This window comes from Palaemon carinicauda, chromosome 1 (genome assembly GCF_036898095.1).
Source record: "Palaemon carinicauda isolate YSFRI2023 chromosome 1, ASM3689809v2, whole genome shotgun sequence".
NCBI classification, from domain to species: Eukaryota; Metazoa; Arthropoda; class Malacostraca; order Decapoda; family Palaemonidae; genus Palaemon; species Palaemon carinicauda.
The window spans coordinates 210,236,152-210,308,240 of NC_090725.1; the positions used below are offsets into that span (position 1 = coordinate 210,236,152).

Here is a 72,089-nt window from a genome sequence, read left to right on the forward strand (position 1 = left end):
GATCTTCCCTTCTCTCTGCGCACAGAACAATATCATCTGCATACAATATGTTCCATGGTACTGCCCCCCTTACCTCTTCTATTAAAACGTCCATCACTATGTTAAAGATAAATGGGCTCAGAGCTGACCCTTGGTGTAATCCTACTCTCACCTCAAAACCCTCTGTCTCCCCAGCACTGCTCCTCACTCTAGTAAATACACTACGGTACATCTCTTGTATCAGTCGAACGTACTTCTCTGGCACCCTCCTCTCCCTCAGACTCCTCCATACCTCTTGTCTTGGGACTCGTTCATAAGCCTTTTCAAGGTCAATCAAAGAATAGAGGTTTATAAAACACAGGCCTGTATTAAATGCAACAAATCTCTGTAAATTATTATTAATAGGAGAACTGTGAGTATTTTGTGGATCTTGTTTAATACTGTATTGTAAATATCATCTTTATTCTTAAATATAGTTATTGTTTTGTTTGCTGGCTATCATTTTCTTTCGTTGTTACTGTTTTGCTATTTCCTATGTTGAATTAATTGCCAAGTGAATAAAACATTGAAATAGATTTTACATAATCTGTTTTGTAATAGCTGACCGTAACAATGGCCTTAGTATATATCAAGAAACAAGGAGGGATAGAGTGTTAGGTGGAAGACAATAGTAAACTTGAATTCCCTAAAGATTCCATCTGCGAGGTTTTGTGGATGCTCAGAAGCATTGTTAAGGACAATAAGGGCTTGCAGGGGTAGATTATTTTCAATTAGGTGTTTATTCCCTGCAAGACCAAAAACCAGGTTTACCCTCTGCACATAAAACTCCCTGGTGACTCTTGCCTTTGGGTTTTCCCTTTCTATAACCTGCAGTTTTTCATAAGGAATCTTATGAGACTTACAAGCTTTGGGCATTTTCATTGTCATATATGAGCAGTGGCTTAATCTTGAAGTCGCCACTCGCATTCACATGTAGTGTAAAGGTTAACCTATCTGTTATAAATTTGTGGCTTGATATTATCTTCTCTGTTGTTATATATGTTTTCAGGTTACATGCTGACGCCAAATAAGGGAGAAACGTAAAATGCAGTTTTCCTGAAAACTATCTGGAGCTCAGATTTTCCGGAGAGATGCTGGTTTTGCCTTCTGGATGCCTCTAAGATATTATTCATTAGTTTTAAACATAAATTAACATGCCCAAAGTACTGTAATTAAAAGTGGTAAGGCATGATGGCCTGGATGGAAGTGCAGAAAATACTTCAGTGAAGAGAGAATGCTGGAGGCGAGAAACTTACCGTTGTTGTGGGGAGTGATGCCATTCCAGATGAACTGGAATCAGGGACCAGCTTAGTCTTCAAATTTATAAATTAATTATGAGGGAGCGAGTAAGCACGTTCTAAGCTGTGATGCAGAAGTGAGACCAGTTTTGAAAACTGCATCAACCCTTTTGCAGATGTGGAATCTTGAACTTCATCAGAGAAAGAAGAGAAATGGTATGGATGGGAGTGCAGAAACTGCCTCATTGCATAGGAAATGTTGGACCATCGAGACCACATTATGTCATAAGGAAACAATTGAATCAAATCCAAGGTCACTGTAGATCACAAATCTGAATTTCCGAGGGAGCGTGTAAGCCTCACCATTTAGTCTGATATGATCAAGAAATGACGTTCCTGAAGAACCAACGTTAATCGTTGTAAAAGTGGACTCGTAAGCTTTGCCAAAGAGGGGAAGAGCTTGTGAAATCCACCATGAAATTCTGTGAAGCCTTTGTGAAAAATCATTCAAGTATTTCAAAATTCATCCTAAATTGGTTTCATATCAAAGAATCTTAGATATTTTATTTATCAATTTTAGTTAATTAATTTTGGAATATCCAAATATTTTTGTCTAAATTTTTCACCACCATAACCTTTATAATAAAGTATAATCACTCAACCACTGTAGTCCTCATGACTCTTGGAAAAAAAATAAGAAAATAAGTGACACGAAACGTGTCGACGCTAAATAATAAATGGAGAATGGAAATGCAGATTTCTTGTTATCCTGAAAGCTATGCTGTACAGTATTTGATTTTTTGGCACCACTAAGATATCTTTTCATTATAAATTATATGTATATTTTAGGTTTTTTTTCTAACCATATGAATTAATCTTGTATCATTCAAAAAATAAGATTGTATAATTTGAATGGTTTAATCCGTACCATTTTACATTTTAAAAGTGTGGTATATCGAATAGCAAGTCAATATTCTATGTGTGACACTTTAATGTGTTTAACATCATTGCCAATGAATGTATGCACAGTATTAATATATAAATGTGTCTGCATGCTTGTGTATATTGTACTATCACATATATGTTATATGTAGTTGTATATGTGTATATGTATATAAAATATATATGAATATATACTGTATGTTTATACATATATGAGTATATAAATATTTACATATAGATAGATAGATAGGGTCCCAATAATGCAAAAATTTGTTCAATCCACAGCCTTGCAGAACTGGAGAGTCGCATATTGCGAAACACATAATGGGAATAACTCCAATAAGGCTAAGCCAAATGGCAATTTACCATCTCAAACTCTTTAGCTATGTATATTCAATACTTTCTGTGTACTATACGGTATTTTTTTTTAATATGAAATTGTTCTTATGAATGAATATGACAAAAGTGAAAGTAAATTGTATTTTCCTAATGATACAAACCTGGAGCTATTTATAGGGATATTACTTTCAGTGAAGCTGGAAGACGAGCCTGAAGACTTTTAGCTAGGGATAACCCCCAACCGCTAGTTAGCAGGAGGGTTGGAGGATAGCCGGCTACCTCACTCACTCAAACACCTGGGCTCAGTACCCACTTTGCTTGCAGGCAGTACTTTCTTGGGAGACAGGTGCTAGTAGGCCAATCTATATAAATAGCTCCAGGTTTTTATTGTTAGGAAAAACACAAATTACTTCCAAATTTGTCATTTGTTCCGTCACTCTATACAAACCTTCACCATTTAAAGGGATGACTTACCTCTTAGGCGGGAGGAAGTCCGTAGCAACTGGCTCTTGGCATTGACCCAGGGTTTTCTCCATACGATATTAGCAATGTGACTGGTATAGGTAAGAGTTCTACAAATCATAGGAATCTTTGAGGCATTTGGGATGCAACTATAGTCTATTTTTTATAGCGGTGCATATTTGCACTTGACTCACAGGGGTGCCCTTTTAGCTCGGAAAGGTTCCTGATACCTGATTGGTCGGAAGTATTTTTGTCCGAATACCTTCATTGTTCTCGAATGATTACCAAGTAATGTGAATCGAAACTTATTTATTAACCTATATTTCTCCATCATATATATGTTTTGTCAATAAACAATGTGAAAGAATAAATATATTATAAAGAATCGTCTTGGTAAGTCTAAATTTAATAATACAATCCGCCGAAGTCAACGACAGCAGCTTGTTTTCGGATGCACACTTTGTGATTTTGTAATTTTTCACATATTTTAACACAAAATGGGATAGATTACACTCAGCATAAGTTAAAAATGTTATTATAAACTTTCTTTGAATACCAGAACTTACCAAAAACATGGAATTAATAAAACCCGATATTTGTGAAAACTTATGGGGAGGTGAAAGAACAGCCTATAGCGGCCTGGCGGGAAAACGATCCCTTCTGACTCGTAGACGAAGTTTGTTTTTTTCTTTCGTAATATAGTTCGGCCAATTCCTTTCAGTTTAAATAGTCTTACATTGTTTCTCTTCGTATTATTTTGCTTAGTATTTTCCCACATTCCTGTTCCTCACCTAATATCTATCTATTTTCCCCGATATCCCTTCTTTCAAATATGGGATATCCGCACTACGATTCCTTATTTCTTATCCTCTGTCGAAAGTGATGGCTTGAAGGGAAGCGCTTGCTAGTCTCATTAAAATAGTGTAGAGGCGGGAATGAAAAAAATACTATGCTTAATGTCAGGTTTACAGAAGAGGTTATACTTGCTACACAGCATAACATTTATGTTGTTATTATTATTTACCTACTTACTGACGTAAGGTACAAAACATAAGGAATTGTTGTGCGGATATCACATAGGCCTATATGAAAGAAGGGATATCGGGGAAAATAGATAGATATTAGGTGAGAAACAGGAATGTGGGAAAATAGTAAGCATAATAATACGAAGAGAGACAATGCAAGACTATTTAAACTGAAAGGAATAGGCCGAACTATATTGCGAAAGAAAAAACAAACTGTGTCTACGAGTCAGAAGGGATCGTTTTCCCGCCAGGTCGCTATAGGCTGTTCTTTCACCTCCCCATAAGTTTTCACAAATATCGGGTTTTATTAATTCCATGTTTTTGGTAAGTTCTTGTATTCAAAGAAAGTTTATAATAATATGTTTAACTTATGCTGAGTGTAATCTATCCCAATTTGTGTTAAAATATGTGAAAAATTACAAAATTACAAAGCGTGCATCCGAAAACAAGCTGCTGTCGTTGACTTCGGCGGATTGTGTTATTGAATTTAGACTTACCAAGACGATTCTTTATAATATATTTATTCTTTCACATTGTTTATTGACAAAACATATATATGATGGAGAAATATGGGTTAATAAATAAGTTTCGATTCACATTACTTGGTAATCATTCGAGAACAATGAAGGTGTTCGGACAAAAATACTTCCGACCAATCAGGTATCAGGAACCTTTCCGAGCTAAAAGGGCACCCCTGTGAGTCAAGTGCAAATATGCACCGCTATAAAAAATAGAGTATAGTATTATTTCTATACTAGGTTATACAAGGGAAATGGTTTTTACCTGCAGATAGGGGAGACCAGCTGTACTGAGGACCTTGATTCCCAAGAGAGGGGAAGGTAAAGGAAAAAAAAGAAGCAAGTCATTCTTACTCATTCACCCCAGATTAATCCTGGGTAACCTTAGCCTTCAACCCTCTGCTACTTGGCCACCAAGGAGCTTGAGGTGTTTAAACCACTTGTCGTTCAACCACCACAGGATCAATGGAGAATGTTCCATGCTCCTGTGGGTTACATCTTGCAAGTAATGTGCAGTGAAGGTTGTCCGATGCCTCCACACGCCCGCTTGCAGTACCTAGGTCACAGAGTAGTTCTGTTTGAACGCCAAAACATTGCAATGTCAATGACGTCATGAGTTCTTGGTCATTATGGTAGAGGAGGGTCAGGATTCCTTGCCATGTCAATGATCTTGCGACTCCAAGCCAAGATGGTGTGTTCCTTGACCCTCCTCTTGACCTTCCCCACGCTGACAAAGAGTGCCGATACAAGGGGGCAAGCTGCTGCTGTTCTTTTAAGGTAACACCTCAGACTCCTCATTGATAAATTAACAGCTGGTCTAGGTCATCTGTTACGAAACAAGAGACTCCCAATCCCGGAAGGGTCTGCATCTAGAATCCGCTACTCCCGGATTTTGAGTCTTGGCAATATACTCGGGGATGAAGTCGAGAATTACCTCTCCTTATTCCTTTGAATGGGCGACATCATAGGAAAGACCATGTAATTCACTATCTTCTTTGGCCGAAGCCAAAGCGAGTAGAAACACCGTCTTCAAATTGAGGTGTGATCTGTTGCCTGTCGTAATGGTTTGTAGGGAGCACCCTTCAGAGACTGAAGGACATGAACTATGTTCCAAGGAGGAGGTCTAACTTCTGACCGGGGGCAGGTAAACTCATAACTTTGTATGAGAGAAACTTCCAGTGAAGATGAAATACCTACTCCCTTCAGTTTAAAGGCCAGATTCAAGGCTGAGCGGTAGCCTTTCACTGCAGAAACCGAGAATAGCATTTTTTCCCGAAGGTGTACAAGAAACTTCCCTATTGTTGGATTAATGTCATCGAAGGAAGAGATACCCCTTCCACGGCACCAACCTCAGAAAACAGTCCACTTAGTCTTGTAGACTGAAGCCGAAGATTGTTGGAAGTGTCCAGCTATCCTCCTCACAACTTGTTGTTAAAATCCTCTCTGAGTGAGGAGGTGCTGGATAGCCTCCAGGCGTGAAGCCAAAGCGAAGCTATGGCTTTATGTAAGATGTTTGCATGGGGTTGTTTGAGTAGACCATGTCACAGAGGGACTTCTTTCATAAGTTCCATCAAGAGCTTCAGAAGGTCTTGGAACCACTCTGTACGATGCCATAGCATAGTTATTAGCGCCATCGATAGATTTTTATTTGTTCTGGTCTTGTTGAGGATTCTTCTCATCAGACAAAACGGGGGAAATGCATACATGTCGATGTTTTCCCTGGCACTGGGAGCAGTAGATTGGGAGCCTGAAGTTCAGGGCTGTCGCAAACAAGTTCACAGTTGAAGAACCCCACAAAGTCAGGACTTTGTTGGCTATAAGAGGATTCAAAGACCACTCGAAGCCCATTATCTGGGTCGCTCTGCTCAAATTGTTTGCAAGTACATTCCATTTGCCTGGAATGAAGTGAGCCAACAGGGACACCAAGTTGTCTTCTGTCCATCTGAGTATCTACTGCTAGATGGTACTGGGGCTTCGAAAAGGTACCTCCTTGTTTTGTTCATGTATGCCACGACTGTGGTGATGTCACTTATTAACACCACGCAGTGATACACCAGGAACTGCTGTATCACTGTTGGAGGGTCCAAGATATTTATATGCTGCTACCTTTCTGATTTGGACCAAAGGCCGGAGGTGGTATGGTGCAGCAAGTGGAACCCCCACCCTTCATTTGATGCATCTGAGTAGAGCATCAATTTTGCGGCAGTTTGTGGGAATGAGAAGGTTGACCCCTTTGCAGAGGTTTTTGTCTACCACCCACCACCTGAGGTCTGTCTGTTCCTCTGATCCTATTGGGATCAAGATGTCTGGGGAATCGCTTGCCTGGTTCCACTTGGACTTGAGCCACCACTGGAGAGATCATATCCTGAGATGGCTGTTGGGAACCAGATGGGCCAGGGATGATAGGTGACCTATGAGACACAGCCAGCGCTGGGCTGGGAGTTCTTCTTGCCTGAGGAAGGGTCCTGCTACCTTCATCCGCCTCTGTACTCTTTTGTCTGATCGGAAGACTCTACTGATCAGTGTCTATCATCATACCTAGCTATACCAGTCTTTGAGAGGGAAGCAGAGATGACTTCTCGAGGTTTACCATGGTCCCAAGATCTTGGCAAAGCGCTAGAAGTCTGTCTCGGTGCTGAAGAAGGGTAGCCACCGAGACTGCCAGAATCAGCCAGTCGTAAAGATACCTGAGGAGACGGATGCCGATTCTGTGAGCCCAAGATGATACTAGGGCAAACACTCTCATGAAGACCTAGGGTGCCGTGGAAAGACCAAAGCACAGCACCTTGAACTGGTATTGGTTGTTATAGAGTATGATCCTTAAATACATCCTTGAAGACGGATGGATGCGCTCTTGAGATCCAGTGTACACACAAAGTCCTGTGGTCTTACTGCTTGCCTGACCATGTCCGCTGTCTCTATCTTGAATGAAGTTTTACAAACTTGTTCAAGGCCGAGATATTGATGACTGGTCTCCAGCCTCCAGATGCCTTTTTCACAAGAAAGAGTCGACAGAAAGAGCTTGGGGACCCATCATAGACCTCTTGGAGAGCACTCTTCTCCAACATGGTCTGGAGTTCAGTCTGAAGGGCCAGGTCTTTCGCAGATCCCTTCATGTAGGAGCTTGATGAAACTGGATCATGAGACAGTGGAGGGAGAGATTGTATGAACGGGATGCAATACCCTGAAGAGATCACTGCAACCGTCCAGGGGTCAGACCTGAACTGCAGCCACCTTTGCCAGTGGCTTTGCAGACATCCCTCCACAGGTGGGCAGGTGGGAGGATTTCTCGTCCTAGCAGGTACGGCCTCGGCCGGCACCATTATTCCCTTTACATCCATGGGAGGACTTGGACCCTTTATGATCCTTGTCATGAAAGGGCTTCTTAGACACCTTTTGCAATGACACAGTTGTGGTTGTCATAGCACTACTTGTCCGCGGTTTCGGTTGAGGCTGCTTCTTCTGAGGTTGTAGATGGCAAATATTTGGCAGAGATGATTAAGGGGTTGCAATACACCATTTCAGCTGGTGAAACACCCAGGGCATCTTTAGGAGTGGTTCTTAGTCCCAGGAAGACCCAGGGAAGCTGGGTAAATTAGTTGAAGTCATTGCAACAGGACACAAAGCTGCTTTGAGGGTATGATGAAAACTTTCAACTATTCCGTTGGGTGAAGGATTGTAGGCAGTTGTCTGATGTAGGGTGATGCCCGGGAGATTCATTAATGATTTCCTCATTTGAGAGGTGAAAGTGGTACCCTTGTCAGAAGTAGTATGCTCAGGGATACCGAATCTCTCTATCCACCCTGAGAGTAAGACAGACGTTACAGTTTCCATGGGAATGGCTTCACGCCGACGAGTGAAGTGGTCGATGATGGTAATCAGGTAACGATGTCCTTGTTATGTAGGTAGGGGGCCTACTACATTGACATGAATGCGGGCAAAACGACACCAAGGTTGATGTAAGGTGCCCACTCTTGAATCCATGTGTCAATGTACTTTTGAAGTTTGTCACGAAGTACAGCCACTGACCCAATCCTTAGCATCATTAGTAATGCCATGCCAAATGAACTTGCCGTACAGTAGATTGGCGCAAGGGATGTGAAAGACTATGAATGAAATCAAATACCTGTCGTCGTGGGGAGCAGGCATCTATGATCATGGATGTGGCGTTCATAGGGGAGTGAGAGTCAGAGGGTGGCATCATCAAACACTAGACACAGCAGTGAGGAGAAAGCGGAAGGTGGTCCACCGAAAGTCACCAATGTACGAGTGAGCCATTAGGTTGTAACTGAGAGGCGAGGTGAGTGCAACTAAGCTTTATTAAATAGACATCAAGCTTATATACCAGGGCTTGTGAACAAGAACGTCACAAAAATTCAAACAAAATAAAACATGAGATAGCATGCTTACATAGGTTAGCCCATTATCAATGCAGGGAATAGTAAATGATAAGACAAAAAAACAAAACGGTTACAGCTTACAAGCGTGTATGAAACACATTGGGTACATCATCGAAAAGCATGAAATTCCTTGCATTCCGAATTATATTTTGAAGGCTCTTACCAAAACAGGATTTCTTTGCCTCATCATTACTCTAAAAAAGTATACTCTTACCATCACATCTAGGAGTCCCCGTTCCCTATTTTGTCACCCCTTAAACCGAATATTCCATATAAATTTCTGCTTTATTGAAATTCTGAAGGAGCTTAATTGTATCTTCAGGTAAAGGACTTACTTCTCACTGGAGTTGAAGTTCATGTGCTTCATACTTGGCTGCTAACACTCATATCATACTCAATTTATATGTCGGCGAACTTGACCATGCAATGAATTAGAGGTGCCAGTTTATTTTTTCCTTCTACCTCAGGCATATTTTCCCATTGATATCCTAATACAGTACTATATTTTCTTTTGGCCAGGGTGTGGATTACTAGTTTGACAACTAGAAAACCTTTCTCTTTTGTCACCATTTTGCATATAGTTTTTATTTATAGTTGGTCCTTACTTTTATTCTTCACAAGCTTTATATTTTGGTATATGATCCTTAATGCCTGTATTTCCTTGTTATTAAATAACTTTTTTTTAATTTCTTCGAGGCTAGTTCACTACCAAATTCTAAACAGTCATTGATCTTTGAGAGATTTTTTCTGATGACATCATCTCAGAATATACTGTTTGGTTTGCCTTTGTAGATATTCACCTGTCTGGTATTGCTTTGCTATGATACCAACAAATTGTAATAGTTTAAGATAAGCTTTATGTATTGTACATACAAATCGTGACCTGACATGGACGTCTTTCCTCCCATTTATTGACCTGTAGGGAATACTGTTTGCAGTGTGCTTTACACAGGACCTTTTAGATGATACCAGAGCTTATTTTCTGCTCATGTAATACGGAAGCACTTTAACTTGTAGTAACTTTCAGGTTTATGGAAAAATGCCTCATATTAATGAGTGTGAAATAGAGGGAGGATTTCTGCCTACCAATGAGGCTTATTTCGCCACCTAGTGTACTTACAGTCGTCTCTTCATACTGAAGCATGAGCCTGTCTAAAGGACTTGTTTGGAAAAATTTCATAGTTTACTGGTTATCTATACAGTTTAGTCAAGTAATGAGAAGGATTGTGGTAATCTATTTGTAAATACAAAATTTCACTTGGATTCTTATTATACATTATATTTTTCATAGGCATATAGAATTTTTGGAGGGAATGGGTTATACTTTATTTCATTCTATTAACATCTTCATAGTTTGTGTGGAGATATCTCATCCTTATGCACTGCTTTTCAAAGTCTTTGGGAAATTATCTTCGAATTTTTATGAGGGTGGATTGTTTGCAAAGCTGAATATAAGATTTTCATCTCCAGAGTAGTGGGAACTGAAGGTTATTTGTTCGTCATTTAAATCATCCATCATCTTGTTCATGTCATCATCGTTAGCTTGTACAACAGTATAGCCTGTCTTGTAATATTTGCTGCAAAATGAAGGCTGTATACATTAGGTTACATAATTACAAGCTGCTAAAAGATTAGCATTAGGTAAATGCTATTGGGCTGCTGAGAAACTTAATGAATTAGTTAGAATTTGTAACACCAAGGTATCAGTAATCTTGATTCCTCTAGAAATAAGAACTGTGTTGCATTAATGAAGTATCTTGATATTACACTCCAGAATAGCTAAGTAAGTGATTGATATCTTCAAATTCCCTTTGTCTAGATCTTTGTTGGGAGAATCAATGTTTCGCTTTCAAGAGTTTTACTTGATTTTAAAGGATAAAATTATATAGAAAAACAGTAGATGAAGCCACTGGCAAAGAACATTATTGCACTCTGGGATAAGTTTTAAATAATCTAAAAGCATAACGAGGTAGATTTATGAGGAAAAGGTTCTTGCAATTCTTTATCTATTTAAAGCTGTATCCAAAGTCAGAATTTGTCAACTAATGGGATATATGTACATGTTTAACATTAAACTGGGAACTATCAAATTTGAGTTGGCTCTAATGAGATGAAAACATGCTGACTTATCTTTAAAGGATGAATGAATTATATTTTTGGTGATTTAGACTGAGGCTAGGGAAAATTTGATTATCATTCTTGCTAGATACTTGTTTCATTGGAACTTACCTGTATTTTGAAAAGGGGAAACCAACAATGAGCAAAGTAGCATTGTAGTAAGGAAACCGCCACAAACCGTGGTGGTGGTCACGAGTATCCAGATTCCATACTCTCAGAGCCTGGAGAATCATCAGTGGTGTGATTACTTTTAATTATTGAAAGAAAAATTTTACACTTATTTTCATTCATTTGCAATTTTATGAGTCGGTATCAAAGTGAAGTTTAGAATGGTATTATACTTATGGATGTTGGCAATTCTATAAGATATATACATTTTACCTTAGTAAAGAAATAATTGATACTAGGAAACCTATAAGCCGTATAAAGGATAAGATTCTATGAAAAGTGCAACAAAAAATTCTTAAATAAGTTAGCCATAATGAGGACTGCTAGACTAGATGGACCATATGGATTCATCAAAATTAAGAAAAATGTTTGACGGTTAGAAAATTTTTGGAATTCAAAGTAACAGCATATGGCAAAAGTGTAAGTCGGTAAAAAATTTGAAAATCTTGATATAAATGAAGGTAAGAGAATGCTGTACAGAAAAGTCACAAACCCAGGGCTGTGACTCTGTGGCTTCAGTGTGTGTGAAAGATACAAGAAGATAGATGCGGGTACTTTCGTCAGAACACACAGCCAATACTATTCAAGCAAAATCATTTTGCCTTATAATGGAATTTTGCTATCACATACGTGAATTGGGGCAAGAAAGCTGCATCATTGCCAATAAAAAAAAAAAAAGTTTACTAGGACACCAAAATTTAAGGGAAAATCTAAAATATTGTTAATTGCATGTAATTTCTGAATAAATTATAGGTTCTATGAAAATCTAAGTTGAAAGCAGAATATTGGGAATATAAGGTAGAACCTCAGAAATTGAATGCATCTAAATTCAAACAAAACGGTGTTTGAACGGTATCTATGAATATGTTTTGCCCAAGAAACCAAATGATAATTCAGGTCTAATGGGAAATTGCAACTATGTAGAACTTATATGGCTGAGATATGTATAGCCAGAGATTTTGGAGCATGGTACGATCAGTTTGTTGCCACTCAGGCCTAGTACACATCACTGATTACTGTTTTGCTTATACTGTATTCCTTTGTGTATTTTCTGTAAATTTATATACTAAGGTCGTGTCTGATCCATACAAGGAGTATGGTATACCAAAATCTTGTTTGCATCTTACTAAAAAATAAAGGCCCTCAAGGACATGTAGCCAAAGTAGTAACAGCAAGGAAGATGATGGATTATTATTAATTTGAAATGAAGCACAAACGAGCTTGTGATAGCATTTCCAAGGCCAGCTGAGGTTAGTTTGATAAATTTAGAAAATCTGATCGTCAAATATATCTTGGGAGAGAGCATCGGTTCTAACAAATAAGCACCCAAAACTTGTATTGGGAAATGTTACAGAAGGAAACTCTTTTGTTTAGCTAACCCTAAAATTTACCCTTCCTTAGTATTATTATTATTATTATTATTATTATTATTATTATTATTATTATTATTACTAGCTAAACTACAACCCTTGATGGAAAAACGGGATGCTATAAGCTTAAGGGCTCACACAGGGAAACATAGCCCAGTGAGAAATAAAACAAGGAAATAAATAAACTACAAGAAAAGTAATGAACAATTAGAATAAGATAATCTAAGAACAGTAACAACGTCAAAATAGATAATTCATTTATAAACTATATAAACTTAAAAAAAGAAAAAAAAAACAGGAGGAAGAGAAATAAGATAGCATAGCGTGCCCAAGTGTACCCTAAAGCAAGAGTACTCTACCTCAAGACAGTTGAAGACCATGGTACAGAAGCTATGGCACTATAGTTGCTTACCATAATTAGTCTCTTTTGCACTTATCAAGAGAAAAGTAACCACTGAATAATTGAAGTGCAGTAGTTAACCCTTTGAGTGAAGAAGAATTGTTTGGTAATGTTAGTGTTGTCAGATGTATGGCGACAAAAGAGAATGTGGAAAGAACAGGCCAGACTATTCGGTGTATGTGTAGGCAAAAGAAAAAAAAATGAGCCGTAACCAGAGAGAGGGATCCAATGTAGTACTTTCTGACCATCTTACTACCAACAAATAGATAAACCTTATTTCCAGAATTCTTTTATATTTTTTGTTATGTCGTAAAAGACACTAGAAATCCTCGGAGGAGCGTTATTCTATTATATTTTTCTAATAAGAATAGGCCTACCATGTTTAAAAAGTAATATTGCAACGTTTTGTTTAGTTATTTTTATTAGGGTTTTTATGTGTTTGACAGAATTTAGAATATATCTTCTCTCCATTATATAGCAAAATATAAGATAGTCTGCCATTTTCAAAGTCAAATGATCGTATTTTATTTTATTTTAATAAATGCACTTTAGGGACGTATCTTTTCTAATATTTTAACAGCATACTTTTATATTTTCCGATACATTTTTCAATGAATATTCATTATTTTTCAAATGTATTTCAGCACCGAGGCAATGCAATGTTCATTCTTGATGATGATTGATTGTCCTGGCAATGTTACAAGTTTTCCCTATATAGCCTAAACTAGTCAAGTCTTAGTAGGAGTAACGAGTCTGAAGTCATCAGTTAGGCTTAAGTAATTGTACATATATATATATATATATATATATATATATATATATTATATATATATATATACAGTATATATATATATATATATATATATATATATATATATATATATATATATGTGTGTGTGTGTGTGTGTGTGTGTGTGTGTATCAACATCATCATCTCCTACGTCTGTTGACACAAAGATTTCTCCAGCCGTCTTTATTTTGAGATTTTAAATCAATACTTCTCCATTCATCACGACCTACTTCACACTTCATAGTCCTCGGCCATGTAGACCTCTGTCTTCCAACTCTTCTAGTGCCTTGTGGAGCCCTGTTGAAAGTTTTCTATTCTGATCTCTCTTGGGTAGTGCGAAGAGCTTGTCCAAACTATCTCCATCTACCACTCACCGTGATCTCATCCACATACTGTATTGTGCGGCACTCGAGTAATCTCTCTTATAGTTTCATTTCTAGTCCTCTCCAGCCATTTAACTCCTAATAATCTTCTTAGGGCTTTGTTCTCAAATCTACAAAATCTGTTGGATATTGTTTCATTATCATACCACGACTCATGCTTAACACCCATCTCACTAAACTGGCATATAGCCTGATTTTTCAGGCGATTTGATTTCTAAATTTTACTTAACTTAGCCATTGTCTGATTTAACAATGGCTATAGTTTCTGTTAATATATATATATATATATATATATATATATATACATATATGTATATACATATATATATATATATATATATATATATATACAAACATATATATATATATATATATATATATATATATATATATATATATATATATATATATATGTAAATATCACCCACGAAATGCATTTAATACCGAATTCTATCTTGGGAATACATATCCACTTGGAATTCATTTTATGGTAACAGCTTCTGGCCGGGTGGTGATTCGAACCACCACCTGTACGGCTTGAAACTATGCTGGCAGGGACCCTACCGACTCAGCTATCTTGATAGCTGAGTCGGTAGGGTCCCTGCCAGCATAGTTTCAAGCCGTACAGGTGGTAGTTCGAATCACCACCCGGCCAGAAGCTGTTACCATAAAATGAATTCCAAGTGGATATGTATTCCCAAGATAGAATTCGGTATTAAATGCATTTCGTGGGTGATATTTACATTAATTAAAATCACGTGTGCTTGTGATATATGTTCATATATATATATATATATATATATATATATATATATATATATATATATATATATATATAGTTTTCTCTAGCATACCAGAAACTAAAGCCGTTAGCCTATGTTAATTACAAACCATTTGTAAATATATATATATATATATATATATATATATATATATATATATATATATATATATATTTATATATATATATATATATATATATATATATATATATATATATATACATATGTTGTGTGAAATTGGGGTCACTAGCAAGATCTTCAAAGTGACAGTAATTTAGTGTGGTGTTCCTGCTCTTTGTTAAGTGTATTCATGATGACGGCAACAGATGCACAAAATCTTATTGAAATTAATTATGTCAGAAAAAAATGCATAGAAGGGCAACATTTCAGACAGTTTGTTAAAGAACAATAAGTCAGTTCATGAAGAAGGTCAGAAAGCCAGGCAGAGAGATATTGTAGTATTGAGATTTTTCCAAGATAATGCACGACAGGAAACTGGAAGAGAGGCCAAGAGATAGAGATAAGATATTCAAAGAAAAAGAGCGTAGGCTACATGTTTTAAGTGTTAAGACTCGAGGTAATGAATGGTAGTGGAAATACTTTGGGACAGGTCAGCAGCACTCATAACCCTGTAACTACTGCAAAATCAACGTTACCTAGAATCTATTAGATCTTTGGTGGTATGGGCACTTTTATCGAGAGGTTTTGTAGGTTTGCAAAAAGGCATAATTGGCTTAAAGGCGAGTGGGCTAAGTGTCTCATTCCATTGCAGACAGATAAAAGGATCCAGGTCTGGTTTAGTATGCCATCAAATGAAGTTTGAACAGTGACATCTTGATGAAAATACATTTGAAGAAACAGGAAGCGACAAGAGGAGGATTGTGGAAGAAATTATGAAACTAAGTTAGAACAAGGTGAGATTGCATACTATTTGTAGTAAGGGTACGTAGCTATTTCAGTAGATGACTTGAAATGACCAAATGCAAAAATAAGTTTAGTGATTTAGCTGCTTTCCTCATGAGAGAAAAGTTTGTTAATGCTGAGATGGCTCCATTCTTGTGGAAATGCGAGAGGCCGAAGCTTGCAGAGCATCACTTGGAAGCTAATACAATAAGCAAAATACATTGTTAAAGACCAATGAAGAAGTCTCTTGATCTTAACCTGAGACCAGTGGACTACAATACATCCCAATGGAAGCAGACTGACAAGGGTGAAGGTAAATACTTTATATATCACAGGCAAGGACATTTAGTAAAGGACTGTATACAAATAGAAAATAGGGATTGGTGGAAGTTGAAGCAAAAAGCAGCTAGTGGTATGGCAGTAGGAGTAATGAGGGATGAAAACACTAACATCGTCATATAAAATGTCGACACAGTTACGTTGGAAGACTACATTGAAGATGGGAAGGAGAAGCTAACAGATGGAGCTGAACTACGTGACATTAATTCACCAGTTAGGGAAGGTTTTCACTACTACGAGACATCAGTTAAATTAGTGCAGTTGTATGAGGGAGGTTGTTAAGTAATGACTTAATGACAGATAGTTAATGGACACTGACTAACAGGTATATCAGCAGATATCCAGACATTAGAATTAAGTGAATAAATATTATTATAGAAGAGAAATGTTTGTGATGCTCCTATATAATCCTATTTATGATTTTATTCTTGGAAATATTCCTGGTATTAAGGATCCTGAGAAAATGGTTAGAGCTGAGGTAAAGAGGCTAAAGAAAACAAGGAACAGGTAACCATATGGATGAGTCAGTCAAGATCGAGTGCTGATAATGAGACGGCAGCAGTTATGCCCAGAGCCTAAATATAGCAAGAGAAACACTGCTTGGAGTCATTGGAAGTAGCTTCAGGCAATTTGGAGTTAGGAGAAGAGTAGTCAAAATAAGCATAGCAGAAAGATCACAGTGTCATCAAGCAGTGGAAGAGGCCCCAGATCCTTCATGAAGGGTAAAGTAACTTGTAAATTAATAGAAGTTTATGCTTTGCTATATCATATTTCTCAGGTCTGCCAATGCCAAGTGATGAAGTTAGCCCATGAATCATTGTTGACAGTCATCTAGGAGAACTTTTTTCCGAGGTAATTTAAAATCACCTCTGTTTTGTAGTTACCGCATTATTATTATTATTATTATTATTATTATCATTATTATTATTATTATTATTATTATTATTACTTGCCAAGCTACAACCCTAGGTGGAAAAGCAGGGTGCTATAAGCCCAAGGACTCCAACAGGGAAAATAGCCTAGTGAGGAAAGGAAACAAGGAAAAACTACAAGAGAAGAAGAATAATAATATTAAAATAAATCTCATATATAGAATATAAAAACTTGAAAATAACGAGAGGAAGAGAAATAAGATAGAATGGTGTGCATGAGTGTACCCTGAAGCAAGAGATCTCTAACCCAAGACAGTGGAAGACCATGGTACAGAGGCTATGGTACTACCCAAGACTAGAGAATAATGGTTTGATTTTGGAGTGTCCTTCTCCTAGAAGAGTTGTTTACCATAGTCAGAGTCTCTTCTACCCTTACCAAGAGGAAAGTAGCCACTGAACATTTACAGTGCAGTATCCCTTTTGATTAAGAAGAATTTTTTGGTGTTTTCAGGTGTATGAGGACAGAGAAGAATATGTAAAGAATAGGCAAGACTATTAGGGGTGTGAAGGCAAAGGGAAAATGAACCGTAACCAGAGAGAAGGATCCAATGTAGTACTGTCTGGGCAGTCAAAGGACCCCATAACTCTCTAGCGGTAGTATCTCTGAAAGAACCTTGTTAATTTTCTTTACAGTCAAGGGTTTATTGACAAAGCAAGGAGAAAGGTGCCTTCCAGAACAATGGGGGCAACTGTGATCAGAGTATGTACAAAATCTTTGTCTCGAAGACTTAAGCCTTAAAATGAGCATGAGCCATCGGACAAGGACATTGTAAGCATAGTCCATTTCATGGACGTGGATGCCGGTTATGATGATATTGAGGAGTTAGTGGAGTACCATAGCACAGAGCTCCTTACGAAGAATTCCAAGTCTTATAAAAAGGGCCAGCTACGAAAGTATTCTCAGAGGAAGGGAGAAGGAATGCTGCTACAAGTTCAGAGTTTAGGGGAATGATTGAAAAAATGGAGGTAAATTGCAGAATTTTGCTGAAATGCGTCACCCAGATAAGGCCAAACTGTGTGGTTATTATTTTCAATGATAATGCTACAAGTCATTCTGAAATCTTCATGAAATGCAAAGAAAACCAAACATATATGGACAGGATTTTATTGAGATAGAGGTCTAGTGCTCCTCAAACGTCAGCAGAATGATGTTTCCTTTCTAAACGATACATCTCGCCACCTTCAATTCAAGCCATGAACTCTCCTTACTGCAGGTAAGGTGAAATATGATAATTTTGTGCTTTATGATTTTATGCATGTAAGTACTTAATTCTTGCAAAAAATCTTTAAAATCTGCGATTATCTTATGTTCTGGAATGAATTAATCCCATTTACCTTATTTCTTAATGGAATAATTCAATTAACTATTATACAAATCGGTGGTTGAATGATCTTTTAGGTATTATTAAAGTTTCAACCAAATTCGTGTATCTATTTTTTTATTTGTTATATATTTTTAGATGATTCATACGTAAAAATTACTCGAATTTTCCGCAAATTAAGGATTACGGAGCTATTTGCCGATGAAAACTGTTCCTATCTGTTATCCCAAATAACGGATTTTGAGCGAAGCGAAAAATCTATTTTTGGGTGAGATAGCCATGTCGTCCTGATGGAAGTTCCTATAGGGTAGCTTCCTAGGGTATATTACAACTACGGCGATATTCCCAGAGAATTTACCTTAAGGTACCAGAATTCTAACTCCTGGAGCGAGTATCCCTCGTGAAAGGGATATCGCGACATATCAGAGGACGTATTCTAGACACGTCACATGGCAATCTACGACCTGAACAGAGATTCGTCTCGTAGGAGGGAGATTGACGAGATACGAATTCGGGAAAGAAAAAGGGGAGCCGCTCCCAAGGCTTCCCTATCCCCCGATTCGTATGCGTGCCTGGCGCCAATCCTGGCGCCATCTGTATTCCTTGTAGCGTACACGAGGTGCTACAGATACTGTATGTAGGGAGGGGTCCTACAGCCCTTTCTTAGAAAGGCAAGGGCGGGTCCATCAGGACGACATGGCTATCTCACCCAAAAATAGATTTTTCGCTTCGCTCAAAATCCGTTTTTTGGGCTCAAGCCATGTCGTCCTGATGGAAGTGTACCAGAGCATTACTGTATCTGTGGATTCTCAGAACGTGCCGTACTCCCCGGAGGTAATTTTTTCCCGGTCGACTAGACCTAGAGACCTAAGATGTTACCGTTATACATCTTTTCAACTAACTATAAACTATGTTAGAGCTTCCTGCCCCCTACAGGGAAGAGTCCTACTAGACTCTGGAAAAGTCTCGAAGAGTACATATATCTATGTACGAATACCAGGCAAGCTAATATAGTGGTCTCGCCCTATATTAAGTAAAGCATAGTTTGTAAAGGACCACTGCGTCAATATGAAATATCGACCAGTTTTCCGCACAATACTTGTATTGGACAAAGGTTTTATATCCGCATAGGAGGAAAACCAATGCAACATAGCTTGCATAAAGGAACAATTCTATTAGAATTATCCCAGATAAGGTACATAGAATGAATGCTCAATTATACCAGTAAATTGACACAGGTGAAGGAGACGCAAGGTTCTCAAGAACCAGATTATTGACAGGCAATAAATAGACAGGTTAACCACAATTACATATATATATATATATATATATATATATATATATATATATATATATATATATATATATATACAAGAAGAGGATAACCCAAAACTTTAAGCATAAGTATGATAGTAAACAGGGCTTGTTTGTCTGAAAGAAAAACATTAGATGCCACTTTTAAGATACCGAGGTATCAAAGTCATAAAAGCCTGTATTACAAATCAATGACATTAGCGTTAGAAACGCTCGGCACACATGTCTGCACTTATGCTAGGTTCACCTTCGGAAATGGAACAGTCTGGATGGGCAACACAGTGCCCTCACTTAGTTTGTAGTACAGTATGTAACTACACACTCACCCTGGAATTAATCGTCCCAATTAAGACCACTGTTCCTCGCAGAGTTAAACAGTAGGGTTAACACCGCGACCCACTGCTACCACAGATCTCTTTTAGTTCCTCTACTTGCTTCGCATAGTGGCGAAAGAACACTCTGGAAGACTTCCAGCCAGTGTATGAACGGAGATGTTCAAAATCCATGCAATTAAAGAAATTTAAGAATGAGGCAACTTTCCTCGGATCGTGACCTGCGGGTGTATTGTCAGGATCCGCTCTGCGAATAAAATATGTGATTTTTGCTCTGAGTTGATTCAGAGATAAATTTGAGCCTGATGTTTCTCCCCTGAATAGTTGACCACCCTTGAAGTCTGAAGTTCTATGAAGATAGACCTTTAGGCATTCTACTGGACATAGAGATGCATCTTCTTTCAGAGGGCAGATTCTCCCGGGACCCCACCTGTTGGTGGGTAACTCATTCTTGGCGAGAAACGTAGGATCCGGAAACAGGTTCAGTTCTTCCCCATCCAGGAACTGAACACGACCTGCCTCTCTCGAGAGGCTACAATTTCACTAACCCTGGCCCCGGACGCGAGTGCAAATTAGGAAAATAACTTTTTGTGTCAAATCCTTTAACGCACATTCTTCATTGCTCAACAGAGAAGCGAAATGAAGAACTTGTCTAAAGACCATGAAATGGGCTTTGGAGGTGCTGAAGGTCTGAGCCTAGCACAGGCTTTCGGGACTTTATTAAAGATCTCGTTACCTAGGTCGACCTGGAAGGCATATAGAATGGGTCTTGTCAAAGCAGACTTACACGCTGAAATCGTGTTCGCTGCCAACCCTTGACCATGGAGGTGGGGAAAAAAGATAAGCAGAAGTCTGTCAAGATCTCCTGCGGAATCTTCGCCTTGACAAAAGGCCACCCATTTTCTCCAAGATGACTCATATTGCCTTCTAGTAGATTTGCATTTATATTCCTCAATGAAGTCTATACTGGCTTTCGAAATCCCGAAACGCTTTCTCACCGCTAGGGAGAGAAAATCATGAACTGCAGGGTCCGGGTTTTCTGTAATGAAGCGCAGACAGTTGACTTCTGGACTCGCTGGGTCAGAACTGGATCTGGTAGTGGTACAAACTTCAGCTACAGTTCCAATGCCAGGAGGAACCACACGCTGTTCGGCCACTTGTGGGCCACTATTGCCGCTACCCTTTGAAGGATCTCAGTTTGTTGAGGACCCTCAACAGAAGGTTGTGAGGAGGGAACAGATAAATCTTGGACCATCTGTTCCAGTCGAGGGACATCGCGTCCACTGCTTCCGCTAAGGGGTCCTCGTACGGGGCACGTACAGGGGCAACTTCTTGTTGTCTTTCGTCGCAAAGAGGTCTATCTGCAGTTCTGGGACTGATTCAGAATGAAGGAGAATGATCCTGCGTCTAAGGACCATTCCGACTCTATCGGTGTGAACCTGGATAGAGCGTCTGCTGTCACATTGCGGACTCCTTGAAGGTGAACTGCCGACAGGTACCACTTCTTCTTTTCCGCCAATCGGAAGACGGCCAACATCACCTGGTTGAGAGGTGGTGACCTCGATCCTTGTCAATTCAAGTATCTTACAACTACCTCGCTGTCTATTACCACTTTATGTGGAACGAATGACGCGGGGATACTTTCTTTAAGGTAAGGAGCACTGCCCTAGCTTCTAGAAAGTTTTATGAGAAAGGTCTTGAATAGCCTGGACCAAGTCCCCTGGACTTTTTTCCGATGAGAGTGACCTCCCCATCCCTCCTTTGAGGCGTCTGAGTGAATCGTCACCGACGGGGGAGGTGGCTGAAGAAGAACCTGACTTCTTTAGATGTCTGGCTTGGGACCAAGGCCTGAGAAGAGTACTTAGCCGAAGCGGCTGGTCTTCTCAGATCTCTTCACGCGTTTGATGCATAACTTCTCCAAACTCCGATTGCATCCTTTAGCTGTGCTCTTAGCACTGGGTCTGTCACCGAAGCAAACTGGAGAGAGCGCAGTACTCTCTCCTGCTCGTGTCTTGATATCCTTTCGGAATCTTGAAGTCTCTTGACAGAACCCGCTATCTCCTTCCTTTTCTTCGCTGGGGTGGAGAAACGGTGTGACAAAAGGTCCCAGTGGATCTTAGCCACTGGAACTTTTGAGATGGAGAAAGTCGAGACTTTTTCTGTTGATCTTGAAGCCTAGGTACTCTAGGAACTGGATCACTGACTGGAAGCCTGCAAGCATTCTGTCTCGGATGCTGCCCACACCAACCAGTCGTCCAGGTAGGCTACTACCTGAATTCCCTTTAGGCGAAATTGTTTGAGAGCTACGCTCGCAAGCTTCGTAAAAATCCTTGGGGCTATGTTTAGCCCGAATGGCATGGCTCCGAAGGCGTATAGTCTTCGCTGTAGCCTGAACCCTAGGTAGGGGGAGAGTCGATGGCTAATTGGAATGTGCCAGTAGGCATCTGACAAGTCTATAGAGACGGAATATGCCCTCTTGGGCAGTAAGGTCCTTATGTGTTGCAGTGTTAGCATTTTGAATTTGCAATTCACTATGAACTTGTTAAGTGGCGACAAGTCCAGAATGACTCTGAGCTTTTCCGAGTCTTTCTTGGGAACACAAAACAGCCTCCCTTAGAAATTGATGGGCTTCACCCTTTTTCTCCAACCGTTCTTGAACGTACTCCTCCATAACGGGGGTGGAGTGTTGGAAAAACCGAAGGTACGGGGGTGGAGTGCTGTACCAGCTCCCGCCCAATCCATTCTTGAGTAGGCTGTGGGCCCAGGGATCGAAGGTCCACCGATCCCGAAATTTCAGAAGTCTCCCTCCTACCGGTATCACCTCACTTGGACTGCCGTCCTGAGGTCTTGCCTTCCTGACCACGACCACCCCTGAATCCCCTTCCCCTTGAGGGGCGTCTAGACGAGCCTCTGGCTGCTCCTCTAGGCTTTGCTCGGAAGGAAGTAGACTGCCCTTCGAACGCTGGGGTGAATGCCGTGGACTGTGTCGACACGGCCTGGGGTACCCACTGAAAGGTGGTCGGGGTTTGTGCCACGATCTGGGGCACTGGGGGCAATGGCAATTGCAGTTGCTGTTGCTGTCTAAGAGGCTTGGCTGGCCGAGACGGTAGCCTAGTCCTCATAGTCTTCCTCTTTGGATGAGGACCCTCATCCGGGGAAGACTTTCTTTTGATAGCCAGGTCCCACTTCTGGAGAAGGTTTCTATTCTCCATGGTGGCTTTATCAAAAACTTCTTTGACCAAGTCGGTAGGGAAAAAGGTCTTTTCCCCAAATGTTGGAGGAGATTAGTTTCTTTAGCTCGTGCCTCACTGTAGCCGAGGTAAACACGAACTCCCTACAAGCTCTCCTTGCCTTGACGAAGCCATAAAGGTCCTTCGTCACTGTGGCCAGATGAGGCTTGGCCACTACCATGAACATTTCATGGACCTTGGGGTCACTTGCCATCGTCTCGAGAGTAGTCTGAAGAGACATTGAGGCAGTCAGTCTTTCTTTTGTATCGAACTCACTTCGCAAAAGAAAGTCAGACAGCTTAGGGAGGTCCTTGCCGAACTGACGTCCGGCAATATCAGCCTCCAACTTTCCCACTTAGAACGTAAGATGGACGTCCTTCCAATCTTTGTGGTCCATAGGCAGGGCCAGCGACAAGGGTTTACACTCCTCTAGGGAGGGGCAAGACTTGCCGGCCTCGATTGCTTTTAGTACAGCCAGAAACCCTTTCTGTAAAAGGGGGAAGGCTCTAGTAGGCGAGGACACAAAGGAAGGGAGCTTCCTATTCAATGCAGCTACCTTTGAGTTAGAGAAGCCCCTCTCTTTCATCGAAGATGAAAGTAGAGCTTGAGCCTTAGCATGGTCATCACTATGACCTCCTTCGGCTCTGCCTCCTCCTTTGAAGCTGGTTCCTTCCTCAGCCGGACATAACAGTCCGGATATGATGCCTTGCTGGGCCAGAATTCCACCCTCCAGGGGAACTGAGCCCAGCATATCCGAGATGACGATCTTTCCAGTCGTCATCGACATGTGCTCAGCATACCTCCATGGGTTAGCATCCGAGCACAAAGGAAGGTCTTTCACATTGAGCTTTTCTGGGGCCCATATGATTCTGCAAGGCACTGCATTCGCAGTTCCATTGCAGCCGCCTTCTCCTGATTCTCCTTCTGCATTTGTTGGATCATTCCAACAATAGAAGAGAGGGCCTGTCCCAGCTCTACTGGGAGACCAGCCGATGTAGAGGGACTTGAACTTCATCCTGGGCTTCTGCAAGGAGGTCTTCCTCCTGACACCCGTCCACATCAGATATCCTGTCATTTAGCTGGATGTCTTGCATCGCGACCGCGACTTCAGCATCCACCTGGATCTGAACTTAGGGGATCTCCTCTTGAGGCTGGGGAATCACTGCATCAGCTGATGCCTTAGGGAAGAGATACGCCCTCATCTTCTCACTTGGAAGATAAGGGCCAGAAGTGTACTTTTGGAAGCCCCTTACCCAGGTACGAAGCTTCTTCCTAGCTATTTAAATGTCTCATTAATCAGGTTAGTGCACACAGTACATACCTGAGGGTCCCAATACCGGAGATCATCCTTGGAGACAGCGTATGCTGCGTGTCTCCTACAAAACTCATGTCCGCAGAGGTTCTTGCTGCTGACATTGCAGAAAGCACTTCCCCACTTCGGAGTGTCCTTCTGTAAAGAGAAGAAATTTCCATGAGTATCAAGTGAACTATGTATCACTGGATATGCATAGTATAGCATAACAATTCAGAAATTAAAGACACACACTTGTGTTTCCCTCACAACCCATTGCTGCAGCCTTCCAGATAATAAAATCAAAATGGTTTATCTCTACTAGAGTAACCAGTGCAAAGTTTCCAGAGGAAACAGGTGGAGCTCACACCTAGGCAATGATTTTAAAATCCGGGATAATAGACAGGGAAGAACTCTGCTTCTTGTCTGAAGGCAACAGCAAAGGGCCGTGCAAGAAAACACAATAGTGTTAGAAGATACAGTGCTGTACCTAAACTTTTACTATAGTTTTCTTCTTACTGTATATGCTATACAGAAGAATACTAGTACAGTATAGGAGGATGTGTGCCGGCCTGCCTTTGCCGGCCGGCACACACCACAATTAGCTTTAAAGTATACTACTTAACAGCTATAGGGCGGCAGCCCTCTGGTTCAAATGCCTGTGCTGGCGGCAGCAGCTGCCGGCCAGCAACAGCCAGTGTTGGCCGGCAATGATTGCCGGCCAGCAACTACACAAGGTAGTACCCAGCTGCCGGCCACACTCTTGGTGACCGGCAGACAAGGACTGACATAAGCCGGCCGGCAAAGGTACAAGACCGATGCCAGCCGGCAGCAAAAGAACCAGAAGACTACACCTGCCCGGCTGCCGGCCTCATAGGCCGGCAGCCGGGACAGGTACAGCACTAGAAGAAAATAGAATGGATGCCGGGATAAGAGTGTACACAACCCCCCAAGCCCGGCAACCGAAAGAGTGCATATAAGGAAGGGGAGAAACTTAATTCAGGCTTCCTTGATCAATGCCGTCCGGCTCTGCCGGCAGGCATGGATGAGGGACCAAGAGAGGTCCGGGCAGCACTCGAAAACATAAGACCCTTGCCGTCCAGCATCTCTGCCGGCCGGCAATGGGCTTAGTCAATTCCACATCCCAACCTATACTAGGTCCAGAAGTAGAATGACATACAGTACAGTAATACCCCTGCCGGCCAGCTCTGCCGGCCGGCAAGGTACAGTACAGTAATGGCTAGGCCATTACGGAGATAGAGGGGGAAGGGACAAGAGGGTCCTGCCAACCTTGCTTTAGTGACAGATCACCCGCAGCCAAGAACTTTGTCTTAGCCTAAGGGAGATCTAAGGGAAAGGGCCAGCACAGTAGTATAATACCTGCCAGCTTCCAGAGCACCAAAGCAAGGAAGGCGTTGCTACTCCCAAGGGAAGATTTTATCCTCCCCGAGAACAGCAACAGGACTTAGTCTGGTCGATCACACAAGAAGGAATCATAACTACAGAAACCTTCGATAGTGACCTAAGGGAGCTAAGCTCCCTTTGTAAGTGTTAGGTCAGCGAGGGAGACTCTGCCCCAAGCCAGACAACACGGACTCAGACTAAAAACTCTGTTGTTCTGTCCCTCTTTGAACCAGACTCTGCTGGAACAGGAAGGTACAGTAACACCCTAGTATAGTTTTATCGAAAATAAATTCGGAAAAAACCACTTAGGGATAAGCCCAAGGCTTAAACAGAGGGAAAGGGATTGCATACCTTCTCCGAAGAAAAGAAAGCAACCGGGGAGTATAATAAAGTATACTAAGGCTCCATAAGCAATTAGCCTAGGCACCAAGAGAATCGATTACCTGATTCACCGAAACTCTCACGTATACAATCTTGGAAATATTCCACACAGTCTAAAATGTATAAAATATAGCCTAAAGCTTCAATAAAATTTTAATTACACTCGGAAAAACCAAAATCATGCATTAAGTACTAGGACCAAACGACTAGGCTACATGGCCTAGCGTAGGCCAGAATGGCGAATACTTCGCCAAATAATACTAAGCACGAAAGGAAATCCTATGTAAAGCTAAATAGCTAAAATTTATTAAGCAAAACAACCAGGAATGTCACTCTGACTAACTAATTTATACCTAGCGAGTGACAGTGTCCAGGACACCTCTGGTAGGCTACGGCTCTTGTATCAAAGATTAATCCTATTAATCACTCAAAATTTTACCAAGAGCCTACATTTATACATAACAGACACTATACTCAACTTATCCGAGGTCAACGAAGACGAAGAAGCCATGAAAAGCTGAATAAATCCAAGATTTGCGAGAAAAACAGGAAAAAACACCGAGTTGTTAAGCTACGCAAAAAGGAATACAGATGGCGCCAGGATTGGCGCCAGGCACGCATACGAATCGGGGGATAGGGAAGCCTTGGGAGCGGCTCCCCTTTTTCTTTCCCGAATTCGTATCTCGTCAATCTCCCTCCTACGAGACGAATCTCTGTTCAGGTCGTAGATTGCCATGTGACGTGTCTAGAATACGTCCTCTGATATGTCGCGATATCCCTTTCACGAGGGATACTCGCTCCAGGAGTTAGAATTCTGGTACCTTAAGGTAAATTCTCTGGGAATATCGCCGTAGTTGTAATATACCCTAGGAAGCTACCCTATAGGAACTTCCATCAGGACGACATGGCTTGAGCCCAAAAATGTACTTACACTGCCATGTTAGTTTTTCTCCCGATGTTATTTTGTATTTTGTTAATGCTATGTGGGTATAAATGTCTGATCGTCCTATGTCTTTGGTTGTGATGTACTGTATAGGTACATAAAAAATGCTGAAACCTGATTGGTTGTTTTGTTTCCAGATTGTCCAATTAACTGCAATTTTGGAATTCATACGTCCTTCTAAAATCAGTACTTGCAGTTGACTGTCATGGATTTCGTTGTGCAGACGTGTAATAGCTTTTCCTCTTCATATTTTGACGTTATTAACCAGTTTCATGGACATTACCATGAAACTCCAGAAGTGGTAAATAGGCTTCTGTGCGAACATTCAGTGCTACCTAATAGTATAAAGTGTCCCAAGGATAATTCTGGTAAGGATTTATTTGTGATTTACTTGTAGTTTGTGATCTGGAAAGGGGTGTTTAGGGGTCTTTCCCCCCTTGGCTAAGTCTGTAATCTAGGAACGGGGTCCGGGATCTTACCCTCGGCTAGGTCTGTGACCTGGGAAGGGGGTTCCGCAAAACCCCCGGCTAGGTCTGTAACCTGGGAACTACAAGGTTAGGTTAGGTGGGTTTGTTAGGCTCTGTGACCTGTTGAAAATCTCGAAAGCGTTTAATAATCACGTTTTGTCCTGTTTTCGTACACCCAAAGCGAGGTTCCCACCTGTGTCTGTCGGGAAGGGGGGTGTCCATAACGGTAGAACGGCTCATTTGCATTGGAAATAAAGGTCAAATTCGTCGAAAACACTATTTAAACTAAATAATATAAATTTTCTTATCGTATGTCAGAGTTTGGTTTAAACTGTAATTTTACCGTCTTTTGCAACAAAGTTTGATCTCTTGCGTTCCATTATGCTGTTAAAAAAATGTATAGAAGTAGGTTACAACTGTTGGGAAATCGGTTACATAAAACCGGACATTAGTACAGAAAAAGTAGAATACTGGTCAGTTATTTAAATAAAGATGGTGTTCATATTCAAGTATAAAATCTAGGTTAAATTAGCTATTTGTGTGGGAAACGAATGTTATTACTGTTGTGCTTCGACTGAAATAAGTTTAGCTATCGGAGTAACGATAACAATTATAGTCCATGGGCCAGAAAGTGAAACCCTCCCCCCCCCCCCAGGGAATTTTCACAACCCCCCTAGTTTTCTTCCTTATGGTGTCCTTTATGCATATCCGGGTGTTTCCAAACACATAACTGTGGCAAAAAGGCATAATTATCACTTTTTGTACAAACCGCACGCCAAATTTTCACATTTTCAGCCGCACTGACTTTGTGTCACTTTATTGGCTCTAACTTCCTTAATATCCGAACTAAGTGAACATTTTTGGTACTAACATAATGCTAAGACCAAGAGCTACACAATGGTATATAATTATGTCCATAATTAATTATTAATACGTATTCCAGGGCCATTATTGTATCCCTTACCCTTAATTCTTGTTCAAAAATGGGCACGTGTAACTAGTTGCTACTGATACTGATGAAGTTGTTGAGGCATTTGGTTACATTTCTGTATTTGATTTTGTACATAATCTTATTTAGAATATTGCATATCAGTTTCGTTCACTAATTTCCCAAAATATATGAAGTAAGTGACAATAATCAATTGATTGTATAATGGCCACATATTACCAGCAATACCCACTTTTCTCCGTAACTGTAAATTGTTACATAACTGCACCATTTTGGTGTCAATAGATAGCAATATATTCTCCAGCTTTGTGAAATTGGTTCTGTGCATAAATTATGATGCATTTGCATTTCAGGCAAAGGATCCAATATTAACTGGTGATAATTAGTCAGCATGGCAGAACGCCCAGTTAGTTTACTGAAAAAGAAAAGTCAGAGGAAATCTCTGCAGAGTGTGCCAAAAGGACTTACATTATACATTTTTCTGAACAGAAAACTGACAAAATTGTTCGAAAACTGAATGATGTGAGCTTTGAAAAGATCAAGGAATCAGTGCAGCTCCACAAAGCTAGTGCTGATGCTAATGTGAGGATGCATGAAATACATGAAGTTCCAGAGACGCTGAATGCAAATACCCATGGAATACACAGGAAGTGTTATCAAAAGTTTATAAATGTTGGTCATATCAAAAGTAAGAAACAACAACATCCAGTTGAAGATGACGAAGGGCCTTCAACTTCAAATCGAAAGCAAGTATCATCTTCATCAATTTTATTTCCTTCAGAGAGGTGTCAGAGAGTTTCCAACAAAGTGTGTTACAGTAACTGCAGTTGAGTCAATACTACAGGCTGCAAAGCATAAAAATTACTACACATTACTTGGAAAGATTGAAGGCTGTGACTTGCAAGCACGAGAGGCACATTATCATAATTCTTGTCGTAGAGATTACACTCGTAAGCAGGAGTGAAATGTTAATAAAGAGCCGGATCAGAGTGCTGTTGAACATTTAGTTGCCCATAGTGAAGCATTCTCCTACATCTGTGATTATGTTGAAGAACATATAATCAAGGGGTGCAACTTAGAACGTGTGACAATGTTGAAAGAGAAATGTTTGCTATATTTACAAGAACATCATCCATCAACTTACAATCCAAACTACAAAATCTATAAACTCAAGGATAAGTTGGAGAAACATTTTAGTCACAGGGTTAAATTCTGGGTACCCAAATACTGAAGTGAACTTATATATTCTGATCTCTTACCAGTTGGACAAGCAGTAGAGGCAGCATTTGAGATGGCCGCCTCTGAGGAAAGGTTTCTCCAGGAAGCAGCTATGATGCTCAGGCGACAACTGATGGATGCCAAAAGGAAAGCAGACATACTGCCATGGCCACGTACAGCAGCGCAGTTGATGTCCATAGAGAACAAACCACCACTAATCCTGATTAACTTTTTGTCGTAGCTTCTATGTGGGAAACCATTTAAAGATATTTCGTCAAAGTTGGAGAGGATTCATGTGCTCAAGATGTATGTTATGCTATGAGCCGAGGAGAATGGAAAATGCCTAAACATGTTCTTGGAATATCTTTGAGACATATGACAGGAAGTACTGAGCTCATTACACTGCTGAATCATTTCGGTCACTGTTGGTCATATTCCCAAGTGATGGAGCTAGAAACTGCCATATGTAACCAAATCAACATACAGGAATCCTTACTTCCTGCAGCCATATCGTCCTGTATGAATAATGTAGTTCTCCACTTCAGCTGGGACAACTTCGACCTGTCTGAAGAAACACCATCAGGGGCTGGAACAACACATGTAGCACATGGTATTGTCATTCAGGAGACATCTAGTAGTGCAAGTTCTGACATGAACAGGGAGCAGCCACCTCAGCAGTCAGGGAAGAGTAATAAAGACAGGTCAATTCGCTATGAGGATAAAGAACTGCCACCTTGTTTCATGAGTAGGACTGAGCCTAATTTGAGAGTGGAACATGTATCTGTGACAATACCAGTTTCATTTCATGAATCCAAGGAATCAGACTTTGCTTGGACTATTGCAAGATTGTACAAATCTAATGAACAAAGTGTTCCTGGTTGGGCTGGATGGTTGTCACTGACTGGAAAAGGTGATTATGTTGAAGCCTGTGCTCAGTCTACAGTTGATTACATGGTGCCAGTACATAGGGCAATTACTGATAATGCCACAGTTCAGCACATACTCCGACTATGTCAGCAGACCACAAAGGATGTGCAGCAGGAGGTCACTATCGTAACTTTTGATCTAGCTGTAGTAATGAAAGCTTACTCTATCATGTGGCAAAACCCACGAGAATACAGTGGTGTTCTTGTAAGGATTGGGGCATTTCATACAATCTGCTCATACCTTGGAGTCATCGGGAAGATGATGTCTGCCACTGGCTTTGAGGACATCATTATTGAGGCTGGTGTATGCGCAAGTGGATCGATTGATCAAGTGTTGAGGGGCAAACATTACAACCGTGTAATAAGAGTTTACAAATTGATGTATATTTTGTGTATAAGGACGAATGCACTCTCCTTACAAGTGAGGATGGATTGACTGTTCAGACCACGCAGGTGAAGGACCTATTTTCTTCACAGGAGGAAGCAGATACTCGGATCATTCTGCATTGCATCCATGCTTCCAAATCATTTAGTGCAGAAAAGGTGATTGTAGTCCGTTCACCAGATACTGATGTCTTCCTATTGCTGTTAAAGTTTTCTCAAGATATTGACCCGTCTGTGTTATTTGATACTGGCGTTTCAAACAAGAGAAGACTAATTGATGTGAGAGCTGTTATTAGCAAACATGGTACAGTTTACTGTAAACTCATGTATCATTTCATGCATTCACAGGATGCGATACAACAAGTGCCTTCGTCCACCAAGGTAAACTTACACCAAAGAAAACACTTGATGCCCATCCTGAATACCATTCAGCATTAATCTCTCTAGCAACCACTGCTGAACTTTCTGAAGAAACATTCAGTGAACTTGAACAGTTTGTCTGCTGTATGTATGGAAAGGCCAACTACAAAGACATAAACAAGCTGCTCTATGATATGTTTAGATAAAAATTCCAGCTCAAGAAAGGCCAAACTTTGTCCAGTTGTGATGGCATTGATCTGAGCTTGCTCTCACCATGCAGGTCATCACTGCACATGCATATCCTCAGATGCAACAACCAAGCATATGTTTGGAATAAGTCCAGTATGCCATATCCAGATATACCAAGTTCAGTAGGCAAAGTCTGGAAACTTGATGACTCAGGACAGCTGCAGACTGACTGGATCAAAGGTGATATACTGCCACAAGAACTCATTGATATCATGCTAGACAGAGAAGCTGACAGCGATGATGATTTGGATACCGAGGATATTGATATTAACAACCTAGCCGACAACATTTATGATGAAGAATCATGAACGCAATGTGTAAATTGTCAAGCTAGTTCTTTTCTGTAGTTGTCTGTTGCCAGTGCCAAGAGAGACTAACTAGGCCATCATACTCCACATATAATGATATTTATATGAACACAACTTCGCAGATTTCAAACATTGATGTAGACTTCCAAGCTCTTCACCATTTACTTGTTGGTATTAGTTGTCAGTTTAATTTATAAATGACATTTATTTTGGTTACATTTATCTTACTCTACTGTTAATCAATGATTTTCTTGGTTCTCTCAGTGAATGACACCTGTCAGATATGAAAGTCGGTCACACTGCAATAGGTAGTGTCCTACATTTATAGTTTTAGTCATATTTACTATGTTTGTGCATGCATATTCATGATATAAGTATGTGGTGGCCACTCTACAGTGAATAATGTCCAAGCAGTATACTTCTCTTCAAAGCATCTCCTTCTTTAAATGTTAGTAAAATACTCTTTTTTATAATAAATCATAAAGATAAATTGTTTCATTGCCATTTGGTACCAGAAAGTAGAGATGATAGGGAAGATGAGGGTCTAACAAAGTTCGGTCAATTGAAATTTGTACTATTTTTAAGGAGTGGGGGATAGGTAACAGCAATTTAGATAATGGATTTCAGTAACAGATTAACTTTACATCATCAAGCTTAGTTGTATATGCTCCAAGCATTTCATTAGCACCAAAATAATGCAGATATGTCACGATTTACAGAAGTTATTAAGAAGCGTTCCCTACAAAGTAGGTATCAATAAAAATATGTGGCCATTATACAATCAATTGATTGTTGTCCCTTAATACATATACATATACATACATATACCAAAGGCACTTCCCCCAATTTTGGGGGGTAGCCGACATCAACAAGAAACAAAACAAAAAAGGGGACCTCTACTCTCTACATTCCTCCAGCCTAACCAGGGACTCAGCCGAGTTCAGCTGGTACTGCTAGGGTGCCACAGCCCAACCTCCCACATTTCCACCACAGATGAAGCTTCATACTGCTGAGTCCCCTACTGCTACTACCTCCGCGGTCATCTAAGGCACCGGAGGAAGCAGCAGGGCCTACCGGAACTGCGTCACAATCGCTCGCCATTCATTCCTATTTCTAGCACGCTCTCTTGCCTCTCTCACATCTATCCTCCTATCACCCAGAGCTTTCTTCACACCATCCATCCACCCAAACCTTGGCCTTCCTCTTGTACTTCTCCCATCAACTCTTGCATTCATCACCTTCTTTAGCAGACAGCCATTTTTCATTCTCTCAACATGGCCAAACCACCTCAACACATTCATATCCACTCTAGCCGCTAACTCATTTCTTACACCCGTTCTCACCCTCACCACTTCGTTCCTAACCCTATCTACTCGAGATACACCAGCCATACTCCTCAGACACTTCATCTCAAACACATTCAATTTCTGTCTCTCCATCACTTTCCTTCCCCACAACTCCGATCCATACATCACAGTTGGTACAATCACTTTCTCATATAGAACTCTCTTTACATTCATGCCCAACCCTCTATTTTTTACTACTCCCTTAACTGCCCCCAACACTTTGCAACCTTCATTCACTCTCTGACGTACATCTGCTTCCACTCCACCATTTGCTGCAACAACAGACCCCAAGTACTTAAACTGATCCACCTCCTCAAGTAACTCTCCATTCAACATGACATTCAACCTTGCACCACCTTCCCTTCTCGTACATCTCATAACCTTACTCTTACCCACATTAACTCTCAACTTCCTTCTCTCACACACCCTTCCAAATTCTGTCACTAGTCGGTCAAGCTTCTCTTCTGTGTCTGCTACCAGTACAGTATCATCCGCAAACAACAACTGATTTACCTCCCATTCATGATCATTCTCGCCTACCAGTTTTAATCCTCGTCCAAGCACTCGAGCATTCACCTCTCTCACCACTCCATCAACATACAAGTTAAACAACCACGGCGACATCACACATCCCTGTCTCAGCCCCACTCTCACCGGAAACCAATCGCTCACTTCATTTCCTATTCTAACACATGCTTTACTACCTTTGTAGAAACTTTTCACTGCTTGCAACAACCTTCCACCAACTCCATATAACCTCATCACATTCCACATTGCTTCCCTATCAACTCTATCATATGCTTTCTCCAGATCCATAAACGCAACATACACCTCCTTACCTTTTGCTAAATATTTCTCGGATATCTGCCTAACTGTAAAAATCTGATTCATACAACCCCTACCTCTTCTAAAACCACCCTGTACTTCCAAGATTGCATTCTCTGTTTTATCCTTAATCCTATTAATCAGTACTCTACCATACACTTTTCCAACTACACTCAACAAACTAATACCTCTTGAATTACAACACTCATGCACATCTCCCTTACCCTTATATAGTGGTACAATACATGCACAGACCCAATCTACTGGTACCATTGACAACACAAAACACATTAAACAATCTCACCAACCATTCAATTACAGTCACACCCCCTTCCTTCAACATCTCAGCTTTCACACCATCCATACCAGATGCTTTTCCTTCTCTCGTTTCATCTAGTGCTCTCCTCACTTCCTCTATTGTAATCTCTCTCTCATTCTCATCTCCCATCACTGGCACCTCAACACCTGGAACAGCAATTATATCTGCCTCCCTATCATCCTCAACGTTCAGCAAACTTTCAAAATATTCCGCCCACCTTTTCCTTGCCTCCTCTCCTTTTAACAACCTTCCATTTCCATCTTTCACTGTCTCTTCAATTCTTGCGCCGGCCTTCCTTACTCTCTTCACTTCTTTCCAAAACTTCTTCTTATTCTCTTCATATGACTGACCCATATATTTTGGGAAATTAGAGAATGAAACTGATATGCAATATTCTAAATAAGATTATGTACGAAATCAAATACAGAAATGTAACCAAATGCCTCAACAATATCATCAGTATCAGTAGCAACTAGTTACAGGTGCCCATTTTCGAACAAAAATTAAGGGTAGGGGGTACAATAATGGCCCTGGAATACGTAATAATCATTAATTATGGACTTAATTATATACCATTGTGTAGCTCTTGATCTTGGCATTATGTTGGTACCAAAAATGTTCACTTAGTTTGGATATCAAGGAAGTTAGAGCCAATAAAGTGACACAAAGTCAGTGCGGCTGAAAATGTGAAAATTTGGCGTGCGGTTTGTACAAAAAGTGATAATTATGCCTTTTTGCCACAGTTATGTGTTTGGAAACACCCGGATATGCATAAAGGACACCATAAGGAAGAAAACTAGGGGGGTCGTGAAAATTCCCTGGGGGGGGGAAGGGTTTCACTTTCTGGCCCATGGACTATTATGGCCGAGTTTTAGATTACAAGTCTATGCTATTTGTAAGCTTAATGTCCATCTACAATTAATAAACATGGTAACAATTTTATCTTTCATACTCACATGTGCAAGAGTCCTGAATGATATCATGTCATCTTCTTTTGTAAGTTTCACAAACACTACGCCCACCTCACCCTGTAACAAAAAATTCTTCATGACTAATTATACTAGTGTACATGTCTTTAATTTCAATATGTAACAATTTGCTTTTACGTGCATTCCCTGGTAATGAATATTAAGGGTAAGCCACAGTTGATCAGTTGATATATATATATATATATATATATATATATATATATATATATATATATATATATATATATATACGGTGTATATATATATATATATATATATATATATATATATATATATATATATATAATGTGTGTGTTCTTTTTAGGTTACAGATTAAATATATCTCACATAGTTCTTTAACACAATTTTGTTCCTGGAGTGAAGATGATACTTCATGATTTTGGAGAGATGTATAGATTTAAATGTGAAACCAATTGAGGTTCCCAATAAGTGTGTGAGATATGTCATTTCAGACCACTGCTAAGAATCATACACTTACCAACGATGTAGGATATGAAAAGTTGTAAGGATTTGTAACGTTTAGAAACGCTGCCTTGCTCATAAGGTCCTCGATCTCCTGTTCTGTGACTGACTGATCAATGCTGTGAACGTAGATATTTCATTAGTATGACTTTTTGTATGATCTTGTCTTCAGGATTCCTTAAATATATTTGTTCTGAATAGTACGATAACTTAACCATTTGATTTGCAATTGTCGACCTTATAAATCAGTGCTCTTCACAGCGCACTGGCTTTAGGTATATTACCAACACATGGGTTGAGGATGTACTCACGTTGTAAGATTTACAACTGTGTGAGGACTAGATGACACAGGCTTATTCGAGTATATCTTCTTGGCAAGAAGACCAGAGACATGGATTCCTGTAAACCCTCCATGGGATATTCGTGATATCTCTGGTAGAATGATCTCTCTCCCTCTCCTAACAAAATCAGTCCCCATCCAGTAATCCCAGTCAATTGTCTAAGGAAAAAAACGTAATCAATCAAATGTTGATATACTGCATCATTGGAAATTAAATAAGGTAAATTGACTGATGCAACAAAAATTTAATGTGACCACTATGGTAAAAGTGTTAATAAATATCACAGGAGTGGTGAATAAAGGTCAGGTACATAGTTCTGCAGGAGCATCATATGGGCAAGGAATACTGCTAACAGGTTTCCTTGTGTACTCAGTGTAAGCAGTATTAGATACCATTTGCTGTCCCTTAAAATTTCATTTGTTTTGTTTTTCGTTTTTTACATTCTTTACATTCATTCTTTGTGTATTAACAAATCATTTGACTGAGCTTTGTGAAAGTAAAAAAAACTTGGATAATCTTTATGGTCACAAGGTTATACTTGTTATGGTTAGTGATCTTATACTGGAGTCATTGATTATATAATGTTAACTGTTAATTTTTTTTAACATTGGTTTTTAACATTACTTTACAAGAATAAGGAAATAACATTTGTTAATCGTTAAGACATTTTAAACATTAAAATGAGGAAATGACAATTATTTGTAAATTCCTTTATAAAATGACTAAAGCTCAACTTTCAGCTCACCACGAAAGAAGGAATCCATAAAGGTAGAATTTCCATTAGGAAGGACCTCTTGACCATCCAACCCAGAGACGGGTGGGAGTGGACTCTTGTCAGACGGGTCGGATCCTTTGCAGTGTGTTCATAGGAGAAATGGGAATAAGCAGACACACCATACACAGAAGGATCCTTGTCAAGAACAACAGAAGTCTGTTGCATATATCTGTTCAATTTAGATTATATCATTAGCAACTAGATTTTTTTCACTATCATAATGTACATGCACATTATTCTATTGTTCGTTTCCCTTGCTTTTGATTTATAATAATTGCAGTAGTAGCTGTATTACATTTATGGTAAAATTATGAGGTCTGTAAAATAGAGAAAAGAATGTGGACATATCGTAGGATGAAATTGTTTTGTATAAGGAAAGTAAAGGAACCTGATGTGCTTACGAGTAAAAGTCTGGGGAAATTACAAGATCGTCCTCCAAAATTATGAACTTATCCATATCTAGAACTTCCTGGGCCTTGAAGAGTGCAAACCTCACGTGCCTGTGAACAGATGTTATTAGATAATCATGAGATACATATGTGAAGAATGTTTTCGAAGCTTTTCTATCCAACCCAATTAAAGAAAATTGTTAGACCAATTAGTTGATAAATGATATTCTTTTCCATAATCAATCACTGTATTTGAGGTTATTTGTAATGCTCTGGTCTTTAGTATGAGTTTAAATATCAAAACTAATTGTATGGCCTTACTTCAGTTACTATTCGGAGATTTTTTCACTGTCAAGTCTTAATGTGCAATAAACGTTAATTATATTTATAGGTTTCAGTTGGTCTTTGTCATACATTTCATAAGACATTAGTATTTTTCACTAAGGCTTATGTCGATTATGATCCCCAACTACCTGTATAATGCCAAATATATAAGGATATATTACTTATATTTGTAGGATGGTCAACATATATATATATATATATATATATATATATATATATATATATATATATATATATATATATATGTGTGTGTGTGTGTGTGTGTGTGTGTGTGTGTGTGTGAGTGTGTGTGTGTGTGTGTATCTACCGCTTCAGACCTTTTTGTACAGAATCACATTGTTGTGTATAAGAGTGATGGGAAAAAAAACTACATAGCCAGTGTGTTTATAGTGATTTAAGTCTAAAATGTGATACGCACATTACGCTACCCCACTCACAAAACAGTCGATGGCTGGAGTTGCATCATGCTTCGGACTTGCTGCATAGAGTTTTGTTCGTAAACTGTTAGTGATGTTGAACTGATACTTTTTTTTTCAATTTTGATTGTGGTAGTGTATTCGTTGTGTATTAGTGTCATTCTTATATTAAAAACTGTATGGTACTGTATGTGAAATACCATACTTTACAGTAGAATTAGGCTGCGTGTTCTGTCAGTTTGAACAGTGCGAGTCGACCTGCCAAAAACAGCAATTGCCTATAGGTGTTACCCTTATCTAATTAAGCTGTACTGTAATGATAGTATTATAAATAAGTTACAGTAATATACACTACAGTATTAGCAAGTTTATTAAATAGGAATAGCAGTGTTTGTTGTTACGGTACGTATTACATGTACATATAAGTGTACCGATGATGTGTACCGTATTCTTACTGTGTACTGTACGCAGTGCTCATTTGTATATGTAACGTACGATTACTGAAAAGTGTTCATTCATTAGATTAATACTTATACTGTAATAGAAACCAAGTCAAAACTATATTATGTACTACAGTGGGTTACTTTATTTGGCATCAATGACCTTAGATGTCAGGATGCCAGAAAACATCAAATCAATCAATCAATTGTGTGTTAGTTGACTGTGTGTAAGCACTCAGTAGTGAATTGGTAGGTTAGGAGTTAACCCACCCCGGGGCAGCAAGTATTTGCAGATTCTCACTTTTCGTGCCTGTCTCTGTTACCGAACACCCCCCAAATAAGGATTGATTAATTGGTTTGAGGTTTTCTGGCGTCAAAATTGTTGCACTCGTGAACAGTTAACTACGACTGTAAAAGAAATGCGGTGGTGGGGCTCTAGCAGTAAATAAAAGAAATACCATCATACTGCATGTGTTGTTACACCACATTTCTTAATGAAAATTTTAAGGTTGTCTTTTGTCACTTTCTTCCCTAAAGTAATTTGGGATAACATCTTGTTATCAAATCTGGCAACTACCGTCGTATTCTTAAACATGGTCTCACCACCCTTAGAATAAAATTGATAATGGTACTCGCCGTGTTCCAGGGTGGTACAAAATGAAATCCATAAATTAAAAGAGATAGGAAATAACTGGAAGTTTGAACTTCTAAGGATTAGATGCATTTTCTAAGTTTTATCTTTATAACATTTTCCTTTTTTCTTCTCATATAAAGGGGCTTTCACATAAATATGCGTTTAACAGTGCTCATGGTATAACAATGAAAGTTATATTAGAACCTGAAATATTCTCTGTTTAGATCAATCTTTATAATGAAAAAGAACATTTGGTAGTTATTTGCAGAGACCGTAGAGGGTAGAGTTAATGTTTATGTAATGCTCATAGTCAATAGCACACGGGACCTTAATTCACTCTACACACGCACACAGACCTTAGCCTTTTGTCGACTAAGTTTTAACATTTGGGTGGGGGCTACCGCTCTTTTATCACGGAAGGATACTTTTATCATCAATACATATCATGGCAGGCCTTTTTTGGCAACAGGTGAAAAAGCTAACACCAACCTCAAGTGTTTGAAGCATGATAATCATGTGCTGCTGCCACAGAAATAACCTTCTCCTCCTCTCTCTCTGGCTACCAAAAAAGAATATTGCAGGCACAAAGCTAATATCTGTCAGTATCACTTGGCCTATCAACTCAATGTATGTTAAGTGATTCACGTGACCTTATTGCGTTTACAGTATTGGTTACTTATCGGATGCAAGTGTATCAATGGCCCGTGGTGTCAGCTCTGCATAGAAAGAATTCAATTTATTGGGTCTTTTGAAAAATAACACAAGGGGGAAGAAGACACCATGCCAATCTCGCCATGCAAGGTGTAATCTGAGGAAGCAGCTGGCACATTTAAGTCAGAGTTGAAGATAAAGAAAGGTGGTATAAAATCATCCCAAGCGATTCTTTCATGGTAACAAAACAGTACTATTTTGGGAAAAAGATTCTCAGCAGAACTAATTTTCATGAGAGTGCAAAATAGGTTTCACTCAGTTAAGCATAGAGGGACATATGTTAAATGTTGATGAATAGTAAGATTCCCTGCAATAAGATGCTGATAGATCTTCTCAATGCACATGATTAGTGTGTCCTAAATGGCCGTACCCTGCCAATTGAAATAGCTCTGGCAAATGTTGTTGTACAAAACACGTGGTATAGCAAATAAATGGAGATGTCATACTATGGGGCCTGTAATAAAGAAGAGCAACAAGGTGTTCATGTGTGCAAACAAGAAAACCACTGAAAAACTGAGACAAGACTGTGGATCTAAAGGAGACCAAGGACTTAAATGGCAGACTGATGGTCCTGGCCACGTCCAGCTGAGACATCAACCAGAAAGAGTCAATTAGGACCCAAAAATTCAGTATCTGACACCAAGATCCTTTTTTTGCTCTAGATGGTATAATCCTGTCATGACTGGACATATCAAAGTTGATCCACCTCCTCAACAAGCTGGCAACAGCAGAAATTCCGCAGAAGGATCACCAGCCAGAAGATGAGATAAAAAAAAAAACACCAGATGTTCCAAGTTGCGAGATAGTATTGGTATAGAGAATGGGTCTTCTGCAGAAGATAGCCAAGAAACCAGCAACCATAGTGACAGTCAAAGATATCACTGGATGCTTCAGTGACAGGCTGATGTCCCTCACACGAGATTATGATGAAATCATCCTTGTGTTTGACACACAGCGATGATGCTGTGAAGATTGCTACTGTGCATAAAAGAAACCAAGGAAGAGTACCAATCTCATATCAGGTCAGCGATGACACAAACATAAAAAATCCCAATGAGCAGGTTTCGTTCACATAACTAGACGAAGGCTGACCTGACCAACTGTCTTGCCACAAAGACTGTAGAATAAAACAGTACATCACACAAACTAATCATCACCTCTTCTTCAGGCCATATCAGGAGCAACGAAGACTTGCTATTCCAGGACAACAATCATGAAGCAGAAACACTGTTGATCTACCAGGCAGTCCTGCCATCATATCAAAACCCATCGGATGCGTGAAGGGTTTTCTTCTCCCCAGACAGGTTTTCCCTGTTGCACATGACTGATGAATAGCATCTGAGATCCAAGTGCTGATTCTCATGCCCAAAATTCATAAATCCAATCAACTTTCATGGACTGATACATCTCTTCAATACAATATAACTTTTTGTATCTCTCAATGCATTACCGGTCTGTAGAAGGGGGAAAAAACTTTTCCTTAACATAGCGGTTTTCCATAGACTAATTTCTGTTATTAGGGGTAAATATTTTAACAGATTCAATATGTATTTAGCCTATGTATGTATAATATAATTTAGAACTATCCATTTCCTCCTATGAGCTTCAGTCCCAAATGATAGTCTATTTGATTAAAGTTATTTAAGTGTTAAGAAATTTTTCATTTGGGCCAGAACTAAAAGACACATAAATCATTGATGGCATAAGAAAATTCCTCATTTTCTTTAGTTTTTTTATCTGGTGTTACTAGTGTATTTTGAAACAAAGTTGAGGTGATGCTATCTGTTTTGTCAGTAATGTTAGAACAGGGTTAGAATAAGGAGGTATATGCAGATGAGAACATACAATATATACACTTACATGAGTATTTTGCTTATTGATTTCTTATTAGTGTTGCAAATGATATGTGCTCTTAGTATTTCTAGAATCCTAGTATGAGGACATTTCAGTGGCATAAAAAATATGAATGTTAATCACCTTGAAATCTTAGAATTAAGTTGCCCTTCTGGCCTGTGAACTCTGTACTTCAGAGGAAATAGTTCCAAAAGTTTGATGGTTTCATTATAACAACCGTCCACTGATATGAATAGGTCCTCCCTGCTGAAACCGGGTTCAGCTAGTACCTGCTTTAGCAGCCTGAAGAAGGGAAAAAGGGAAATTTAAGTAATAAATGATTTAGAAATATTGTTTCACACTCTTGTGATATGATTGGGCATAATTGGATATTTCTGCACGTCCATCAAATGCTCACACTTTCCATTCTACCCATTATTTTGAAATCCACCTTTGCATTTTTTCATTTAGATATCGGTATAATAAAGATCTTACCTGAAGAGGTATCTAGTTCTGCTTCCAGCAACAATCACAATGCCAATTTTTTCTCGCCAGGTGAACTGAAAATAATAAAAGGAAAACTGAATATGAAAACAGTCTCTGTAAAATAAAACTGGTAAAATTTGGGTTTTCTTTTTTTTTCAATTCAATCCTGATCTAAGAATAATTAAAAATCAGTGGTATTCTTTTTATATCATGATTTGTCCTACTATTAAAGACGGTAAGATCCCACTTACACACAAGAAAAATATGTCGTAAGCTAACCTTAGCATTATACAAGTGATAATAATTTTTAGTGTTCTTGGACGAGAATTGAAGGCCAGGAAAAAACTTAGATTTCAGCTAACACACGCTCTAGCTACATGGATTTTCTTTAGTCTTGACTTTTAATGGAGTTAGATGCATATTAAAGACTTGTAGACGTAAATTATCCTACTATGTAGAAAAGAAATTAACTCTTGGTTAAATGATACTTCAATATCTATCTATCCTTTTATATATATATATATATATATATATATATATATATATATATATATATATATATATATATATGTATATATATGTATATATATGTATGCATATATTCTGTATATGTATATATATATACATATATATATATATATATATATATATATATATATATATATATATATATATATATATATATATACATATATATATACTGTATATGTATATATGTATGTATGTTATATATTTATATATATGTATGTATATGTGTATACATGTATATATATGTGTATGTGTATATATATATGTATATCTATCCTTTTATATATATATATATATATATATATATATGTGTATATATATGTGTATATATATGTATATATATGAATATATATGTATATATATATGTATATATATGTATATATATGAATATATATGCATATATATTATGTATATATATGTATGCATATATTCTGTATATATATATATATATATATATATATATATATATATATATGTGTGTGTGTATATATGTATGTAAACATATATATATGTATGTATATATATATATATATATGTATATATATATATGTGTGTGTATATATATGTATGTATGTGTATATATATATATATATATACATATATATATATATTATATATATACGTATATATATAAATGTGTATATATATATATGTATATATATGTATATATATACATATATATATATATATATATATATATATATATATATATATATATATATATATGTGTGTGTGTGTGTGTGTGTGTTTGTTTATATGTATGTTTGTGTATCATCGCCATCAGCCATTTCTAGTCCACTGCAGGACAAAGGCCTCTGAGCTCAGACATCTCCCACTCGCATCTATTTATGATCTTTCTATGCTAGTCTATACCCACAAATTTTCTTAGCTCGTCAATCCATTGTCTTCTCTTCATTCCCATGCTTCCTTTTGCAATTTCTATGGACCTATTCTGATATTCTTAATGTTCAACTATCATCTATTATTTTCATTATAGGTCTTGCGCATGTTAATTTCCTTTCTTACGTGTTATTAGAATATCCTCTACTTTAGTTTGTTCACATATCCGTGTTGACTCTCAACCCTATGTTTATCCTTCTTTTAATTTCGGTCTCATATCCTGGGGAAACACCATCTGTCCTAAATACGTATATTCATTAACAATATCTAGAGGTTCGTTCATGACTGTTATCTTTTGTCTCCCTGTCTTTTCATCGAACGTTATCTTAATTTTATTTATATTCATATTAAGTCCTACATTTCTGCTTTCCGTATTCAAATCTTTAGTCCTCTTTGTAATTCCTCCCATGATTCACAAAACAGAACTATGTCATCAGCAAATCTTACGATGTCATGGTTCCCAGTAATGTTGATTCCTAAATTTTCCCAATGTAAATTCTTTAAAACTTCTAGACATGCTAGAAATAATTAAGAAGAGATGCAGTTTCCCTGTCTAACTCCTTTTACAATTTAAATATTTTACTATATTTATGTAGTTTAGGATTGCTGTCCTTCCCGTATAGATATCGTCAAGTGTTCTAGCATAAGATTCATCTATTCCTTGTCTTTGAAGGGCTTTCATTACTGTTGAGCTTTTGACAGAATCAAAAACTTTCTCGTCTATAAATGCCATACATAATGGCTTTTTACTTTTACTGTTACGTTTGGTAGTTCTCAAGTGTTTCATTATTTCTATTGGCAAAGCCATTTCTTAAATCATTATGGTTTAGCATTGTTTAGAAATCCTCTGCAATTTGTATCACTCCATCCCACTTGTTGGTTATATATCCATTTTCATCCATTAAAGCAAACATTTGTTGGCCCCATGCTTCAGCATATACATACATACATGTTACCCAACCCTCGCTAATATGGAGGCCAAATTGTGATATATACATACATACATACATACATACATATATATATATATATATATATATATATATATATATATATATATATATATATATATATATATATATATATATATCAATTTGGCCTCCATATTTGCGAGGGTTGGGTAACAGAGACAGGCGCTAAGATCGAGAATCGAGAATACAGGAATGTTGCTACCCTTGGGTAGGTCAGCTCATAACATACCAACTCACTGACCATTGCCTACCTGCACTTGACTAACTCACATGGTAACTCACTGTACTGTGCTACATTCTTTCCACATGCTTTTTATCGTGGTATTTTATTTCATACTACTTTTCAGAGGTAATTGTACATTATTAACGTCACTAATAGTTGATGATTGAAATGCACCCGAAATTGAAAACAAAAGTAAAGAATTCTTTAATGAAGCACAATTATATTTGGAAGTCGCGATTTTTCTAGAATGCGATATTGTTTGCTTAAACTAATTGGTCAGACCTGACGAAAGCGAATGCCGTTTTTTAAAGTTTTGTATACAGTGCAATACTGTAAATGCACTATTAGTGGTTATTTTGAATGTACGAATGCTTATCCTACACAAGTAAAAAAGAAAGAAAAAGAAGAAAAAGAAATAAGAAAAAAATTACTATAATATCACTAACGTGTACAAAGTTTTATCGGTAGCCTAAATATCTAACACTAATGAGCTTGTTATTTAGGCCAAACCACATTCCATACATATATATAGTATGAAAGGTATTTGGCTAAGAACACTACCATTAGGAACACCAGATATTACATTTTATATTCTCTATAGTGCCCATCAACAACAACTCTTTGAAATCTACTATTTAAAATTTCATTAATGATGCTAAGAAAAGACCCACCTACTCCAAACTGTTGAAGTTTGCAAACAAGTCCTTATTATTGACACTGTCAAAAGGCAGCAGTAAAGTCAAGGCCAATCATATGAAGTTAATGACCACAATTAAAGGATTCCTGTTTAGCATTGGAAAATACAGCAAGGTCTTTGTGAAAGGCAAATTGCAAACAGGGAACAGAATACCTATTTAGATGTTTTGCCAAAATACGTCCAAAATTTTGAGATAATAGGACAGTTATGGAAATTAAGTTGTAATAAGTAAGGTTAGAGTTACCGCAAGCATATTTAACCAATTCCCCAACAAGTGCCAAAAGAACATTTTTCAACTTGCGAAAAATAACCTGAGAGCCAAGAAATCAACGGCCTTTGTTTCTACTCCATGATCTCCAAGGTCCAATATGAGCGTTTTAATTTCTTTGGACCGAAAAGCTAAAGTAGTTCATTTAATTTATCCTCAGAAAACATGAATGAGGAAGATAAGTGTTTCTTATTACTCTACTTACTGTAAACATGAGCTAAAAGTGTCGCCTTCTCCTTTAGACAATGAGTGTTTTAGACATCTGGTTTAAGTAGACGGAGAACTGTTAAGTCTACACCAAAGCGTGCAGATATAAGGGTAGGCCTACTCCACCATTTATGCTCTTACGTACAGCTAGCCGAGTATAAGGTAGCTATTCCAAGTCAAATCTGATCTGTTACCTTTCCAAAAAATAATAAGCCTCTTTACCTGAATGAATGAAAACTGCAAGTGTTAGTTCTAGATTATGAATAGCTGTTACAAACACACCAATAGGTTATAATTACAATGTGTTAAATTCAATTCCATGTTTAAACTATGAATTCGATCGAATATGTAAGAAGAAATTAGAATTAACTCTTATCCTCTTTTTAGCCTAATTATTTTGGTATCGACTGTCCTTTCGATTTCAGAAATTCTTATCGTAAAATTAATTTTTCCCTCGATATTTAGAAAATATTAATGACTTATTTGGAATTAACGAAAATCGCGTGTTAGCAGAGAGAGAGAGAGAGAGAGAGCATAAATATATATATATATATATATATATATATATATATATATATATATATATATATATATATATATATATATATATATATATATATATATATATATATATACAGTGTAAATGTCTGATTCTGTTTAATTTCATACAGGTTTTTGTAACGTATATCTATCAAACTTTACCATTTTCGGTACATGCTTGGGTTGGTAAGGGTTGTCACATGAACACAGATCATCATATCCGTCGTAAACATCACAGAAATGGCGTCTTCTTGTCCACCTTCTCCCGAGTGGCCACCCAGCACAAAAACGGCCTGTGAAAATTTTATATATATATATATATATATATATATATATATATATATATATATATATATATATATATATATATATATATATATATACAAATTATTTTTATTTCTATTTAGATTATTAAACTTTGTAAAAATTAGATACCTTACGGTTTAACAATATATATATATATATATATATATATATATATATATATATATATATATATATATATATATATATATAAATAAAAATCATAACTTACATGGTGAATAGTGAATATACACTATATAAAAAATGAATCCTAAAAATTCAATAACTTTTCATGAAGCAAGTCACACTTCATTGTTACTGATTTAAAAACATAGACAAATATAAATCGTTTTTTTTTTTTTTTTACTCTTTTCTAATGAAAACATATTTCAGTGCTGAATAATTCCTCTGTTATGAATATTTTTTTGACAAATAGGAAATTGTATCGTTTCTGAGGCTGAGATTAATTCCTTAAGCGAATAGGGGAAACTGCGGTGGGATGGTAAACATCTGACTATGCTTAAATACCTGCGAATTATCAACATGACTATTCATAATGATATATCAAGATTAGGCCCTCTTTCCAGGATCTACCTGATACTTGGAAGATAGAACTTTAAGTAATCTGTCTGGTTGCCTTCAAATATAAGGGAGGCAGTATGGTTGTATTCATGTAATGCTCTCATTCATAACCAGTGGGTTTGGCCTAAACTTATTCACTCTCCTCATAAAAATAAAAATCACTGGGACGCCAGGGTAAAAATAAATGGTGGAATAAATGAAAATTTTAGTGTACTGCTTTTAATTATGGAAGTTTATTCAGATTATAGTTCAAAGAATATAGACCAAGATTGCTTCCAAAAGTATGTATTTTGAAGGCTGCATTATTTGTAGACAGTACTGTAGCAACGTTTGATTTTAATAATTTAAACAGAGTAAACTAGATTTTGATTGGAAAAGCTTATATGATCGACTACTTAAATGGCATTGATGAAAAATATGACTTCACCCCTAAACTAACGGACACCCCTAAACTAAAAGAGGTGGTAGACTTAACTACCACAAAAAGTCTTTTAATTTTAAGGTGGCACACTCATACAAGCAAGGACAATAAAACTAGAACAGTAAGACATTCACAAAAGAAAATAAGCACTCTCCTGCCCAAGAATATCAAGTATTACAGCAAAGATATTCTAGTTACACCAACTAACTTCGATTAATAACTTCACTCCTCATAAGGAAAAAATAGAAGTGATTATCCCTAATAGATCCTTCATAATTAAAGAAAAAATAGAGTATCCAATCATTCTCCAAAAATTGGGCAAAACTCGCTTGTTCAGCCTGTCAGGCTACCTCCTTAGCTACCTAAGTTCCAACTTCAAATGCTGGAACCACCCTCACCTTTCACTTGAATAGTCAGGGATTTAATCTTGATGTTATATATATATATATATATATATATATATATATATATATATAGTAAATTTTCATTAAAGGCAATTGCCTTAGTGATGCATGTGTTGAACGATTCAGCAACCATATGTCTACATACAGGAATAGGAATTGATGCAAAAAGAGAAGCATCATCTGTATATGTAACGAGGTTGTTTTCTAGTCCAATCCACATATCATGCGTATATTGTATGAAAGTATTGGGTCGAGAACACTACCCTGAGGAACACCAGGTATTACATTCCTATAGTCACGGTGGTACCCATCAATAACTATCTGCAATCTAGTACTTAGAAATTCAATAATGATGTTAAGAAAATACCCACCTACTCCCATCTGCTTTAAGTTTGAAAACAAGGGCCTACCGGCTACCACTCATCCCAGACCTCAACAGGCTTTCAAAATTGAACAAGGTTCTGAGCACAAGTAAACTATTAAAGAAGTTGGTATTCCTGGTGAAATTTTCCAGCACAGGACCTACCTTCTTAGAAATTGCACGGAGATATTAACTTTTCTTTAAGAAAAAAAGTAAGAGAAGCGTCGGCAATAATAGCTGATGAATTAACCTTCTAGCTGCAGATAATGAAATACCAACTAAAGTAATACGCCTGTACTTAACTAAACATAATGGTATTTGTAATTTATTTGTGCTACCAGAGACCCAATTCAGGTTCAGGAAGGAAAGAGTGCCCAGCGACACGATTTTTGTGATAGGCATTTCACAGAAAAAATATCAAGAGCAAAACAGACTTTTAGATAATCTTTAGTGACCTTAACTAGGACCTTTATCACAGTGCCCCTTGAGCTCCTATCGAAGACATTAGAAAAATACAAAATGCCTATTAAATTTTTAAAAATGCCACAATTCTCTTATTCTAATGTGGAAGCAAAAGTCAGTATTGGAGGCTGGGAATTCTCGTCCTTCCTTATGGAAATGTTATACCTCTTGTCATTTTCCATCTTTTCATCCACTCAGCGATGATTATATTTCAGTAAAATTTAGCAAAGAAGACAGGGCCAAGAAAGAATAACAAATGAATAGTAGCCTATTCTACATCAGACTTGCATGCCTATACCAAAATATCAACACATCATTTGGTCGAATTGCAATATGTTGACACTATCACTTTGGCCCACACTCCAGTCAAGGTAACATATCTTAACAGTACAAGAATTATATCTGTAAGACAAATACAAGAAAAATTTAAGTCATAGTAGCCTTCAAGAAACTAAAACAAATCAAAATACGTCCTTTTTTTTTTTTTTTTTTTTTTTTTTTTTTTTTGTAATGCACAATTGTAGGTAGGGCTACATTAGAATACCGTGGTATTATTGTTTCATCCACTACTGAGATCATCGAAGACATGCAGAAAAATTATAAGGCTTCTCGTGCTTCTAGAAGTCTAAGGACCAGGTTTTTTCAAAACGAACACCTGAAACTGGCCATTAAAATCCAAGTATTTGAGGAAAAGACCCAGACCACAAGACCCAGACTCTATATTAATGTTATCTCAAACTGCCTGAACATTTTCAAATTTTCTATATTCAGAAAATTATGTGGCTCACCTAGAAATATTCAATTTCATATGTAGCCTATATTAGAACAAATAGTATGCACAAACAAAATAAGCCATGGCCAACAAGGTAGCAGTCAAATTTAACTCATAGGGCTGGCAAATCTCCATCCCTTTAGTAATAATAATAAAAGACATGCTCATAAAACGCCAGCTGTGCTGGCTTGGTCACATCATCAATATGCCCAAAGAATGAATCTTGAAGAAAATTTTATATGGACCACTAAAATCTGCCACAAAAGACTAGGTGAGCCTAAGAAGAGATACAAAGAACATACCAAGTCAACCTTGAAGGCATGCAATCCACCACAAATTTTGGAAACACGTACTATCAACCGTATAGTCTGGAGAATTAGAGTTGATAACAGGGTCACTACCATGGAGTAGGACGCAGAGCATTTCACTTTAAAAGGCGCCAGTGAAACTCAAACTCCAGACAAGAGGTCGCCATGCCCCGAACATGACCTGCCCAACATGCGTCAATGCATGCAAGCCCAAGACTGGTCTGTTGAGCCATAACAATACACACTGATGAACTTTAAATCTCAAATTCAGTAATAATGGACTGCTGTTAGATTTGGAGTATCTTGCTACTAAATCTTTTTTAAGATCTAAGGAAAAAGTGTGATTAAATAAGACTTATTGGATCCTTTGACTTGCCAGACAGTAATACATTGGACCCCTCTCTCTGGTTATGGCTCATTTTCCTTTGCCTACACACACATCAAATAGTTTAGCCTATTCTAACCACATCCTCCTCTGTCCTCATACGCCTAACAACACAGATTACTAAACAATTCTTCTTTACCCAAGGGGTTAACTACTGAACTGTAATTGTTCAGTGGCTACTTTCCTCTTGGTAAAAGTAGACGAGACTCTTTAGCTATGGTAAGCTGCTCTTCTTGTAGGGCACTCCAAAATCAAATCATTATTCTCTAATCTGGGGTAGTGCCATAGCCTCTGTATTATGGTCTTCCAGTGTCTTGGGTTAGACTTCTTTCGCTTAAGGATATGCTTAGGCACATTAGTTTATCTTATTTCTCTTCCTTTTTTCAGGTTTATATGGTTTAATTATGAAAGGTCTATTTTAATGTTGCTACTGTTATTAGAATACTTTATTTCAGTTGTTCATCACCTCTCTTGTAGTTTGATTATTTCCTTGTTTCTTTTCCTCACTGGGCTTTTTTCCCTGTCAGAGCCCTTGTTCTTATAGCATGCTGTTTTTCCAACTAGGGTTGTAGCTTATTATCATTAGTATTACTATTACTTGCTAAGCTACAACCCTAGTTGGAATGCTACAAGTTCAGGGGCTCCAACAGGGAAAATAGCCCAGTGAGGAAAGGAAACAAGGAAAAATATATCTTCTAAATAACTACACAAACTTTTAACTAAACAAGAGGAACAGAAATAAGATAGAAGAGTGTGGCCGAGTGTACCCTCATGCAAGAGAACTCTAACCCAAGACAGTGGAAGACCATGGTACAGAGGCTATGGCACTACCCAAGACTAGAGACCATTGGTTTGATTTTGGAGTGTCCTTCTCCTCCTAGAAGAGCTGTTTACCATAGCTAGAGTCTCTTCTACCCTTACCTCGAGGAAAGTGGCCACTGAATAATGATAGTGCAGTAACCCCTTGGGTGAAAAGGAATTGTTTGGTAATCTCAGTGTTGTCAGGTGTGAGGACAGGAGAATATGTAAAGAATATGGAAAAATATTTGGCGTATATATAGGCAAAGATGAACCGAGCCATAACCAGAGAGAGGGATCCAATATAGTACTGTCTGACCAGTTAGAGGACCCCATAACTCTCTAGTGGTAGTATGTCAATAACAATACTGTAATAAATACTTACCCTATAGTAACGGAAAATGTTAATGATCATCAGTCTGCTTTTACCAAAACCTATTGTCAGTACCTGTAAGTGTAGCAGGCACAACAACATCAACTTGCAGAGGCTGGGAAACAGTTTCTATTCCATGTGGATTAGTCACGAGCGCTTCGGCCAGAGTTTGTCCACCAACCTGCCACACCCACACCCAGCAGTCACGGAACCGAATGTATGGAGCTGCGAAAGATCCCAGCTGAGCCAAAATCTCTCTTATTGGGTTTTCCAAGCGACTTGAAGCATCGTGCTAGGGAAGGATGAGAGTGCTTCAGAAATAAATAATAGATATTTCAAAGTAAAAATCAATCTAGTTTGATATTTGGCAAAGCTAATACTAATGCATTATCATGTGATAAATGTTTACTTTGAAGGAAAATGCTCAGGTTTGTCCTCCAATCTCACAGAACCCTTTTAAATATATCTATTTTGGGCTTATTTCTTATACTGTCAATAGGAAAAAGTCAATGGCATGATAATAAACATTTCTAAACCATATCCATTAAAATGTTACCCCCCTCCCAAATTGACTAGAATTTTCTATTGAACTGGTAACTATAAACTAACTACTGAGCTCTTGAAAAACTTTTTAGATAACGTGGTAATTACTGTATGTAGAATACTGTCGTCAGCCTCCCTTTGAAAATTGATCAAGAATTTTGAAGACCCAACGTACAATCTTGTTTTGATATTATTGTTGTAAAGTTTCTGAAAAGATAAAAAGGATGGGCAATAACGAAAAAAATATAGTAGAAAATAACATACGTAAGTAGTCAGCAAAGCTATTCTTCCTGTCTTCAGTGATTTGAGAGTGCTGACAAGTTCTTGTTCAGAAAAGTATTTAGTGGTGTCATAGTGTTGTTTAAAAGTTAAACGTCCCGTGTATGGATTGAACACGTGAAGGTATATCCCATTGAAAGGAGAAAAAAAGACATTGTCTCCCGGGGCTATTGAACCCTCACTCTGCTGCTGAAATATCTGTAAAATAACATGTGCCATTAAAAGATATGTAAAGAATTTCAATTTTGAGTTAAGATTTATTGGTACTACAGTAGTGTGCTTCCAAATAACTAGGAAGCACCAAGAAGTGTTAAAAGGGCAAACATCGCTACCAGGAAACGATGGGAAATGGCAATGAACTCCAATATAATAAAACACACAGGATGAAGAATTCCTTCCTCATCTCCTTGCAATAAAACAGCTCAGATCCAATTATCTGACACATCCACTTGGATAAGGAACTACTTGTTGAAATCTAGTGCTTGAAGTATAGGCTTCGAAGTTGATATTGCCTTCCTTAGATTTTTCATTTTTCCTGGTATCTCAGTAACGTAGGTACGGTCACTGCTCTCCTCCAAAATCTGGAATGGTTCTTGAAATTCGTTGGCAATAGGGAATCTCCTTATCAGCGAATAGACCAACATATTTCCTACGGCACACTGTCTGTTCGTACTCTTTATTCCAAACCTTTTCTTTGTTCGTCCTTGACTGTTTTCACGTCCTCTAGGGAAAATTTCCTCAACTCGCCGATTCTTTTCCTCAAATCCTTGACATTTCCTTTGTCCATTTCCTCTCGATCCTCCCTTTTTCCTGCCAACATTTTCTTTGGTCCATTGCTGCAACCTGTCTGTTTGTACTCTTCCTACCAAACCTTTTCTTCGTTCATCCTTGACTCGTTTTCATGCCTTCTAGGGAAAACTTTCTTATCTCGCCAATCCTTTTCCTCAAATTCTTGACATATTCTCCTTCTGTTTTCTCTCGATCCTTCCATTTTTCTGCTAACATTTTCTTCGGTCCTTTCCTGAAGGGCTCTCCTTGTACTTCCATCGGGCGTAAGGGAGCTTCCTTGATGCACTCGTTGGGCTTTTCACCCGTCTGACTTTTTTCTCCTTCCGTTACTTCTCGCTTCCATTACTTCTCGATCCTTCCCTTTTTCTGTTAACATTTTCTTCGATCCTTTCTTGAATGGTTCTCCTCCTACTTCCATCGGGCGTAAGGGAGCTTCCTTGATGCACTCGTTGGGCTTTTCAGCCGTCTGACATATGTAACATGCACGGCAAAACTGGCTCATCCTTATGCATGCCAGGCCAGAAAAAGTGTTTCATTATCTTCTCCGACGTCTTCCTTATCCCCATGTGTCCCGTCTCGTGCGCGACGTCGATCACCTATCTTCTCAATTAATATCTGCCGATATATCCCCCATTTGGCATCCTAAGATAATAACAGGTCGGAGACTGCTGTCTCCGTCTCGTCCACCACACGGTACAATAACTCTGTTGACGTTGCATCCTTACGTTGCAATCCTATCAGCCTTTTCCTACTCACTTGTCCTACTTCAAACATTGAATATTCTATTTCTTCCAAATCCATTTCTTCTTTCTCCACTTGTCTGCTCGTCTGTTGCTCCTTTTTGCTCGGGCTTATTCCTTAGTTCTCTTCTTGCGTATCATCAAGAGAATCCTCTCCTTTGAAAACAAATCCTGCAATTTCATTGCTCCTTCAATTTCTTTTTCTTCTTTGTCCCCTTGTCCACTTGTCTGTCGTTCCTCTTCGCTCGGACTTACTCGGGAATTCTCTTCTTGCCTACCATCAAAGGAATCCTCTTCTTTGGTAAACAAATCCTGCAAGTTCATTTCTTCCAGGTCCCATTTTCTTTGTCCTCTTGTCCACTCATCTATCGTTCCTCTTCTCTCGGACTTACTCGGGAATTCTACTCTAGTGTACTATCAAGGGAATCCTCTTCTTCTTAAAACAAATATTCCAAGGTCATTGCTCCTTCGATTTCTTTTTCTTCTTTGTCCTCTTGTCTGCTCGTCTTTTGTTCCTTTTCTCTCGGGCGTGTTTGGGAGTTCTATTTTTGCGTACTATCAAGGGATTCCTCTTCTTCGGAAAACAAATCTTCCAAATTTATCAATCCTTCAATTTCTTTTTCTTCTTTGTCCTCTTGTCCACTTGTCTGTCATTCCTTTTCACTCATGCCTATTCGGGAGTTCTCTTCTTGCGTACTATCAAGGGAATCATCTTCTTTGGAGAACAAATCCTCCAAATTCATCGTTCCTTTGATTTCTTTTTTCTCTTCAGCAGCCACTTTCTTCTTCATACTCCTAGTCGTCACACAACTAGGAAACAGAGATGGTAGTCCTTCTTGAGTTCAGTCGTAGGACTATACTTCAAAGTTTCTCCTCTACAATGGAACAAGGCATGAACGGAGCTCCACCAACCTCATTACCAACCAGGACGTCTACTCCTTCAACAGCCAATAAATCCTTTACAGCAAAGTCAAAATTACCTGTCACCAACTTGCATGGCAGTTTAAAACGGGAAATAGGGGTGACCTCCTCACCTCCTATTCCCTTCAAAATAACTGAGTCCCCTGTGAGAGACTGTTCCACCAACGAGTGTACTCCTCGTACCACCATACTATGGTTACAACCTGTGTCGCGCAATATCCTGACCGAGGATTGCTCACTCCCGTCTATTACTACTAACATACCTTCATAAATATATGGTTTAAAGACTTCCACGCTGTTTGGGTTCATCCTGTTTGTCGTGTAAACGGTAGCTGGTTCATTTTCCTCCCCGTCCTTTCCCAATTGCTTCTTCGTCTTTGTATTCTGTGAAGACGAATTATCCTTAATCACTTGGGCATCTGCTTTCGGTTGGTTTGACCAATGATATGGCCTCTCATGCCACACTTAAAACAGACATTATTAACCCTTTGCACATTTTTCACGATACTTGAAGGAGGATGATTTGACATTTGTTGCTGTGGTACTACTGCATTCTGCTTAGGGACAGTACCAGTGCTACTTCAGTTGTAACTGTTGAACTTGTTCCCATAGTTAATACTAAACTGATTTCCATGATTCAGTGAATATTTGACACTTGGTCGGAACGACAGTTGAAACCTCGTGCTTGAGGAGGGTTTACGACTGATAATATTATAATCTTTGCTCAGCGAAGCGGCTTTATCGAGTTTCTTCACCTCTATCTCTCTCAAGTATGCTCGAATGTCTTCAGGAATTTCTCGTAGATATTGCTCTAATATTATTAATTCTTCCAAATTAGCCATCTCCTTGACGTTAGCAGCCTTTATTCATCTTTTAAAACATCATTATACTTAAAATGCATAATCCAGGAAAGTCATTTCCTGATCCTTCCACAAACCTCGGAAATTTTCTTTATAATATTAAGGGGTCATCTGGTACACCTGCAGCATGCTCCTCTTTACTTCTTAATACTCCTTTCTCTGGTCGTGAGATGAGGATAAATAAGCACTGCGGCCTTTCCCAAAGATTACACTCTGCACTAATAAAGACCATTTATCTTCTGGTCATTCCATCATCGACTCGACCATTTCAAAATGATCGAAGAACTCATGTGGAGCTTCTTTGAATTTTGGGATCAACATCTGTGCATTTGGCATATCAAACATTTAAGCTGCCACCCTTGCACGAGCATTCATCAGTTCCAATTCCCTCAAATGACTTACATCTTCTGCCTGTCTTTCTTCTCGTCTTGCCATTATCCTCAACTTAATCAAATTCTCCACCGCTGCAATATGTCGAATCTCAGCCTCTACATCCCCTTCTGCTTTCATCCCTTCAGTTTCTAGGTCAGCTGATCCTTGCTTCAGTATAAATTCTTCTTCAGCCTCCTCCAACAGTTCACTAGCTGCCACAATATTTGCTTCCGACAACATTCCCGAGTTTATCAACGGTTCTAAGGCTAGACACTTGATTTGGGCTTTAATCATTCCACTCATTGCATGACCGCCACATGTCATTGGGTTATTAAAAAACTCTTGGATATTAAACTGTGCCATCTTGTAATTTGATAGAATTAAATTCCTATCCAAAAATATATCCAAACAATACACAAAATCCTATAAACACTGGGTTTGTTCAATACTTTAATCAAAACACAGCCCTGTTATCACCAATATTCAAAACAGACTTGCTCGATCCCAAAGGTCTGGGCACCAATATATATTATACGATTATGGCTCCCTGGTCTGGACACCAAAAATATATTATACTATGGCTCGTGACTGGGAACCAAACATATAATATTATATATGTTATGACTAGCAAGTTAATCAACCTCTCGAATTCCAAACTCCCTTGTTTGCTTTTACATTAAAACTGTTACACTTTGAAATATTAATACACGAATTCTGAGACAGTTAAATAACTCCCAGACAGCAATATATAAAACACTGAATATCCAAAGGTCTCTTAAGTACACTCAAAACAAAACTAGGTAATTATTACTAAGTATTATTTAAAACTTACCGTGGTTCTTAATACGATACGAGCGGAATCTGATTCTAAACAATGGTGATTGGAATGATACACTTTTTACAAAATTGATTATATTCTATATAAATTACACCACTTTGAAAGAACTAAATAAGTCACTCGAAAAAAATTTAGTCTGAACAAAACTTAGAGTAAGACAAAAATGTTATGATCTGAAATTTTATAATTACTTGACTTTAAATGTTAAATCTGAATAAAACTTAGACTAAGACAAAAGAAATATTGCAATAAAAATTATACAAAAGCTTGAAATTAAATCTGAATAATCAGCATTCAAGTTTGAAACTTAATGTAAATAGATAACCAGATCACGATACAAAATCTAACCTTCCTACAGGGTTGTTTACAAAACTTTACACAATGACAACACTCACCCTAATACGACGAATTCAAAATCACCGTCTTGTCTTAAGAATCATTTGGATACACACTACAGTGAGCCCTCGCTACTTCGCGGTTCGACCATCGCGGATTCACCACTTCGCGGATTTTTTTCATAACGCATGTATATACAAAAATCGCGGATTTTCCGGAAATTTCGAAAATACCGCGATGTGACCGATGGTGCGAGATTGGAGAAAGTAAGGAAAATTGAATCATGATTGATTTTCAATATAAATGAAACTTTGAGGAGCAACAAAGATATCATTTGTTAGAGAGATAGAGAGAGGTAAGGAATGGGAGGTAGTGAAAAGTAGCCCACAGAGAGAGAGAGAGAGAGAGAGAGAGAGAGAGAGAGAGAGAGAGAGAGAGTGTGTGTGTGTGTGTGTTGTTTTAAATGTAACAAACAAAAAAATTTTATTGGTTATAACACATTGGTGCTTATGTAATATCAACTGTATACTGTAGACGGTTTGAATAAGTTAAGAAATGGTATAAACGATACTTTGTTAGTGTATTCGTACACTCTCAAGAGCGGCAGCTAGACGTCAGCTGATCTAATCACAGCCAAAAGTAAAACAAAAAGAAGTCAACAATACTCGATTTTTAAAACACACCCGAAATTTAAAAACAAAAGTACACGCTTTCTTAATGTGCAATTAACTATTTAAAGAGTAGCAATTTTCTAGAATAAAATGATGTTTCCCAAAAAATAGTGGTTTGCTGATGAAATCGGATGCCATATTTTTAGCAACGATTGAAATGGATGTAAACTCGGCATAATTTTTTCGTTTCGTATTTAATTGACACTAAGAAAACTAATTTTAGTTTCTTCATCTATATGTAAGTATTGTATAACACGAAGAGAGAGAGAGAGAGAGAGAGAGAGAGAGAGAGAGAGAGAGAGAGAGAGAGAGAGAATGAATCAGCTGTTGTAATGGAATGCCGTGTTTTTGTTTCGTGAGAATTTCATCGCCACGACTACAGTATAACAACAACATACTGTACTGAACTTTACAGTATTATACAGACTACTGTAATATGATAAAGTAAAATATTTGTAATAACCTATTTTATATGAAATGGGGCTATTTTTTTTTTTAAATTTACATTTACGTACGTAAAACAACTCTCTCTCTCTCTCTCTCTCTCTCTCTCTCTCTCTCTTTCGTAAATTGTTTTCCTGCTTTGCTACGTATGTAAGATTTTATATAGATACGGTAAATAATATTTGTAATAACATATTTTCTAAAAGTTTTTACTGTAATATCATTATTTATCACTTTCATCATGCGCGTTAAATGCCTTCGTTTGTTTACTGAGCGTACTTTATGACGCCGTCGTTTCAGGCGGCGTCATAAAGAAAAACATTTCATTTGGAAGTCCTAAGAAAAATTAAGTAAAACATTGGTAGGTAATAACAAAATCAACATACTGTACTGAATAATCAATATAATCGATGCAAAAACTAACCTATACACAGATGTGTAAATGCGTTTGTTTCTTCATTATGAACAGAGATAAACGTAAACAAAACATTGGTTGCCATTTTTTATCATGCTTTTTGGCGTGTTTAGGAAATGCATGATATAAAATCGCCTTTAATATTTGTGCCTGTTTTAGTTTAGAGTACTGTAGTACATGCATTAAGTGTTCTGTACATTAAAGGGTAGTTTGTTAACAGTACTACGTACAAGGGAAGGTTTTAAAAGTCTGAATATACATGTTAAATAAATACTTAAATATGGTGTCACTACTTCGCGGATTTTCACCTATCGCTGTCGGGTCTGGAACCTATCTACCGCGATAAACGAGGGTTCACTGTATATGTACTGAACACTTTCAAAAACAATACACTGGGTTGCGTGCAAGAGTGAGAGAGGTGAGGAGATGACAATCTTAAGGCTGGTAATCTCTATCTCTATCTATCTCTTTAAAGTTGGTGTCGTCTTTTTATATGAAATTCAGCGACTTCCAGAAACTTCCCGGACTGAGGTCTGGAAGCCTGGGGGCCGAGCAAGGCACCTGAGTTGCCAAGTATCGCTCTCCCGAACACTAACCACGCTATGCCAGATGGCTCTCACAGTCAGCTACTTCCGCCCACCCTTTGTCCCCGAAATAAAAAAGAAAAAATATATAACATCCTATTACAAGGCCTTCGTGAATTTTCTACAGCATGTTGTAGAGAATTTTCCAAAGCACATGTTACCGAGTATTCTCTCTCAAACATGATGCAATACCTCATGAAATATAAGAGAACATTACCTAAGCTCTTGTTCATATCTCGCACGAATCCCACAACACTCTTAAATAGCTTACATAAGACTTCGTAACAAAATTATGTGAAATAAAAAGTTAATTCTTAAAAATAACATAAATATACATATACAAACTTGAATAGAGAATACAATGAAATTCACGACAAAAGTCTTACGTAATTTACATAAATTACTTACATCTACATGGGAGGAGCTTGTTTCATCATCTCTGCAATGCACAAATGAAATATAAATAAATTCATGAATAAACTAATTTATTTACTCTACACTAGACCAGCTTCGTAAGAATGTATATATATATATATATATATATATATATATATATATATATACAATATATATATATATATATATAATATATATATATATATATATATATATATATATATATATATATACAATATATATATATATATATATATATATATATATATATATATATATATATATATATATATATATACACGGTATATATATATATATATATATATATATATATATATATACACAGTATATATATATATATGAATATATATATATATATATATATATATATATATATATATATATATATATATATATATACACACATATATATATATATATATATATATATATATATATATATATATATATATATATATATATATATATATATATATATGTTTTACAGAACACACACTACTTTTCATATTCCATTGCAAGGGAAATAAAGCTGACAACAACCATGTCTTTATCGAGCCACACTAAGAACAATCACGTAGCCTAAATGCTTGTGTGTAGCCAGTGGACATTAGCTTCAAACACTGTCTGCCAGTTGTAAATGGGTATAGCCCTTAATTTTAACATATTCCACCCACAAGCATTAAGATTGGCTGCCCCTAAGGTGATCCTTGCTCCATTGTGGCTTGATTTGCTTACAAATAAACATTATCCCATTCCTCCTCTGTTTTATTAAGTAGTACATTGATGTGCTGCATATACCAGCCATGTGGGTCACTATTAAAGTACAATAATTACCTATTATCTATTTTATTATATTACTGTTAAGTATACATAAATTAGCTATAAGAAAGTGACAGCCAATCACGATGCTTGTGTTATTACAAATTAATAAGTAAATAACTAAATGGTAGTTTAGAAAAATTCTAAATGAGCCGTTAACTAATGCACATGGAACAGAGCCGGCGGTTGTCGACCTGTGACCTCTTCTCCACATTCCTGGGCAGGGAAAACTAGTTGAGTCAGTTTCTTACTGGCGCTATTCATCTGTTTTCTAGCATCAGCTATTCACTGACCAAGCACACGTGTACTGAAACCGTTTCCATGTCAACAGGTACTTGGGGGAGAGGGGACATATGGAGGCAAGAATCAGCTAGATGCAGTCGCATCACCTGCCACTGCTACCCAGAGGCAAGACAAGCCTTCATACTCCCCAGTAATGAGCGCTCCAATAAGAACAGCCGAGAATATAATTGTAGTCAGTAGTTAGCGGGTAGCAGTTAGTAGGCCCACAAGCAATGGTAGATCTCTATCAGGCATGGCTGGCATCGATACTCATCAAGACTTCCAACCTTTGTATTTTTGTAATTTATTAGTAACTTAGCCATTCCCCTCTGTGTCCTGTCTCTCTGAGTGTGTCATGTTAAAATTCAAAGTTAATCCATTGTTATCTACAACTTATGAGTACTTAAGCTGGTATCACACTAGGCTTTTTTTCGCCCGTTGCTGCCCAAAATGGAAAGCACAAGCTGTTGTTGCTCAAGACATAGGCAGCAATTGGCTTCCCGACTGGACGGAAAGCAGCTCACATAAACCGCAGGCATAACGACAGATGTAAACACACAAGATGGTGGCTGCAAATAGGATGTCTCTTGCTTGGCAATCTTGGGTCCAACAAGGCTCAAGCGATAGTAAAAATCTGCTTCGTTCATCCTTGTATGGTAAACCATTTCATTTGATACCACTGTGTGATACCACATCAACTTCCCTCATTTCAATGTTTATAACATCATACTCCTTCGCTTATGATATGGTACCATTGTTTGTCCGACAGATACTGTTCGACCGTGTAGACGCACCACTTGCAGTAACGAACAAGGTAAAATTTTTCTATATCATTGAATACCGAAGGCTAAAGGTATCTTATTTATTAACACTTAGGACTAATCTGTGTTCGTAGTATGAGTTACATGTATGGAAGAGAACATGAATTGAATTATTTAACAAAAAAGAAAACAAGAGCAAGTGAGTTACTCATCACCAACTAAGAAAGGGGACAACTAGCACCAATGTCTTCTCTAACACAGGAATAAAAATTATTTGTAATATAGAAATGCAATATTCGTTATAAAAATAGAATTAATGCATTTTTTAACATTCTTTTGAAAACAATTGCTATAGTTGCAAGCTCTTTGGTAAAGCCTTTAAGTTTAACATATTTGAATAACTTTTATGCAATTATAACATATCATTATAGCAAAATGAAGTAATAAAACTCACCTTCTCATCATTGACTATAACATAGGTATCAAGTGAAGCAGATAGAAGCACAAAAGTAAGCAAAGTTTGATCTCTCGCCGGAGGTAGAGACCAATCCAGAGTTACATCCAAGGGATCCAGCGTCGGATCGTCTATAATAAAAGAGAAAAGGTCACTTCTTCATGTATATGATGCATGTACTTTATACATATATGTATAGTTGTATTTACGAATAAGGGAAGCTCCTGTATCTCATTGATTCATTAACTACAAAGTGGGCTATATAACAATAGACAGTCAGGACATACGAAGGACGAGTAGCCCAGGCTAACAGCCATTAAAACTTAAAATAAAATATTTAGTATTATTATGTCTTCGAAAATATAGAGGAGCTTAACACATTTGGGATTTTCTCCTTTATCTTTTAAGTACTGTATGTGATATCTTGAAAATTGCTAGAGTAAAGCCCCTTCATCACGAGGGGCAAATGCAGGGTGGACAGACAATGTTACCAATTTTGTTGTATGGTTAGCGATTACGAGTGTAGATGATGTCATAGATGAGGAAACCACGGCCAAACCATCAAAGTGCCTATGCCCGTTGTTGAGGCACTAGATGAGCGCCTGAATAGGGACCATGTTGCCTGTCAATTCATGACTGCACTCTGCTTTTAGCTCTCTGCCAGGCGTCTGGCCCAAATCATACATTCGCTTGCCTGTACCCAGTATCTGGCTTGGACTGTTGGATCTGGTAATGCTGTTTCAAAGTGAGAGAATTACGGGCAAGTCAGAGTGCCCGCCATGCATTTGCTCCTCCTGTGGAAGGGGCTCAAGCTTTCATATGATTTAGATGTGGTCCTTGTGCCATGCAAATACCTCCCGTTAACATATGTTGGTCTAAAGTTATATTTCAGCATGTTTTAGAAAGCTAACAAGATAAGTGGTTCTGTTAATAGGATCATTTTATTTTATGCATTTTGATTTTAGAGTTACTCGGTATTATAATAGTTTCCTAAACTAATAACTGGATATGAATTAAGGGTTGCCTTCACTCCCCTTCTTTCCAATTCCCCTGTCACCACTTTCTATGCTCTCATGTCAAAATCTTGTCCTGTAGGCTAAGTAAGGGGAATTCCCGTCATTTTCTAAGGGAATCGTTTCCATTGTTATTTTTCAAGTGAAGAAATCTAATTAGCGTATTGGAAGATCTCAGTTCTTCCGTCAGATAAAATAAACCCTGACGTTTGGGTATTCCACTTTATGCATCTAGCAATTCAAGTCTTTCCAAGTGAATAATAAAATCGCTGTCTTAGTAGAAACTCGAAAAAATTGCACCTTATAAGCTTTTTAGATGCTAACTGTCATTCCCATATCAGATTATAACATAAGTCAAATTATTCATATGGCTATTCAAAGGACAATCCAATCGATTTGAATTAGATATAATCTGGGGAAAACCTAAATTAATTTTTCTGCTTCTGTAAAGTTACATACAGCAGTTACGTGAAGTTCTGTAAGTATTGGTGTTAGATTTAAAATGGAGTTATGAGAAACCTCTCTGAAGTAGTCAAGTTCCTTGGTGGGTAGTTCAAATTTTTTTTTTTTTTTTTTTTTTGTGCGTTGATGAATGTGCAAAGGTGTCATTTAAAAAACATGTTTAAAGTTTTATTCCACATATGCAGGAGACAAAAGACTAATCACTTCAAGTAAACACAAACATCACAGTTTCCACACACTGTTAACAATATTCCCTATACTGTCACGTGCCGGGTGGCCTAGATAACTTTAAGAAATATTAGGAATCAATAAAAAGTTATGAACAAGGAAAACAAGATGAGTAAGAGAAAAAAACATAGGCCTTATGTGACTTAAAACATCTTTCACCACTAAATAATTGACATGCCATTGTAAACTTGATTGATTTTGCACTAATTTTAAGCTTAATATCATCAGCATCCACAGTAGATTTAGTAGCAAAAACTCAGGAAAGAATACAGCTACTTACTTTTGAAGTCATCAATCGTTATGTTAGTGTAGTTTTTCCGACTAGTGAACCACAGTGATCCATTAAAAGTCTTGTAAACAACAGGTGACAAACTTGGGTCGTTCTGAATCTTGAGAATTAAAGGAATGGTCTTCCGTCCCACTATCACCTCTGTCACCTAAAAAGGGGAAAGAACATTATTATTAGCCCTTTTGACTCGCATACATAGATTTGTGTACTACACACATACATATACTGTATATATATATATATATATATATATATATATATATATATATATATATATATATATATATATATATATATATATATATATATATATATATATATATATATATATATATATAGGCCAAACTAGGCAGTCACCTAGGCCATAGGAATGAAAGGGGGACAAAAAATTGTGAATTGAAAAAAGTAAAATGTTCCCTCATTTACATTTACATTTACATTAACGTCGTCATTATCTACATTGTTTAATACTGCATAGTTAATTATCATCAATGAATCTTTGGTATCTTCACTTGCGAGTGTTCTGAATTTAAATTTTCCTTAATGTGAAGATGCTTTGTATTAAGAGTAAGTTTGAGTTTAAAAGTGTTTTACAGTGTAAAGTGACGGGAGAATTTATAAAGCTTAAAAGTAAAATAATTATCTAAAATAATAAAAAAAAAAATAAGGAAAAAATATACTGTACAGTAAGGTTGCTACTTCACAGTTGTTTTTTATGATAGCCAAGGGATTACTGTACCTTAAGCCTTTCGCCTACATATTTCACCAGTGACAGTCTCGGCATCTTTTGCTTGCTTTGTATACATGTATAAATGGGCAATCTTACATCGTTACAGATTACCCGTGCATTTTCTGTAAAACCTGTACTTATACTGTAGTTCCTTGTGCCAGGTTTACAAGGGCGAAACCTTTTATGGGGCAGCTACTCAACAACCTTAAAAATAAATTGGGCGTAAAGTGAAAAAGGTACAGCAACCACTACCCCAATGAGCCTTAAGTTTTTATGGCTATACAGGTGTGCAAATTGTCTCTATTTATGACAAGTGGATAAATGCAACTCCATTATACTTTTGGACGTTTAAGATAACTGCGCGAATAAAGTAGTTCAAATTGCTGCTGCAACAACTTGTTACAATAGTTTGAAACTCGAAGAGTGGTTTATTTATGTTTTTACCAGATGCTGGTTCAGTTTCGTTGGAAAAAGTTAATTAGTAATTAGTTCTGTTACTGGTAGGTGATAGACACTACCTGACAAAATACTATGTTGTAGCCCAGTTCGTACTATGAAGCAGACATCCAGCTAAGTACTCATGTGTTAGTTATTCATAAGTGTATTTATGAGTTGATAGGAGCTCGATATTATGTTGCAAGTATTAGGCCAATTTATGCTCCGTTAAGGCGAGTAAAAAATTAGGTTTGTATACAAATGATAAGACCCGATTGCGGTCCGCTTTCCTAATTTGGAAACAAAAATAAATACTTCAACAAACTTGCTAATTACAATATAAACATTTTCTTATCAGGAACAAAAATGACAGACGTCACTAGTTAGGTGAAATCCTGTCTAGTTAAATTAGTGGCACTGAATAGACTATGCCCACTAAAACTGGTCAACAATATAGTGTACTAGATATGAAGCTATTGAATGCTGATGTGTTAATGTTAACAAAACAAGAACAAGAGAATTTTGGGGCTCATGAGATTGTGAATAAGGTATACTTAGGTTATACTATAAATGAGACTGAAAGAGTAGTTCCTAATCTTTTGGCAAAACGTCTGAATAGATTTGCGGTAGGCAATCATCTTTTCCTTAGTTTGCATTTTGGCTTTCGTAAAGGCCTTGGAGCATGTGATGCCCTTCTTTCAATCTCCAATTCTGTTCAGAAATCCTGTGAGTGTGATTAGGAAGTTTGTATGATTGGACTTGATTTTAGTGTTGCCTTAGACCATGTCAAACATGAGGCCCTTGTTTTCAAACTTAAACAGTTGGAAGTGGATGTGTCTTTTCTAGTAAGTAATAGGTTGCAAAGAGTTGTTGTTGATGGGCACTGTAGTGACTATAGGAATGTGATTCCTGGTGTTCCTCAGAGTATTGTTCTTGGCCCATTACTTGCCATACTATATACACATGGGATGTTGTTTGGCCTAGAAAACAAGCTTGTTGCCTGTGCAGATGATGCTACTCTCTTTGCATCAATTCCATCTCCTGAATGTAGAACTGGGATTGCTGAATCCCTTGATAGAGATCTAGCTAAAATTGGTGCATGGTGCAAATTGTGGGTCATGAATTTGAATCCTAACAAAATTCAAGGTAGGAATGTAAGTAGGTCGAGGACAATTGTTCCTCGACATCTGGATCTCGGCATTGATAAAGCTTCTTTAACTCTTTGTGACTTAAAATTTTTATATCCTTTCTCTCCTGTGCATATTAAATCCAGCATAAATTAGGTATCCAAGGCAGGCAGAAGGGTTTGCCCATTGTGAAATAATTTGTACAGGCGACATAGTTCTGTAGTAGTGAATATTAATTTAACCCAAGTCATTTGCCATTTCGTTTTTGAGTTCCGGTGTATCAGAAGTAAGAATAAACCTTTCACTATGTTGATCGAATGGTAATTCATTTTATCAGTGTCCTAAAAGTGATATTCATATATTTTACCAGAATATAGTATTTCACGGAATGCCAAATTTCCCCAATTCGATTGATTGAGGACTTGTTGCAAGGTGCCATTGACAGAGATTGTTTGGAGTAACAGCCTGTTTTTGTTCTGGAAGTCTTGTACTGTAGGTTATACCTGCACAAGATCATACCATTTGGTGTAAAAATACTACCATTGCTTTTGGGAAAAAGTATGTACCGATTACGATTAAACGATTTATATAAGGAGGAGCCGTTATTTGTTGAATATTCAATAAGATACAGAATAGTTAATCACAATACGGGGAAACAGTATGGTATTACTTGCACGATTAAGAAAAAGAGGATAGGATTACGTCAAAACATTCGTTCCGAAAGAATGGATTTTGATAGAAGGGAATGGTCCAAAGCCTTAAGCAGGCCATACACGCAGAGGATTGGCGCTCTGATTTGATCGCGATTGGCGCGTTGGCGTCAATCCTTAATGTATATGGGAGGTAAACAGGACAAACCCGGCGCGACCAGCCTTTCCTCTCATCCTGTCAGCATGTTTGACCCAACAGGCCAATCTCGTCGCAATTGGCAGTATGGCCCGCCAGTCTCGTACGTGTGTGTGCACGGTCTAGCATGCTGACGGGGTTAACTCACCTATTTTGACACGTACAGTATTCCATACTTCTTCCCTTGATCGGAACACTTTTTATATTATAAAGATAAACTGACTGCATTTCACAAGTTTGTGATATTATACTCTCATTGCTCTTTATTTTAGGTTTTCCCCTCACATTTTCATTCACCAGGTTATGATTTCCTTAAATTTCATTTCCTTTTTCATAGTATATTTTATTTTTTAAAACCACACAGTATTCTGCCATATTCGTGCAATAGTATCTTGTATTCTGATAATAAACAGATACTGAAACAAAAGGGGGAAAATAACTTTCTGATTAAATTTAATGAATTCTCTTCATAGGAAAAAAACGAAGATGTAAAGTATGGATAGTGGATAAATTAAGTACCTGCTGATAATTCTGTTAACTTATGTATATCTCTCACATTTTCTCTCTGCCTATATAAACGCAATCGTTTTCAAATTTCTATAAATTAACACGTAAAAAGTAGGCCTACATCTAATTAAAAGTGCAGTTGTGCTTCAGCATGAGATAATCTCCAGAAAGGTCTAAATATCCATTAAGTATATATCTCCCAGGAGACACTTGGACTCTCGGATTAATGGGGATAAACGGAAAATGTAATCCTATAATGACTTCAAGAGAAATAAGTACATTAACACCGTAGCGGACAAATCACCACCACGTAGAAGCCGACAGAGAATGCCTATCACATTCCTTCATATGATTATTTCAAGTCAGATTTCATAGGTTTATATTATATGAAAAATAAAGAAAGTAAAAAGTATCAAAATTTGGCCTTTTCAAAATTAGATGTAGGCAACCAATTGTACTCGGTACAATTGGTAGCCAACGTACTAAGTACCAAAAAGGTAACCATGTGGGCCTATCCTGGATGCCCAATCCTCTTGATTTAAGCAGGCTAGTCCGTAGCGTGTGTTGGCATTTAAATTCTCACAGGATTGGAGCGTCACTCCAGTCCTTAAGGACAAATCGTATGATCAGTCCTCTGCGTGTATGGCTGGCTTTATAATAGAGAAACGGATACGGCAATCCTCATAATGAAAGGAGGGTTAAACATGCTGAAACTAAAAGCAAATTTCAGGGAATCATACATAGATGATGTTTGTGACCTGTGCAAAAAAAAAAAAAAAAAAAAGATAATACAGAACATTTATTTCAATGCACAAAATTACAAAAGTGGGGAGAACAGAATATAAGAGTAGAATATGTTGCAAAATAGTAGTAGAGATTGGGGGTGTAGGCTACTTAAAGTCGGGATATGAATCTGAAATAAGAGTTTAAAGATACCACAGTTGGTTGCCAAAACTGATAACAATGTACTATCCCAACTGATTTCAAGGTTGAATGGCATAAAATTTAAAATTGAAACATGAGATTTGCATTAAGACTGTTGTTTATGGTCACAGGAAAAATCTTAACAATTTACAATACGGATTATAAGCTTGGGTGTTTTGCACGTGTCTATCGAGTTATTAAGTGGCCGCAAACTTATTTTGTTGAGTGAGTAGTTAGGAACCAGGGAACCAGAAATGCAAACAGAATTAGCTGAGAGATTACATTTCTATTTTTTACCGAAAGTGTTCTAAATTTCCGTCTGTATTTGTAATATTATTTGAATATCAATCCAATTCTTGTAAACTTATTATCGAAAGAAGCATTAAACAAGAGTAATAAGAGTTTCTGACCTCCATCGAAGGTCAATAGAGTCGTCCATGGCCTTAGATCTACCTGTGGTGGAAATTTCGTCAAAATCCCACAATTTTTTTTGTGTTATATTTAGAAATGGCAAAAAATGCGAATCCGGATTTGGATTCTTAATAAAATTCAATGGGGTCATCCATGAACTAAAATTTATCTGTGGTTAAAATTTCCTCAAAATCCGTCCAGTTGCTTTGACGTAATCCTGTCCTCAGACACACAGAAATATGAATAAATAAATAAACTAGAATCCAGATCCGTACCACCTCCAAAATCTAATGGAGTCGTCCATGACCTAAGATCTATCTATGGTGAAAATTTTGTCAAAATAAGTCGAGTTGTTTTGACATAATCCTATCCACAGACACACAGGCTTAAATAGATAATTAAACTAGAATAAAGATTCAGGTCACCTCCAAAATTTAATGGAGTCGTCCATGACCTAAGATCCATGTGTGGTGAAAATTTCCTCATAATCCGTCTAGTTGTTTTAATGTAATTCTGTCCATAGACACAGACATATAAATAAATAAATAAACTAGAATCCAGATCCGGATCACCTACACAATTTAATGGAGTCGTCCATGGCCTAAGATCTATCTGTGGTGAAAATTTCTTCAAAATCCGTCAAATTGTTTTGACGTAATCCTGTCCATAGAGACACAGACATAAATAAATAGATAAACTACAATCCACATCCGGATCACCTGCAAAGTTTAATGGAGTCGTCCATGACCTAAGATCTATCTATGGTGAAAATTTCCTCAAAATCCGTCGAGTTGTTTTGATGTAATCCTGTCCATAGATACACAGACATATAGGTAAATAAATAAACTAGAATGCAGATCCGGATCACCTACACAATTTAATGGAGTTGTCCATGACCTAAGATCCAGCTGTGGTGAAAATTTCCTCAAAATCCGTCAAGTTGTTTTGACGTAATCCTATCCACAGACACACAGACATATAAATGAATAAATAAACTGGAATCCAGATCCGGATCGCCTCGATATTTAAATTATTCAACAAGATTGTGAGGTATTGATAATTAATTTACTTTTTTCACATCAAAGACTATTTTACAGCTGAAAAAAAAAAAAAAAAAAAAAAAAAAAAAAAAAAAAAAAAAAAAAAAAAAAAAAAAACGTTGGTCGATGAAGTGGGTATTAAGCGGTGCATGCTTAACTATTCACAATCGTTCTATGTTATTTACAAAATGGTGCATAAGAATTACAGTAGAAGTTTATGAGATGCTGTTCACCGTAAGGATACAGCATATTTATAGATCAGAGTAAAGATAAGGATAATGTTACTGCAGCCGTTAATTTATTAACTGATTAGTTTTTCTTTATTGTAGTCTATACATTCTATGAAAGCTTGCTTCTGTTGTGATTAAAACTCTTAATATAACAGAAAGAAACATAAGGCATATCTGGTTGTGTAAGTATTTTTTATGAATACACGATACAGGGTAGGATGAGGTTGAACTTTGTGTTTTTCATATGATGCTTCAAGTCAACGAGTTCTGCCATAACACAATCATATATGTATGCTATAAAGATAATTACGGAAACTAGTCTACAATTACTCTCATAACATCATCTCACCTTACCATCAGCACCTGCATGAACTAATGATCTTTCGAGGTCATCCTTCGTTACACCAAGGGTCTTCAGAGTTTCCTCCTCCACATTCAATGTCTTAGTAACGTTTGTCCCACCTACAGTAGCTATGGTGAAATTGATGGTTATCATTTTTCCATCGGCTCCCATGAACGCCTGTTCTCCCAATATCATCAGAAACACTGAATACAAGAGGAACGACAGTGGCGACTGCTTTCGAATGCTGAAAGGAAGATAAAGTTTCTCAAAGACAGAATATTCCTTTCTTAAACTACTGCGAGAACTATTTTATATCCATGCTATCAATCTTCAGTATCTTAATCATATGGAATGCCAGTGAACCAATGCATCTGTACGCTTTGAAGGACCAAGTAAGGAGATGAATTCAAGTAGGTAATCTTTTGTCATTGTCAAGTCTAACGTAACGTGGCGAGACAAAATCTCGGGGTTGTAAGAAATACATTTTTTCCCAAATTCTGAAACGCCTTTAAACATTTACTGTAGGTATACAGAGATACACTCGCTTGCTGGTAAATCATGAACTGAATACAAAATGAAATATGTGTTTTGACGAAATGTGTATGAAAATTAATAAATAGTCCCATCAACTCTCCCTTTCTTTGCAGTGCATGATTCCGCCCAATCTAAACTGTAGGGCTTATTCGCCCCTCACATTATTGGGACTTGTAAACCACATTAGTCCCTGTTTGAAGTCCCTTCAGGGTGGACTCATTCCTCATAAGAACTTGAAGTCTTGTGGGTTTGTTTTCTACATTGGTGATTTGTTGGAATTAGTCATGAGATCCTGTAAAAAAAAAAAAAAATCATCCTTATATTTCCTAATTAATCCCAAAATGTTCCATTTATCAACCATGTATCATGAACAGACCAGCATAATCATATAACAATGTACTTACTTCAATCAAATGTTTCTACTTA

The 72,089-nt window shown here is 37.6% G+C and overlaps 1 protein-coding gene across 1 annotated transcript; it reads right to left on the reverse strand.

Moving 5' to 3' along the window:
• Nucleotides 1-10,348: 10,348 nt before the first annotated feature.
• LOC137644038 (protein O-linked-mannose beta-1,2-N-acetylglucosaminyltransferase 1-like) lies at nucleotides 10,349-47,141 on the reverse strand. The gene is made up of 10 exons (XM_068376935.1): nucleotides 47,013-47,141; nucleotides 42,526-42,590; nucleotides 42,175-42,333; nucleotides 37,664-37,762; nucleotides 37,233-37,431; nucleotides 36,458-36,645; nucleotides 36,163-36,265; nucleotides 35,652-35,723; nucleotides 11,172-11,281; nucleotides 10,349-10,519 (listed from the first exon to the last, which is right to left on the reverse strand). Exons 1-10 carry the CDS (start codon nucleotides 47,013-47,015, stop codon nucleotides 10,363-10,365), a joined length of 1,155 nt encoding a protein of 384 aa, XP_068233036.1. The 5' UTR covers nucleotides 47,016-47,141; the 3' UTR covers nucleotides 10,349-10,362.
• Between the last annotated feature and the right edge of the window lie 24,948 nt (nucleotides 47,142-72,089).

Bases quoted from the DNA above. Each gene is read 5' to 3' on its own strand.
- LOC137644038 (XM_068376935.1), bottom strand. The intron at 42,334-42,525 runs GTAAGATCTTTA...TCCCTTCTTCAG, and splicing joins AGAACTAGATACCTCTTCAG to GCTGCTAAAGCAGGTACTAG. The intron at 35,724-36,162 runs GTAAGTGTATGA...TTTTTGTTACAG, and splicing joins TTTCATATCCTACATCGTTG to GGTGAGGTGGGCGTAGTGTT.